General features: G+C 40.6%; 1 protein-coding gene across 2 annotated transcripts; it reads left to right on the forward strand.

The window, feature by feature from the left end:
- Positions 1-6,712: 6,712 nt before the first annotated feature.
- On the forward strand, positions 6,713-57,290 carry gid4 (GID complex subunit 4 homolog). 2 transcript variants are annotated; one of them, XM_060840258.1, is made up of 6 exons: positions 6,713-7,034; positions 16,024-16,083; positions 24,091-24,198; positions 29,006-29,107; positions 49,386-49,516; positions 54,998-57,290. In XM_060840258.1, the coding sequence occupies exons 1-6, from the start codon at positions 6,879-6,881 to the stop codon at positions 55,059-55,061; spliced, it is 621 nt and encodes a 206-aa protein (XP_060696241.1). In that variant the 5' UTR covers positions 6,713-6,878; the 3' UTR covers positions 55,062-57,290. The 2 variants fall into 2 exon arrangements, with proteins under 2 accessions (XP_060696241.1, XP_060696242.1); XM_060840259.1 differs by lacking the exon at positions 54,998-57,290 and adding an exon at positions 46,563-46,698 and having other exon boundaries at positions 49,386-49,500.
- The last annotated feature ends 4,880 nt before the right edge of the window (positions 57,291-62,170 follow it).

Here is a 62,170-nt window from a genome sequence, read left to right on the forward strand (position 1 = left end):
TTACTCTATCCGTGCCCCTCATGATTTTATAAACCTCTATCAGGTCACCTCTCAGCCTCCAACTCTCCAGGAAAAATAGCCCTGTGCTGTTCAGCCTCTCCCCCTACAGCTCAAACCCTCTAACTCTGGCAACATCCTTGTAAATCTTTTCTGAACCCTTACAAGTTTCACAACATCATTCTTATTGGAGGGAGACCAGAATTGTATGCAATATTCCAAAAGTGGTCTAGCCAATATCCTATACAGAGGCAACATGATCTCCCAACTCCTATACTCAATGCACTGACCAATAAAGGAATACATTCTTCACTATCCTATCTACCTGTGACTCCACTTTCAAGGAACTTTGAGCCTGCACTCCAAGGTCACTGTTCAGCAACACTCCCCAGGACCTTACTATTAAGTGTATAACTCCTAATCTGATTTGCCTTTCCTAAATGCAGCACCTCATAGTTATCTAAATTAAACTCCATCTGCCATTCTTCTGACCATTGGCCCATTTGATCAAAGTCTCATTGTATTCTGAGGTAACTTCTTCCCTATGCACTCCCACTCCAATTTTAGTGTCATCTGCAAACCTATTAACCACACCTCCTATGTTCACGTGTAAATCATTTATATAAATGACAAAAAGGAGTGGACCCAGCACCAATGCTACTAGTCACAGAACTCCAGTACCTGTAGAATCCCTTTGGATTCTCTTTAATCGTATGAACAAAGCTTCTTCATGTCCCCTTTTTGCCCTCCTGGTATCCCTCTTAAATATACTTCTTCTGTCTTTATACTCTTCTAGGGATTCAATTGGTCTTTCCTGTCTATACCTGACATATGCTTCCTTCTTTTTCTTGACCAAAACTTCAATTTCTCTAGTCATCCAGTATTCTCTACACCTACTAGCCTTGCCCTTCACCCTAACAGGAATACACTGTCTCTGAACTCTCATTATCTCATTTTTGAAGACTTCCTATTTTCCAGCTGTCCCTTTACCTGAGAACATCTGCCCTCAATCAATTTTTGAATGTTCTTGCCTAATACCTTAAAAATTGGCCTTCTTCCAATTTAGAACTTCAACTTTTAGATCCAATCTATCCTTTTCCATCATTATTTTAAAACTAATAAAATTGTAGCCACTGTCCCCAAAGTGCTCCCTCACTGACATGTCAGTCACCTGCCCTGCCTTATTTCCAAGAGTAGGTCAAGGTCTGTACTTTCTCTAGTGGTACATCCACATACTGAATCAGAAAATTTTCTCTACACACTTCACCACTTCCTCTCCATCCAACCCCTTACCACTATGGCAGTCCCCCAGTATATGTTTGGAAAATTAAAATCTCATACCATAACCACCACATTATTCTCACAAATAACTGAATCCCCTTACAAATTTGATTCTCAATTTCCTGCTGACTACTGGAGGGTGTATAGTACAATTCAATAAGGTAATCATCCCTCTCTTATTTCTCAGTTCCACCCAAATAACTTCCCTGGACATATTCCCAGGAATATCTTCCCTAATTAATTCCCTAATAACGTTCTCCTTAATCAAAAACAACATTCCCCCTCCTCTCTTGCTCCATTTTCTGTCCTTCCTATAGCATCTATACCCTGGAACTTTACGCTGCCAGTCCCGTCCACCCTCGAGCCATGTCTCTGTAATTGCTATGATATCACAGTCCCATGTTCCCAACCATGCCCTCAGGTCATCTTCCTTTCCTATTAGGCTTTTTGCAGTTTATCACTTCTACTTCGTTCTTGGTTTTGTTTCTGTCTGCTCTCAATGTTTGACTGACTCCTTTTCCTATGTGTATCTGTCTCAGACTACTGTATTTCCTCATTTTCTCCCGAGGTCCCACCACCTCACCCCTTCTCCCTTTACTAGTTTAAATCCTCCTGAGCAGGTGTAGCAAATCTCCCCACCAGTATATTAGACCCCTTCCAATTCAGGTGTAATCCGTCCTTGTTATACAAGTAACTTCTACCCCAAAAGACGTTCCAATAATCTAAAAATATGAATCCTCCTTCCCTGCACCAGCTCTTCAGTCACACATTAATTTGCTGTATCCTCCTATTCCTACCCTCACTAGCTTTCATAACTTACTTTCCTACCAATTCTTGTTTCAACACCAAATTTGGCAACCAAAACTTCAATCACTTCGTGCATTTTATTGATGTAAATTTATAACCCTGATTTCCCACCCCTGACCTTTTAAATGTACGAAATGTAACATCCTGCCAGCTAATTTTCTTTCCATACCACTGGGAGTGGCATGGTATCTTAGTGGTTAGCACTTCAGCCTCATATTGCCAGCGATTCCAGTAGAATTACCCCTTGGACAATTGCTTGTGTGGAGTTTGCTCATTTTCCCTGTGTAGGTTAGGTGGATTGGCCATGGCAAATATAAAGTTGCAGGTGGGTTGTCATTCAGATGGTTGATGTGAACTCAGTGGGTCAAATGGCCTGGTTCCACATCATAGGGATTGTGCAATTCAGTATGTTACCCTGAACTTTTGCTTTCTATGATAGCCATTGAGATGATGCTTTATCAAATGCTTCTGGAAATCTAAGTACAGTACACTAACAGATCACCTTTTGCCACAGTACATGTTACATCCTCAAAAAACTCCAACAGACTGGCTGAAGAAGATTTTCTTTGAACAAAACTATATTGACTCTGCCTGGTGAACTTTAACTTATCTACGTGATCTTTCATAGGAGCTTTCAGCATGTTCTATGTGGCAATGTTAAGTTCCAGTCAAGGATGACCATCATTGAACCTAGAGAGTTTTGGATAATTGAAACCAATGCATCATTTATTTCACTTCCCATTTCATTTAGCACCCCAGGGTAAAGTTCATCAGGAGCTTGGCACTTGTCAGCCCACTGTTCAACAGTTTATCAGTTCTCTCATGTAATTTTCCTGCTTTCCTCTCTCCCTTCCATTTCCTGATGTGTAGCTACTCTTGGAGTGTTACTTATATCCACTGCAGTGAACACTGATGCAAAATACCTTTTCAATTCATTCCTTATCATCTCTTTATTTTCCATCATCAATTCTTCAGACTCACTTTGGACCAAAGCTTACTTTGTTAATCTTTTTTCTTTTTAACAAATATTATAGAAACTGTTTCTATCTGGTTAAAAATCACACAACACCAGGTTATAGTCCAACAGGTTTAATTGGAAGCACTAGCTTTCAGTGCGCTGCTCCTTCATCAGGTGGTTGTGAGGAAGGAGCAGTGCTTCGAAAGCTAGTGCTTCCAATTAAACCTGTTGGATTATAACCTGATGTTATGTGATTTTTAACTTTGTACACCCCAGTCCAACACCGGCATCTCCAAATCTTTCTATTTGATATTATGTCTGAGTAGCCTACTCCTGTCCTATACTTTTTCCATCCTTATTAATTTTTCAGACATTAGTTTTGTTTTAAAATATTCTGTCCAATATTCTGCTGTACCACCTGTCTTTGCACAATTATGTGTTTTTCCTTTCAGTTTCATACTATTTTTTAACATTTCTAATGAACCATAAATGGAATGGCCTGATCTTGAAATCTTTCTTGCTCAGAGGAATGTGTCTCTTCTGCGTATTCCGAAACATTCCCAGAAGTGTCCATAACTGCATCACTATTGACATATCCCATAACAAAGTTTACCTATCACTTTAGTCAGTTCTGTTTTTAAAATCATTCTTATTTAAGTTTCAAAAACAAATCTCAGACACACTCCTTAATCCTTCACACAGGTTGTAAAATTCAATTATATTGTGATTGCTGTTGCCTGGGAGTGCCTTCAATGTGAAAGGATTACTTAATCTGATCCTGTTGCACAGTATCGGGTCTAGACAAAAACATAAAACAAAATATTGACACTGGAGAAGGTGATAGTTGGACAGATGACCAAAATATTGATCAAAGGCAGGATGTCAAGAAGCATCTTAAATGAAGGAACTGGTCAAGACTCGTGTTTACTGGAAACTACAGCATTTAAGATGTTACTCAAGGCATGGCAACCATTGGTCATGTGATTAAAATCAGGATGCTCAAAAGGTCAGAGGAGCAGTAAATTTCCAGTCAGCTATGGGGATAAAAGAATTGAGAAATAGGATTGAGAAATAGTCTCTGGTTGCTCCTTAGTGTTCATTGTCAGGGAGGACTTGTACAACATATGCACAAGTGCCTATTTTATTTCTCATCTGTACTCCAACTGTTTCCACATTTTAGTTTCCTGAACTTAGTTCATCACTTTCGATTGTACTATTACCATCCTTAACCCACAGGCATCCCTCCACCTTTTCCCAGCTTTCTGTCGGTCCCAAGTGTCTTATTCCTCTCAATAATCATGTACCAATCCACATCATCTTGCAGCCACATCTACGCAATGGTTACCAGGTCATACTTAATTATTGTTTTTGCATTGTTAGTTCATCAGTTTTGTTTTAAATGCTATATGTGATCAGTTACAAATTCTTTAGTTTTATCCTAAATCCGGAAGGCTAATGGAATGCTGGCCCTTATTTCAAGGGAGTTGGACTATAAGAGGAGGGAAGCCTAACTCCAACTGTAGAAGCTGTTTATGAGACCAACTGGAGTACTGTGAGCAGTTTTGATTTCCTTATTGAAGAAAGGATGTTATTTCATTGGTAGCAGTTCATAGAAGATTCACTTGGGTGATCCCCATAATGGGGGATTGCCTTATGACCAAACGTTGAACTCTACTCATTGGAATTTAAAAGAATGAGAGGTGATCTTATTGTAACATATAAAATTCATGAGGGGCTTGACAGGGTAAATGCTGAGGGGTTGTCTCCCTTCATTGTACAGTCTAGCCCAAAAGGTCATAGTCTTAGAATTAAGGGGTGCCAATATGCAAATTTTGAGGAATTTCTTCTCTGACCATTGTGAATCTTTTGAACTTGTCGTGGCGACAGAGAGCTGTGGCGACAGAGTCCTTGAATATATATAAAGGCAGAGATGGATAGATTCTTGATCGTAGGGAAATCAAGAGTTACAAGGAATGGACAAGAAAGTAGATTTGAGGAATGTCATCAGATCAATCATGATCCTATTGAGCAGGCTCAAAGGGCCAAACAGCCTACTCCTGATCCTAATTCTTATGGTTTTATCCTTCTATTACTTTAGTATCCTCTAATCTTATCTGTTGATTTATTCTTAGATTTGTACCTCTTTCCCTTCATGTCACAGTCTGTTTATGATTTCCATTCTTATATCTTTCCCTTTTGCCTTGTCTCTTTTGACTTAACATGCCTTCCCAAATATGATTCCTTGTCCCCACTATTTCATTTTAAATTCCCTCTGCACCTCTATTTATATAGCACACAAGAACAACGGCTAGGTGAAGTCCAGGTACAGATTGTCCCAATGGCCCCACTTGCCCCAGTACAGGGGTCAAAGGTCCATGAATTGGAACTGACTTCTCTAGCTTCAGACTTTGAACACAAATTCTTCTCTCTAATTTGATTTAGTCTGTGCAAATTTGCACATGGCTCAGGTAATAACCCAAGATTATGACCCTTGAGATTTTTTCTTAATTTTGTGTTTATGTCAGTGGCACCTACATGGAGAATGACAACTGCATCCACCCTCGCAAGTTCCTCTTCACCACCATTCATGAATGCACTTAACAGAACTGAACAGTGTTAAACTGGTCTGTTGGTTGGGAGATATTTCAATCAGTCTGTTGCACGTATGTCATGTTATATTGTAGCTGCAGCAAGTTAGCACTCATTTTTTGGTATGCCTGGTGAAACTCCTGACACTTCTTATTGAATTCCCATTTAGATCTCTATCAAGAGATTCTTCAATTTAAAGTTCTCAACTTTTTTTTCAAATGACACCTTGGTCCTGCACTGTTTCTATAATTACCTCAATCTCCACAACCCTCTGAAATGTTACACCCCTCAATTTCTGACCCCTTGAGCATTCCTGATTTTAATTATACTGCCAATGGTTTCCATGTCTCATAGCTGCCAATATCATAAAAACTCAATGCTCAATCTCTTCCTTCATGTAAGATGTTTGTCCACATCCTACCATTGACCATGTTTTTGGTCACCTGTTCAATTATCACATTCTCCAAGTTCAACATTTTTTTTCTATCATACTGGAGCTATGAAACGCTTGACATCTTATGTTACAGAGACCTTAGATAAATAAAAAGTTGATCTGAAAGCAATGTGGATATGGTATATTAAAATAGCAAAGAACTGTGGATTCTGGAAATCAGGAACAAAATCAGAAATTGCTGGAAAAACTCAACAGTGGAGAGTAAGCAAAATTCACGTTTGAGGACCAGTGACCCTTCTTCAGAACTCACACGCAATATATTGATGCTAAGAAGGTGTTTATTGTGAAGTCGCCCTCTGTGGGAGAGAGGTTATTTTAAAAGGCAAACTTTGCCAAACCAAAGAAACTCTGCAGGTATTTCCTGCAGTGGGGCAGAGATAGTGCCAGTTGCCTCATTGTTCAATGGGAGTTGACATTATAAGGACCAAGATTGACAGTGAAAGGACTACATCTCCCAGAATGCCGCGGGGGACACACATGCGCAACAGCTGAACGTTTACCGTCATCCAACTTTGACCTTATGCCTGGCCTCCACCAATGAGAAAGCGCCATTTTACAAGGTCGGCAATGACGGCAGAAAGGAGCCAATGAGAAGAGGTGTTGCTGGCTCCTGCGCCGCCGTCAGTCAGAGGTTTGCGGCCATCTCGTGTTGTCAGGGTTTGAGAAGGAGAAGCGGCGGTTGTGGTGGCCGAGGTAGTCTGCGATATTTATTTAGGCTGACTTCCTCGCCCTCTCCTTTCCTCCCCTCACCCCCCTTCCCTCTCGGGCGCTGGGCCGGCCTGACATCGCGCGATGCCGGTCCGCACTGAGTCGGCCTCGCTGATCCCGCCGCCCCCCATCAACACTCAGCAGCCTGGGGTCGCCACCACGCTCCTGTACAGCGGCTCCAAGTTCAGGGGCCACCAGAAGAGTAAAGGCAACTCGTATGACGTGGAGGTGGTGCTGCAGGTAACGTTCTGAATGTGCATCAGACTGTAAAACCTCTGCTCACTCCTCGGGGGTGGTGGGGGGGGGTTGGATCAGTGTCATGTCGAAGCTCACTGTTGACATTCGGCTTCCAATCTTTCACTTTTGTTTCCTGTAAATACTACGAGTGCCAGCTCCCGGCTGATAACCGTCTCTGCATATGGAAGAAAGATCAGAACGAGGGAGGACAATTTCGATCGTCATCATGCCCACTCTCTCTCCGAGCCTATCTGTTGAGGTCCTAGGCAGCAATTCATTTTGGAAAGTTACCGCATTATGCACGTCTGTCTTCGATGTTGTCAGAAACAAAAAGTGGCAAATGTTGGAGGCACTGCGATGATTAGACAGCATCTGTAGAGCAACAGACTGATTCATATTTCCAGTACTAACCCTCATTTCAACGCCATAATATAGGAGCTTAGCAATTTGCTTCTCGTTTTTATTGATTTTTTTTTCTTCAGGTTTATTCTGAATCACACTCTGTAGGTATTTTGCTTTGTAGGTTTGTGTCTTTTGTCAGTCAGGTCCAATTAGCTGTCATTGAGTTCGTGTGGAAGCAGGCCATTCGACACATTGAGTCCACACCAACCTTTTCTGAAAAACATCCACTCAGACCCAACCATTTACTGCCCCCCCCCAAATCTTGTAACCCTATATTTCCCATGGCTAACTAATGTAACCTACGCATCCCAGGATATAATGGACAATTTAGCATTGCCAGACCAACCTAACATCTGGACTATGGGAGGAAACTGCAGCAGCCAAAGTAAACTTATGCAGACAATTGCGCAAAGATGGAATCAAGCCTGGGTCCCTGGTGCTGTGTGGCTGGTGCTGAGCCACTGTACTTTGTTATAAACCTTTTGAATTTGTTTGGAATTGATCTATTATTTGTATTTTTATTCTGTAGCTTGTATCTCTGTGTTTGCTGCTGATTGGAATGTGAGTAGGTAATTCAGTCTCTTGAATCTGTTCCATCATTAAGTCTGATAATGACCAATCTACACTTCAGTTGTAATTACTTGCTGATGATGCATACATTTGGTACCTTTTATCTAAAGTATCAAAATTTTTCCTCTGTATTTCAATTAATCTAGTCAATCTTGCAGCTGATCAGTTGAATTTATTTTTCTGTTGTGGGGGAAAAAAATCTTTCCTGATTTCACTCTTGAATTATCTCATTCCAATTTGAAGATGGGGCCCCCTCCTTTGGACTCTGAGTGTTTCTCTGCTTGTACCTTATTGACTACCTGAAGTAAATCCCCTGCAACTTGCTAAATTTGTATACAAACCAAGTTTATTCAAACAGTACTCATAATTCAACTTTTAGTTGAATCTGTGCTGTACTTGAAGATACCTAAATGTATCTGTTCTTCCACAGACCTTAGTCTGTCACTCAAATATTTTGAACTTCCCCACATTGAATTCTATCCGCAATAGTTCAGTCCATGCACTTTAACCTGGGGAATATAGTGTCACTATCTGCAGTCAGTTGATTGTCTTTATTGTCCACTGCTCTTCATTTCTTCCCCTCCAACCCATGTCTTAAGGCTACTTATAATTCTGAATGATTTCATTTTTGCTGAGAATTCCTTGCACTGAACCTTGTCCAATGGCTCCAGGAAGTACGTTTAGAAAACATCCACGAGCACTTCTTTATCCACTGTGCTACAGACCTTTTTTTTTGTTAACTTCAATGTTGCAAATAAGTTTTTGTATACTTCCTTTTTGTACCTCTGTATTTTCTTTGTTTTTTATAGTCCTTTCAAACAATCTGCTGGATTTCCTTTTCCTTGTCTTCCTGCAAGGCTTGTGGTTGGTAATAAGAGTAGAAATTTGAACATCAGTCTTGACCAAGCATTTATTTATCTCACTCTATCCTACTGATATGTATTACGATTGCAAGATTATGCAATCCATATTTCCTCTGATCTCACTGTGTCATCACTATCCTACAAGGAGTATGCATCTTGCCTTGGCTTTCAAATATCTACTGACCAGTGGTCCTTTGAAAGGATGGATGTTGCAAAATCATTTCAACATCTGCATGCCTGTCACTTTAAAACCCCAACTAAAAATGTTACACTCCAACATAGGTATAAATGAAAAACCTAAAAGCCACGCAATCAGATGTCTGTGGTGAAGAAATTTGAGTCAATAACCTGGAACATCAATTAATTGGGAAAGACTTCTATTTCCTTATTGCCAATCTCACAATTGTAGCAGTATACAACAGCTTGACATTCTCCTTTGCTAGTCTGTTGCAATACATTAACAAAACCTTTGCTTAGTTTTGATGCTTGCCCGTTTATTTTCATCATACTTCTTGCACCACTTATTCTCTTTGCTTGTTGACTCTCTCCATGCGCTGAGTCAGTAAGCAAAAGCTGAAATGGGGATGCAACGGAGACCTGATTTCTGTGCGCATAAATCACTGAAGGTGGTAGGATCCACGGAGAATGCTAAAAATAAGTACGGAATCTTTGGCTTTGTTAAAACTAAAAAGCAAGGAAGTCAGCTAAGTTAGAACTCAGCTGAAATTTACATTCATTTCTATAGGCTACAATGTGGGAAGGCTGTCATGGTTTTGAAGTGGGACCAGAAGAGATTTACAGGTAGTTCTTTTATAACATGATGGTTGTGTTCTTAGGCAACCCCACATCATAGAAAAATCGAGCTTTGGAAGCAATGCTTAGTGTTAGCGATATAATTGCATGACAGCCAACACACATTTTAAAATTTAATGCTTTAGAATTAGTGTCCCCAATTTGTCAGTTGCCTTACAGTGGATTCATTAATGAAACGTGCATTACAGCAGAATGACTTGTACTGGTCTAGTGCCAGTGCTAGGCCCTTCAGATTTGTGGGGAAGGTGGTAATAAGCTGAGAATCGGTGTAAGTCTCGAGGGGATTTGCTAGAAGGGTGCAAAATCATGAATGGTTTTGACAGTTAAATAGGGGGAAAAAAAAATTTACTGGCAGGAGATGGTGGCTCAGTGGCTAGCACTGCTGCATCACAGAAGCAGGAACCCTGGTTCAATTCCAGCCTCGGGCAAATGTCTGTACGGAGTTTGTACATTCTCTCTGTGTCTGCGTGGGTTTCCTCCGGGTGTTCTGGTTTCCTCCGATAGTCCAAAGATGTGCAATTCAGGTGAATTGGTCATTCTAAATTGCCCATAGTGTTAGCTACATAAGTCGGAGGGAAATGGGTCTGAGTGGGTTACTCTTCGGAGGGTCAGTGTGGACTTGTTGGGCCAAAGGGCCTGTTTCCACACTATAGGGAATCTAATCTAATCTAAAATAGTAAGCAGAGGACACGTGTAACTTTTTTTAACCATTTTTGGATATTTGATCAAAATAACTGGTGCTGAACAGAGCAGCAAAGATTTGACCATTCAGTAAAATACTGCTGATACTGGAACCATCAGATTAGGCAGCACCTATGAAGAGAAGATATCAGAAGAGTTAATGTTTGCTTCTTTTACTGTGGGTTTGGATGGAGTCATTATTTGGGGGCCAGTATACCTGTCCTGATGAAGTGAGTTTGAGACATGAATGCATTGGCACTTAGTGGAGAAAGTGGATCATATGCAGCAGTATTTAGAATTATACTGAATATCACCAAGATAATGTGTGAGCATGGGTGGTGTTTAAGTTGCTCAGAAAGAAGGGCTAGGAGAAAGTGAGGATTGCAGATGCTGGAGATCAGAGTCAGAGCGTGGTGCTGTAAAAACACTGCGGACAGGCAGTATCCGAGGAATAGGAGAATGGGTGTTGCAGGCATGAGCCCTTCATCAGGAATGAGGCTTGTGGGCCGGGGGGCTGAGAGATAAATGGGAGGGGGTTGGGACTGGGGTTAAGGTAGCTGAGGAATGCGACAGATAGATGAAGATTATAGGTCGGAGAGGAGAGTGGAGCAGATGGGGGGACGGAAGATGGACAGGTAGGACAGTTCGAGAGCGGTGCCAAGTTGGAAGGTTGGGACTGGGAGTAGGTGAGGGGAGGGGAAATGAGGAAACTAGTGAAATCCACATTGATCCCATGTGGTTGGAGGGTCCCAAGACGGAAGATGAGGCGTTCATCCTCCAGGCATCGGATGGTAAGGGTTTGGCAGTGGAGGCGGCCCAGGACCTGCATGTCCTTGGTGGAGTGGGAGGGGGAGTTGAAGTGTTCCGCCACAGGGGTGGTGGGTTTGGCTCGTGCGGGTGTCCCAGAAATGTTCTCTGAAACGATCCACAAGTTGGCATCCTGTCTCCCCAGTGTCGAGGAGACCACATTGGGTGCAACAGATACAGTCGATGATGTGTGGAAGTACAGGTAAAAGTCTGTTGGATGTGGAAGGATCCTTTGGGGCCTTGGACGGAGATGGGGTGCAGGTTTTGCACTGAGAAAGAAGGGCTGTGAAGGCTCATTTTAAGGAACACAGGAACAAAATGTATAGCAAAGTGATGTGAGATTGTTGACTTGCTGAGCTGGTAAGTTTGTTCACAGATAAGGGCTTATGCTCGAAACGTCGAATTCTCTATTCCTGAGATGCTGCCTAACCTGCTGTGCTTTGACCAGCAACACATTTGCAGCTGTGATCTCCAGCATCTGCAGACCTCATTTTTTACTCACAGATGTTTTGTCGCCATTCTAGGTAACATGATGCAGTGAAGTGTTGGTGTCCTGTCCTGCTTGCTGTTTGAGTGTCAGGGTCTGCTGGGGATGATGGAGTCATTTGCAGTTTTATTGCTGGTTCTGTTTTAGTGGTTGGTATAAGGGGTCAGTGTCTGCATGGTTAAGATTTCTGGGTTGCCTATCAGGCTTCCAGGAATTCCCGTGCAGGTTTCTGTTTATTTAATAGTAATTAGCCACTAGCCACAACTAAATAGTTGTAAACCACAGGTATACAATACTACAAATTATCCCTTTATAAACTCCCCTACTCTCTCTTAGTTTTAGACAGAAAAATAACTTATGGACAGGGAAGAACAAATAAAGCAGTTCAGTTCTCTTTATCGAGAAGATTTATCAAGCTGGTTCTCACTGATCTGAAGGTTTATTGCTTGTTTTCCTTCTCCTGGTTTTCAAAAGGCATAGTGTAGCTGGTTTCACTTATAAAAGGATTCTGACTTCAATTTAAGAAGTTACAAGTCCTGCAACTGCTGAAGGAAAAGTAAACTGGATTTCTTCAGGTTTGAAGTTGGTTCTTTCTGCAACAAAGACAGAGACAGCTGCTGAGCTGGTGGAGAACTGGTCATATCTCTGTATGTTGTCCCCAAAGTGTTCAGTTACTTGCAAAATAATTAATTTTTTGTTTAGCAAGCAAAAGGGCTTTGTCATCAGTAACTAGACACTAGGCTGTAGACCAGTCAACTACTTGTCAACCAGAGCTCTATCTGTACCATCCCCACAGCTTCAGTTCTTTCGCAACCTGCCCTTTATTTACTGCTTGTACTAACAACTGTTTAAACAATACTTGCCATGAATGTCACTGCTTGCTTTTCATAATATGCAGTAATTCTAAAAAATACTAAACCATTCATTCTCATTTGAGACCTTGGTTAACGAAAGCTCAAAAAAAGTCTTCGCAATGAATTTTTTTTACCATGTCGTAGTTTGCGTAACCATCCTTGAGACTAGCTTTCAATTCCAGATTTTATTAATTGGATTTAAATTTCACCTGTTATCATGGTTGAATTTGAGTCAATATCCCTACAACTTCAGACTGGGCTTAGACCAGTGACATTACCATTATTTTACTATCTCCCTAACAAGGGATCAGTGAGGCAACATTGTTAAAACAACTCCTTTCTCAAGCTCTTAATTCAAATGGTCTTATCAGTGAATAAGTATCATCCAAATAGAGCTGAGTGATTTTGTCTTCGACAATGTATTTTTAAAAATCAGTCCACTACCCAGAAAACTCTTTCTATAAATATTGGAGCTGAGGTTTTGGGTATTTTGACCAGTTGTCCTGTGTCACCTACTTTTTCAAGCAACATTAAATAGTTGGGAATTTGAAGTGTCTCCATACTGACCTGTTGGTGAACTACGTTTGGCACATGACAAATCGTTGATGCGTGAAGGAGGTGACTGTAATTTTTATTTTATATTTATTCTGCTCATGTAATTTTGCTTAACAAAGCCAACAGCTGGGATTTGGAGTTATATGCATGCAGGGGAGCACACTTTTTTGGATACATTTCTCTTGTGTTTTGACGTTATAGAAGATAACACTCTTAATGTCAAAATCATCTCTTGCAAGTTACACCCTATTAAGATAATAATTCTTGTCTCCTAACCCATATTATTTGTCTTCTATTTTAACTTTTAGTTTTGAGGCATTAACCTCTCTCCTGGGTTTCTCAATTTAAAAGGAAGCTGTATCATTTTTTAAACATTTGTATATGTCACTCTTCCTTTTTATTACCTTTTTCTCTCCTGCCATTTGCAGCAACTCTCTCATTCAACTTCCTTTTCAAGGAAATTATTTGAACCCATGAAATTAAATGCTATTTGCAGAAAATTTGCTGTAGTAGTTTGCAGATCTACTGCAGATTCATTTACTGCATTGTATACCTGCTTGCCAAAAGTTCTGTTTTGGTGAATAATTTTCATTGGCTATTGAAATTGCTTTTTAGGGTTTGGAAATCCTAACCACCAGTCCTGCTGTTATGTACTTCCAGATCCTGAGCCCCTTCTTTTGGTTTGATTACATTACCACAACCGTTCAATGAAATGGAGAACGGAAGGCTGCAATTATTTTCCAGTTCTAATTGTCCTCCATAAATAAGTGCTTCTTTCAAAGCAATAATTTGTAGAACTTGGTGATTTAGTTGACCAGGAGCAAGTGAGGACTGCAGACTACTTCTATTGGCAATAGAACCAACCATGTAGTGTTTGTTAACCAGTCTGTATAAGAGTGCCAGGCTCTTGCTTGTTGGATATATGTAGCAACCTGATATGATTCCGTACCTAAAAATTCAGATTCACAAAATGCAGATAAAATTTGATTTTGCAATGTCTACTGTTCTTAACTATTTTATTCCAAATGTGTTCATTGGCAAACATCAAGTTGGACTTCCTTTTTTGTTAAAAAAAGATCAAAGCCAATTTTAATAAATATACTCATTTGATTTCTAGTGAGTTTCTGGTATGTGCTACTACACCAGCAAGCATAATAGCTCAGCATGTATCAATCAATATGATGGAGCTAAAATGTCCATTTTAGAAATGGCGGCGGTGGCACAGTGGTTAGCACTGCTGCCTCACAGCACCTGAGACCCGGGTTCAATTCCCGACTCAGGTGACTGACTGTGTAGAGTTTGCACGTTCTCCCCGTGTCTGCGTGGGTTTCCTCCGGGTGCTCCGGTTTCCTCCCACAGTCCAAAGATGTGCAGGTCAGGTGAATTGGCCATGCTAAATTGCCTGTAGTGTTAGGTAAGGGGTAAATGTAGGGGTATGGGTGGGTTTCGCTTCGGCGGGTCGGTGTGGACTTGTTGGGCCGAAGGGCCTGTTTCCACACTGTAAGTCTAATCTAATCTAATCTAATAAATAAACGTGCAAATAAGCTTCTGTTTGCCAAAAATTGTACCCTTTACTTTGTAATTTTCCAGTTTTATGCTGACTGCAATTTGCTCTGCTGATCGACAGCTTTATACTTTGGTTCTAGCCAACTGCTTTTCAACTTTTGACAGTTTTTATCCTTCATATTAACAGTGAAAATAGCCCATATTAACATGTTTACAGAAAGGCATATTATTCTGTAATTCAACTTGGTCAATTGTAACATAGGATGATTTTGGTTAAAATTGAGTTCAAGAAAAAGTAATTATGGCAGAGATATGACTTTCTGATAAAGCAGTTCCATACTGATGGAACTGGAGTCAATCCTATATTGAAACTCATTCTGTTCGGTTATTGTTTGGGTGGTACTATATTCTGTTTCTGACCATGACATTTTGGGATATGACTCTTGATAACGTTCTGAAATGAACTCTTTACTTAATCAAAAGGATAGCACTGCAAAATGTTTGTACTACATTTATTTAAGCTGGGAAATAATATGCAAAAATTAAATTGTTCAATTAAATTGTTAAAGTTGTTTGAGTATTGAAGTTTATCGCAAAGGTGAAGGATGATGAGGAAACTTGAAGTGGCTGCACATGAACTGCTAAGATTTCAGTAGAAGCTAGCGACAGTGATGGATGTTTCGTGAACAGAATCTTGAATAGTGAGGCCTCGGAGAAATTGCAACGCAGATATGTCAGGTCGTTGCCAAGTGTAAGAAATATGATAAGAAATATTAAAACTTGAGTCATTTTGAGTTGAAGGCTCATTACTGGACATAATCATAACTTTTAAAATTTGAGGTTGGGTCAAGTTAGACTAATTACCAGATTAATTCTGAGATTTAGAACAAAACAGAGGAAGCATCTTTACACACAGATGAGACTTTGAAATTTCCTTCCAGGGAGAGATGAAGATATAGTGAAACAGTATTCTTAACTAGTATCACTATTATTTGGTCATTAGCTGTGCAAGCCTTTTTGTAAACTGGATTGGCCAAGTGGCATTTTTTATCTTGTAACTTATTTCTCTGGTACAAACAAACCAAGGACGTAAATGTGGAAGTGTCCCTTAGTATAATTCAGCATCTGCGAGACAGGAGAAAGAACATTGCACATTTTGGCTATTGAAGGGTGCTTCATGTAGGATGTTATTCTGACCATTCTCTAAATTACTTACAGACTAATCCCTAGATATTGCCCTCTTCCCAGAGTCTTGCATTTTGCTTGATTTCAAATGTATCCTCTGCAACGGTTTCTTCAGCAACTTGTCATGAGTGTTTCATGTTTTCAGTATTTCTGCATAAATAAACTTTTATGCTAATTTCCATGTCCATCTAAACTCTACATGGCTCTAATTGTTTTGATGAGGGCAAATAAAGCAAATTTTGAATAACATATTTTATTCTTTTCTGTAGCACGTTGACATGGAAAATTCCTTTCTCTGTGGATATCTAAAGATCAAGGGACTCACTGAGGTAGGTTGTTCAAAATAGAGAGTCTGAGCTAAATACAATCATTTACTAAAATACTTTTTAAAACCAGTGAGCAAACTCTATCAATAAGCAGTTAGCATCTTTCAGTTAACGTTCAGCATCTTTCTGACTTGTGTAATATATCGTCAGACAAGAGAAGTCCCTCCAGCGTGTTCTACCCTTGCAAAATGAAACTTACTTTTGAGTTAGGTGTGTTTTAACTGGAGTAAAAAGTTTCACTTGTATCTTTTTCCTTATGAGACCTACTTATTAGATTACAGTTAAGTGCTGGATACTGTCAAGTTGCCATTAGCCTGGATTGTGAATAACAGTGACCATTTAATGGAAAGCATTAAATTTGCTTCTTGCTCAAAGAGTCTGTGTAGTTTCCACCACAGATTTCTACGTAGTGATTAAGATTGATGTTTTGATCATTTTCACTTCCTTAGCCTAGAGAGATAGAGCTGCACACATGATAACAGACCATTCGGTCCAACTCATCTATGCTGACCAGATATCTTAAATTAATCTAGTCCCATTTGCCAGCATTTGGCCCCTATCCCTCGCAACCCTTCCTATTCATATACCCATCTAGGTGCCTTTTAAATGTTGTAATTTTATCAGCCGCCTCCACTTCTGACAGCTCATTCTACACACATAACACGCTCTGTGTGAAAAAGCTGTCCTTGAACTCCCTTTTAAATCTTTCCCATCTCACCTTAAACTTACGCAGTCTAGTGTTGGATTCCCCCATCTCAGGAAAAGACCTTGGCTATTCACCCTATCCATACCCTCATGATTTTATAAACTTATGTATGGTCACCCCTCAACCTCTGACACTCCAGAAAAAATAGCCCCAGCCTATTCAGCCTCTCCTTATAACTCAAGCCCTCCAACCCTGGTAACAAACTTGCAAATCTTTTCTGAACCTTTCAAATTTCACAACACTTAATATAATAGAGAGCAGAATTGCACACAGTATTCCAAAAGTGACCAAACCAGTGTCCTTTTATAGCTGCAAAATGACCCCCCATTTCCTATATTTGATGTACTGACCGATAAAGGCAAGCATACCAAACACCTTCGCTATCCTATCAACCTGAGTCAACTTTTGACAAACCTTAAAGCTGCACTCCAAGGTCTATTTGTTCAGCAACGCTCCCCAAACCTTACCATTTAAGTGTACGAGTCCTGCCCTGATTTGCCTTTCCAAAATGCAACATCTCACATTTATCTAAATTAAACTCTATCTGCCACTCCTCAGTCTGTTGGCTCATCTGATCAAGATCTTGTTGTATTCTGAGGTAACCTCCTTCGCTGTCCACTACACTTCCAATTTTAGTGTCATCTGCAAACTTACTAACCTAGAAATAGGGATCTTTCATAAACAGCAAAGACTATTCAATGCAATAACATTGACTTTTCCCCAAACCCCTCCTCTTACTCAAAGTTGCCTTCCACTACTTCTTACGTTTTCATTCTGTAGTCTTCCATAGTAATTTGCAATACAACAATGCTGTCCTTTTGTACTGATCAAGAATCCACCTGATTTTTCTCTGTCCTAATTTTCTGACTCTTAAATGTACTTGTTCTATTAACATTGGGAAAAGGCTAGCAAAATGAACTTGGTCAAACCCTGACACAATTTCAGAAAATTCAATTTTATCACCTTGAAATCTTTCTTCAGCCAAAACAAGCTGAAAGTTTAACCTTGTGAATCTTTGCAACGTACTTCCCCAGAGAGTTGTGAATGTTCCATTATTGAATATATTTAAGTTGAATAGACTGGTTCTTTGTCTCTGAATCCAGGAATGGGAAGCAGGTAGAAGATCACCAATGAACATATTGAATGGAGAGCAGGCTCTATGGATTGAGTCCTTTTTATTCTTGAGTTTATTATAATTAATGTACAGTACAAACCTACAAATATGAATCAAGAGCAGGAAATGGGCCATTAACCCCTTGACCCTGCTGTGTCATAATAGCTGAACTGATTTTTAGATTAAATCCACAACTCTGCCGAACCTGATAACCATTCACCTCCTTGCTTAACAAGAATTTATCTACACATGCATTAAAAATATCCATGGACTCTGCTCCAGAACATTACTGCCTAATCTCCATTTTAAATAGGCAGCCTCTGATTTGAAAGAGTAACTGTTTGATCTAGATTCTCCCATAAGAGGAAATATCCTCTCTACACCTATCCTGCCAAGGCCCTTTAGGGTTATATCAATTTGAATTGAGTGGCCTCTTGCACTTCTGAATTCCAGCAGAAATAATCCCAACTTGTTCAATCTTTCCTTAGAAGACAAACACTCATGAACACTTCCAGGTATTAGACGGTGTAAATTTTTCTTCTTCTAACTGCCTTCAACACATTTTATATCCTTGCTTTAATAAGGTGACAATGCTATGCACAGTACTCTGATGGAGTCACGCATGCCCTATGTAAATTAAGCAAAACTTGCCCATTCTTGCATTCCATTCCCCTCATAAGTGAAAACATTCTATTAATTGTCCTCATGACTTATCGTACCTGTAGATTTAACCTTTTGCAATTCATGTAGGAGGGCACCCAGGTTTCACCCACCACCCACAACAACTGAGGTCTGCAATCTCTCTCCAAATAATTTTTGTTACCCCTTCTGCCAAACTGGATAACATCACATTTGCTACATTATGATCCATTTGTCTGTCAGTTCCTCTTTATTATTTCCCTTTGTCCTTCTCCAAACCCACCTATATCTGTCATCAATGAATTTACCAACTTCACTTAGATTAAGGGACAGAAAATAATTTATTGCTTTTGTCAAATTGAAAAATCTTGTGTCTGCCACTTGTTAACCAGCCAATCTTTTATCTGCTCGCTAACTTTTTTTTTTCGCCATTGCGGAAGTTAGCCATCAATGTGACTAGTTGATGCTTTTGTCTAATTCACACTAAATTGGAGAGAAGCAACTATGTATAGAGTCAAGAGCTGTACAGCATGGAAACAGACCTTTCGGTCCAACCCGTCCATACTGACCAGATATCCCAACCCAATCTAGTCCCACCTGCCAGCAACCGGCCCATATTCCCCCAAACCCTTCCTATTCATATACCCATTCAGATGCCTTTTAAATGTTGCAATTGTACCAGCCTCCACCACTTCCTCTGGTAGCTCATTCCATACATGTACCACCCACTGCGTGAAAAAGCTGCCCCTTAAGTTCCTTTTATATCTCTCCCCTTTCACCCTAAACCTATGCCCTCTAGTTCTGGACTCTCCGACCCTAGGGAAAAGACTTTGTCTATTTATCCTATCCATGTCCCTCGGATGTAAACCTCGATAAGGTCACCCCTCAGCCTCCAACACTCCAGGGAAAACAGCCCCAGCTTGTTCAGACTCTTCCCTGTAGATCAAATTCTCCAATCCTGGCAACATCCTTGTAAATCTTTTCTGAACCCTTTCAAGTTTCACAACGTCTTTCCGATAGGAAGGAGACCAGAATTGCATGCAGTATTCCAACAGTGGCCTAACCAATGTCCTGTACAGCCGCAACATGACCTCCCAACTCCTGTACTCAATACTCTGACCAATAAAAGAAAGCATACCAAACGTCGCCTTCACTATCCTGTCTACCTGCAACTTCACTTTCAAGGAGCTATGAACATGCACTCCAAGGTCTCTTTGTTCAGCAACACTCTCTTGGACCTTACCATTAAGTGTATAAGTCCCGCTAAGATTTGCTTTCCCAAAATGCAGCACCTTGCATTTATCTGAATTAAACTCCATCTGGCACTTCTCGGCCCATTGGCCCATCTAATCAAGATCCTGTTGTAATCGGAGGTAACCCTCTTTGCTGTCCACTACACCTCCAATTTTGGTGTCATCTGCAAACTTACTAACTATATCTCTTACGCTCGCATCCAAATCATTTATGTAAATGACAAAAAGTAGAGGACCCTGCACTGATCCTTGTGGCACTCCACTGGTCACAGGCCTCCAGTCTGAAAAACAACCCTCCACCACCACCCTCTGTCTTCCACCTTTGAGCCAGTTCTGTATCCAAATGGCTAGTTCTCCCTTTATTCCATGAAATCTAATCTTGCTAACCAGTCTACCATTGGGAACCTTGTCAAACGCCTTACTGAAGTCCATATTGATCACATCTTCCGCTCTGCCCTCATCAATCCTCTTTGTTACTACTTCAAAAAACTCAATCAAGTTTGAGAGACATGATTTCCCATGCACAAAGTCAGGTTGACTATCCCAAATCAGCCCTTGCCTTTCCAAATACATGTGTATCCTGCCCCTCAGGATTCCCTCCAACAACTTGCCCACCACCGACGTCAGGCTTGCTGGTCTATAGTTCCCTGGCTTGTCCTACTTAAATCTTTGAAGTGGAACTAATCCTCAGGACTTGAATCTACAGTGTTTTGACTCCTATGGTAATAATGGTAATCAGAGTCATGCTGATCCAGTCAAACTGAAATTAATGTAAAATTGGCAAAAACAATTCTGGACTGACCCACAAGAGTAAATATCCATTCCAGTCTACTTTATCATTTCCATTAAGAATCATCTACACTTCTGTCAAATTGCCCCTCTCTCTCCCGAATGCCAGTGGAAACTAGCCCAAACTGTTCAAACTTGCCACATAAGAAAAAAACACCCATTCCAGGTATCAATTCTGCCAACCTTCTAAACAATTCCAATATATTGATATTCTCCTCTTTAAGAAAGAGACCAGAACTACACCTAATCGCAAGTTCTGGTCTCACCAGTGCTGCGAATCAGTGAGGCATAATATTCCTTCTTTTCTGTTCATATCCCCTGAGGAATAACATTCTATTAGCCGTATCCATCTATCCTCCTCATGATCTCTTCACAACATGTTTTCCTACCTATCTTGTGTCATCTGCAAACCTAGTCTTCATTGTCCTTAGTTTAGTCATTGCTGTAAATTGTAAGACGTGGAGTCCCCAGTATGGATCTCTGTGGGACTGTACTCATTTCATACTGCCAATGGGACTAAGACCCATTTATTCATATTCTATATTTTCTGCCAGCCAGCCAATAATCTGTAATACCTTTTAAGCCATGAGTTCCTTCTTTGCACAAACCTTCGATAAATTCAAGGTATCATGCCAGGCTTTACTTTATCCACACTCATGTTGCACCTGCTAAAACTCAAATTGCTTAAACATGATTTCCTTTTCACTAAACCATGCTTTCTCTTTGTGATTACCTTGTGTTTTTCTACCTGTGTAGCTATAACCTCCTTAATAACTTATTCCAGCACTTTCCCCATGACAGATATCAACTAAATGGCCTGTATTTTCATGTTTTCTTTCTGCCTCACTCTTGAAACTATAGGACCCCCAATTTAAAAGAATGAACATGATGTTTTTTTTATAGACTTATCCTTCCTCTTACTAAATATATGCATCAGTATTGAATTGCATTTTTTAAAAACTACTTTTGTTGAAGTGATTGAGCTGACCATTGCTGCAGGATCTCACCTGGGTTGATAATGGTATGAACTTTGAATTCTGTGCTGGAAATGTTCAGCAGATCTCCACAGATACAGGAACAGAGTTAAAGCTTGAAGTCAAACATAATTTCACTGAAAAAAGGTAGAAATATGATCATTTTTATGCTGCTCAAAGTGAGAGAGAAACAAAAAGGAACAATAAAAAGGTAGGGTAGAGGATGGGAGAGTAAATGAACAAGCTGTCATTGAGCAAAAGGATAGTTTTCACCCTGTCTCCTGTGAAGACTCCAGTCCATTTTCTCAGTTTTTTCATCTCGATCACTGTTTTCATGATGCAACCTTCGACAACAGTGCTTTTGATTATCTTTTCCTCAACTGGAGATCCACCCTTTCTCTTCTCACTGACCCTGCCCCACCAAAAAAGACCTCCTGTGTTGCACAGGGCTGTCAACTGTGTCCAGCCCATTTTCTGCACCTTTGTTCTCAGCACTTGCCTCCTTCCCTGATTGGTTTAGAACCCTGCTTTCAGCTGCACCGACTGCCACATCCAACACGATGCCAGAGCCAAACATATCTTTCCTTCTGCCCCATTCTGGAGGAAGCATTCCCTCCAGAACATCCAGTCAATTCCTCCTTCAACCCTCACATTGACCCTTCCAACAGCACCTTCCCATGTTGTTGCACAATGTGCAACATCTGTCCTTCTCTCAGTCCAAGACCCGAAGTGCTCTTCCCAGATGAAGCTGTTTCCTGATAAATCTTTCAATTTCGTATATGTTGCTTTCAATACAATCTCCTGTATATTGGAGCAATAAAAAGCCATCCTTCAACAGTTTAATCGACTGGGATGGTGAAGGAATTCTCCACCCAAAATTCTCAAGATGCCTGGATAAAATTCTATCAAGGGTAACCAGTCAGACAAAACTTAGTATACCTGCCAGAATCTGAGAACATCCTCCTCCAATTGCAGCTACAGAGAGTGGAAGGGATTGGGCTGCTGAAACTGGGGGCAGACGTTTTAAAACTTTTAACAAAGGAATGTTTGGAAAACTGAGGAAACTAATTATTTGCAGAGTAATGTAAAATCTCTAGCTTGAGGCTGCAGGAGTTCACCAGCTACAAAAAGAGGTGGTTGGAAATATTGAGGATACTATTGCATTGAACAATTTTAATATTGAAGTTTTGTTTTCATAAAAGTCTCAATCATCCCCCCCCCCCCCCCCCCCCCCATTTACCACAAGACAAAAACAGTGGGTTTTGTTCCTACGTGATTGCATTACTAATGAAAAAGAATGACAACAAGCTCCTGAATACCAAAAAGTAGTTATAGAGTCATCAAGATATACAGCATGGAAACAGACCCTTCGTCCAACTCATGCTGACCAGATATTCTAACCTAATCTTGTCCCATTAGCCAGCATTTGGCCCATATCCCTCTAAGAGAAAGTGAGGACTGCAGATGCTGGAGATCAGAGCTGAAAGTGTTTTGCTGGAAAAGCACAACAGGTCGGGCAGCATCCAAGGAGCAGGAAAATCTTCAGGAAGAAGGGCTCATGCCCGAAACGTCGATTCTCCTGCTCCTTGGATGCTGCCCGACCTGCTGCGCTTTTCCAGCAACACACTTTCAGCCCATATCCCTCTAAGCCCTTCCTATCCATATATCCATCCAGATGTCTTTTAAAGGTTGCAATTGTCTCAGCCTCCACCACTTCCTCTCGCAGCTCATTCCATACTCTCACCACCCTCTGCGTGAAAAAGTAGCCCCTTTAGTCCTTTTTATATCTTTCTCCTCTCACTCTGAACCTATTTCCTCGAGTTCTTGACTCCCCCCCCCCCCCCCCCCCCCCCCCCCCCCCCCCCCGGAAAAGATCTTGTCCATGTCCCTCATGATTTTATAAACTACTATATGGCCACCCCTCAGCCTCCAGGAAAACACCCCCAGCCTATTTAGCCTCTCCCTAGAACTGAAATCCTCCAAACCTGGCAATATCCTTGTCAATCTTGAGGAAACCTTGAGGACCTCTCATGGGGAGGGGCAAGAGGCAAAACGTTGACCACAATTCCACTCAGTTGACATTCTTCCAGATCTTGGCAATTTGATTCACCAGTTAGCTGTCATGCTTGTTTCTTTTCTTTTGATTTATTCATAAGATTTAGATGTTGCTAACTAAGCCATCACTTATTGTCCTTAAGATGTTGGTGATTTGCTCCTTAAATGATTGAAGTCCATGTGGTTTAGGTACACCCCAAGTGCTGTTAGATTAGGTGTCCCAGTTAGTTGTGGTGTCCACTGAAGGTTACAGAATAAAACTGCATCTTCTGATTTTTTTTTCCAGCCGCTTTCAGGCACTTAAAACTATGAACTTTGTGCCCTGTTTTGATTTTTTTTATTATTATGTATCAGTCATAAACTTGATTTTCATGTTTCTCTGTTGAACAGTCAGTCATTATTATGCTATTCATGCTTACTCAGGACAAATGATGCCCATGTCTCATGCTTTACGTACTTGTTCAATTTTGTACGGTACAGGAATATCCAACCCTTACTACCTTCTTTGAAGGAGAAATCATCAGTAGAAAGCATCCATTTTTAACGAGAAAATGGGACGCAGATGAAGATGTGGATCGAAAACATTGGGTTCGTGAGAAAATTTTCACACTACTTTAAGAGATTGGTCCTGTTGACTTGATTATACTCTAATCACACCAGAATTTAAAGCAATTTTGTGTTATTCAATTCTGATGCTCTCATCAGGCAGTTAAATTGATTCAGTATGCACATGAAGCTTCACTTTCAGTCCACATTAAAAACACTTCACTTGAGTATTTTAAATGCTGACCTCTTGGCATGGCTGATACAAGTGCCTGATTAGCCACTTAACTACTTCAGGCGAATAGCTCAAATATTAGCCATAACTGGAAATAGTTGGCCAAGCATAATATCTGAGAAGTGATAAGCTTCTGACACCTTGTCTGAAAGTCTCTGTTGCTTGTGTAATGGTTCTTTCTGAAAAGAGGCTGCGAATCTCTATTTATGGTGTTTTTCCTTTGATATCCAAAATGTTCAAATATGCCACTTCTAAATTTGAGGTAATCTGTGGGGCTTTGTTCTTTGTCACCGATCTGTTTTCCTTTGAACAAGTTAATGCTGTTTTTGTAATCTTTGTTCTGTGCAAACAGAATAAACTGTTTAACACCTCCGTTGTCTTAGAACCTCTCAACTGTATGGAACGGCTGATTTTTTGTTTAGAGAGTTCTTTTATTGTAAAATGCTTACAATGTAACCAATTCAGACTTGGTTCAGTAGTTTAGGTTTCCTTCACTTGGCCATTCTTCTTGGCAGCAGCTTTCAGAAATTTCACTGACCGGCCATTTTAAATAAGAGTTGGGATATTATCCATTACTCCCCAGTCCTACTGATAAGGAACTTTAAATTCCAGGTCTTTCCACATGTGATGGAGTTTGAACTCCAGTGTGCATTTTTTTTTTACAAGCTTACTTTCTTAGATGTCAGTCTGACTAGCTTAGCTATCAATCAGGCAGAGAAGATTCCAGAAAGGGGACTGGAGTAGGACAACTGCTTAGTAACCAGGGGAGGGGTGAATCTGCTTGTGGGAGTCTCCATGTAACTCAGGCAATTGAGGAGCCAGAGTGGAATTTACCTGGAACATATGCAGTACATAAATACACTTGCATTCTCCCTGCTACTGTTAGCTTTCAGGTTTCCTCGGCTGAGAAAGCCATCTCACGCTTTTAAACTAACTCTTCCTCATGAAAACATTCAAGTTTTTATTAAATGCCCCGAGAGGAGGATTGGCTGTTGATGCTTATCCACCTCTATTAAATTCAGATTGGTGTTCCTTTAGTGTTAACACTAGCCCATTGTTTTCAGATAGCTTTGCATGAATGTTGTGGTTATTGGAGTGAAATATTCTGATGCACTGGAACAGGCCCTTCAGCTCAATGTTGTGCCGAACATAATACCAAATTAAATAAATCCCTTCTGCATGCCATCATCAATATCCCTCTATTCTTTACTTATCCATGTCCTGCTGCCTCACAGCATCAGGGTCCCAGGTTCGCTTCCAGCCTCAGGCAACTGTCTGTATGGATTTTGCACATTCTCCCCGTGTCTGCGTGGGTTTTCTCCGGGTGCTCCAGTTTCCTCCCACAATCTAAAGATGTGCAGGTTAGATGAATTAGCTATGCCAAATTGCCCATAGTACTAGGTGCATTAGTCAGAGGGAAATGGGTCGGTGTCAACTAGTTGGGCGAAAGGCCTGTTTCCACACTGTAGGGAATCTAATATGCTTATCTAAAAGCCCCTTAAACAATCCCTACCACTATCCCTGGCTGCACCTTCGAACTTTGTGGAGTTTGCACATTCTCCCCGTGTCTGCGTGGGTTTCCTCCGAGCGCTCCGGTTTCCTCCCACAGTTGCCTATAGTGTTAGGTGCATTAGTCAGAGGGAAATTTGTCTGGAAGGGTTACTCTTTGGAGGGTCAGTGTGGACTTGGTGGGCTGAAGGGCCTGTTTCCACACTGTAGGGAATCTAATCTAATCTAATCTGATCTCATCTCTCTGTATAGCTCATACCCTCTAATCCTGGCAGCGTCCTGGTAACCTCTTCTGCACCATTTCCAAAACCTCCACATCCTTCTTGTAATGTGGCGACCAGAATTGAATGCAGTACTCCAAGCGCAGCCTAACTAAAGTTTTACAAAGCTGCAATATGACTTGCTGACTCTTGTAAGCAGTGCCCTGACTAATACAGGCAAGCATATCAAAGGCCTTCTTTACCACCCTATCCACTTGTGTGGCCACTTTCAAGGAGTTGTTAATTAGAACTTTTCTACTTCCCCTTAACATTTAATCTCCCAAAATGCAAAATCTCTCACTTGCCGAGATTAAACTTCATCTGCCATTTCTCCGCTCATAACTGCATCTGATTTTTATCCGACTATATCCTTTTGACGACAATCTTCTACATTATCCACAACTCCCCATATATTTGTCATCTGCAAACTTCCCTCTATCTTTTATGGGCAAACTAATTCTGAATCCAAGTAGCCGAGTCACCATGGATCCCATGCATCTTAATCTTGATGAGCCAACCAATGAGGGAACTTACCAAAAGCCTTACTAAAATCTATGCAAACAACATCCATTGCTCTACCCTCATCGATCACCCTCGTCACCTCAAAAAAAATCAAGTTAGCGTGGCTTTGTCATGTTTTACTAACTTGCCCTAATTAGGCATTGCTTTTCCAAATGTGAATAAATCCTATCTCTAAGTATCCTCTCCAATAGCTTCCCAACCACCACGGTGAGACTCATCGGTCTACAGTTTGTTGTATTATATCTCTTTCCCCTCTTGAACAGAGGAAAAACATTAGCTACTAGCCAGTTCTCTGGGACCTCTTCAGTGGCTAGAAAGGATACAAACATCTTTGGTCAAGAGCCCATCAATCTCCCCTCTAGCCCCTCTCAGTATGGCCGCCTTGCAGGATGATAATCTGAAGATCCGAGGCCGAATGTTACTGATCGCTGAAGTGCTCCCTGACTGGGAGGGAACACTCCTGTCTGTTGACTGTTGTGCGGTGTACATTCATCCACATCATAGCATCTGCTTGGTCTTGCCAAGGCATCCTTTCCTGCAGCATATGAGGTAGACTACGTTGATCGAGTCACATGAGTACCTGCTGCACACAGTGGTGTCCCCACACGTAATGGTCGTATTAGTGTCAACACTCTGACACTGGTTGCAGTGACAGGGTTATATGTAATGGTTGCTGTTGCCCTGAAGGCTGGTAGTTTGCTGCGAACAATTGCCTGTTTAAGGTTTGGTGGTTGTTTTAAAGGCAAGAAGTGGAGGCGTACGGAGGCTGTTTACGAGATACTCGTCCTTGTCTCTAATGTGTTGCAGGCTGTGAAGAACATGGTGTAGTTTCTCAGCTCCTGGGAAGTACTGGACAACAAAGGGTACCCTATCTGTTGCAACCTGTGTCTGTCTCTTGAGGTCACTACAGTTTCTTGCTGTAGCACATTGAAACTGGCAATCGATGAGTTGAGCATCATACCGTGTTCTTATGAGGGCATCATTGAGCACCTTCAGGTGTCTGTTACATTCCTCCTCATCTGAACAGATCTTGTGTATGCATAGGGTTTGTCTGTAGGGGATGGCTGTTTTACTTATGTTTAGGGTGGAAGCTAGAGAAGTGTAGCATTATGAAGTTATCTGTGGGTTTGCATTAGAGTGAGGTACTGAGGTGCCCATCCTTGATGGAGATGCATGCTTCCAAGAATCAGGCAGATACTAAAGAATAGTCCATGTTCAGTGTGATGCTGGGATGAAACTTGTTATCACTGTGTGGTTGTTGCAGTCACTCCTCACCGTGGGTCCAGAGGAAGAAAATCTCATCAATGTATCTGGTGTATACTGTTGGTTGGAGGTCCTGTGCAACAAAGTCTTGTTGGAACTTGTGCATAAAAATGTTGGCATATTGGGGTGCAAATTTGGTCTCCACGGTTGTTCTGTGTCTGGATGAAGAACTGGTTGTCAAAAGTGAAAACGTGGTCGTGGGTGAAGCAGATGAGTTGTAGGATGGTGCTCTGAGATTGGTATTAGTTGGTATTAAGTACTGATGCAGTGATGCCGTCATTGTGGGATGGTGGTGTAGTGCTGAAATGTCCATTGTGTCAAGGAATGTTCCTGGTTCGATTAATCCATGGGTACTAAATTTCTGCAGTGTTGCGACAGAAGCTGGGGGTCCTCTGTACAATGGGTTTCAAGATGCCTTTGACATAGCCAGAGAGGTTCTCAAATAGGATCCCATTGCGTGATATGATGGAATGTTCAGGTGTGTGCAGGCAGGGATGCCGTGAGGCATGGTACATTGGCAAGACAGGCAGATGCTACGACATCTGATGAATGGACACTGCACAACAATCAATAGACAGGATGTTCCCTCCCAGTTGGGGAGCACTTCAGTGATCAGGGACATTCGGCCTTGGATCTTCGGACCATTTCCCTCCAAGGCAGATTTCAGGATAGGCAACAACGCGAAGTGGTTGAGCAGGTGCTGATAGCCAAGTTCGGTATGCATGAGGACGGCCACACATGCCCTCACTCTCTCTCTCCACTGTATGTCATTATCATTTTTTTGCTATACATTGTGTTATGGTCTTATACTTCACAACCATCTGATGAAGGAGCAGCACTCCGAAAGCAAGTGCTTCCAAATAAAGCTATATTTAGACTTATAACTTTGGACTATAACTTGGTGTTGTGTGACTTCTAACATTTTTAGGCCCTCTTTTGAATTCAAACTTTCAAGTGCCGTAATTAGATCCAGTAAATATGATCATGTACTTGCACTTCTTTGTCATCTTTAGCTTTTAAGCATTGATTTCCTGCTGATCTCTCAATTTGTTTTTTTTTCCAGGGGAAATTCTTGGCATTTTACCAATATGCAAAAACATTCAACTCCGATGAGTTTGATTATGAAGAGTTAAAGAGCAGTGATTTTGTCTTCATGAGGTGGAAGGTAACATAAGTTATTTCAGTATGTGTGTTGAAATCTATCTGCCATCTTAACAGGAAAATATACAAGACATGCAACCTAGAACTATAATTTTAATTTAGGCTATAATTGAGTGAAACCAGGATAAAGATTTCAGAATACATTTTGAGAGATTTTGAAAACATGGTTACTGCTGTGAGTAGGGAAAAGGTCTAGTGATCTTGTGCTGATCTTTCAAGGAGCAAATTTGAAGCTTTTCCATGGTGCAACAACCTGACTTAATTGATATTTAGTTATTGATACTTATATTTTCTCTCTCTTGTAATAAAGTTGCTAATGTAATATGTATTCCAAAGTAACATTGGCTTAATGGTACCTCCAAGACAGGCTGTTTGATTATTGGCATGCACTAAATCTTGTCTGCTAAATTGCACCTAGCGAGTGTATTCAGTGAACAGCAGTCAGAAGCAGAAACTTTGATGAATTTCCCCACTTGCATGAGTGAAAAGTTGTGGCTAGGACCTTCATACTCTCTAAATTGTGGTATGTTTGGTAAAGCAACTGTCAAAGATTAGTAGAATTATTGTCTTTGTGGGGCAAATTTTCACAAATAGGACAAGTGTTATTTAAACTTCATTCCTGCCGTAATTTTGAGATTTTTTTAAGGTTGATATTGTTATTTTTGAACTGAAGAAATGTGGTAGGGAAAATTTATAGTTCAATCTCACCTGCAATGCTATCGAGGTCGAGCATCAGTATGGAGTATGATTGTGAATCCCAACTGTTAATATTTTTAATTTAAAGTACAACAGTTTTTTTTTAGTCTGCTGTACAGAATGACTACGATTTGGACTATATTAAAAATACCAGCTGTTAATAGTATTGAGGTGACTTACTACATCTCTTCTATTTCACCATTGTGACTTCAATGAAAATCCTCCATACCTGCAGAGGTGGGATTTCTAATGAAGTTATGGTAGTGAATTAGAATGGGAAAATTTTCACTCCTAAATATCTCAAAAGAAATTCAGAGATCTGCCTCCCAAAGATTGGAGGAGATGACCCCAGAAGGGTATCTTAATCTGAAGAGCACTTGCATAGATGTGTATAGTGAGATGTTTTCAGCAGAATTATGTTTCATCCAGTTCTCTGATGTACAAAATTTGGAGGTGCAGTTTTATGTAAATTTTGCATATGAAGTAGAAGAGGAAACTTCATTTAAAAGAAGCTGGAAGTGAGATTAATTGCCTAGGTTCTTTTGCAGGACATAGCCCCCGCTTGTGATTAAGAAGGTAATATGACCTGTGACAGGTATCTGCTGTTGTTCAAAGTGGATCCTAGTAGTGACCGATCTCCGTTGAACCTGAACTTTACTTTATTCTTCATTGATTGCTTCAACCTTGTCTCATATTTTTCTTTCCATGTGCCTTCTGATCCAACCAAAATATAAAGCTGAGCTGAAACTGGCATCAGTATGAAGAAAAGTCAGGTTATGCTGTAGTGTATGTATTTATGCTAAGAAAAATAAATATTTTTCAAAGACAAAAGTTAATAACCTTTAGGTTTGTTGACAAAGCAAGTTAGCAACCCTATACTTCAATTATCCATTTACACTTTGCTGTTTTACTGGTGTAATACAGTTATCTTGTCAGATATCATTAATCACATGCAAATGTGTCTGTCTTTAATTTTCATGTTGACCTTTTTATGTTGATTCAGGTTTCTTCTGGAATTAAGTTTGATCCAGTCTATATTGATTAACTCCTTGAATTTGGTTTCCATTGCACATCTGGTGAATAAGACTTCAATCTAAGACACTATTTTTCCTTTTCAAGTAGGCCAATAAGACACTCACTAGGTCTGTTTGAGATTTCCATGTTCTGATGTCCAACGATTTTAGGAACCTTGAAAATCTGAGTCCTGGATGCTATTTAGAATTGGCTTTTATATTTATAAATAGTCTTAGTACCATGCGCCTGTTGCTGAGTATTAGTCGACCCAGCAATCTTATCTTCATGGTTCTTTTACAAATCATTGATCGAATAATCCAAAAAGTAAATTCTTGAATCTCATGATACTGTGCTTTGTCATTTTGGCTAAAAGTCAGAAGTGCAATAGTTTTTTTTTACTGAGGTCTTCCTAATGCAAAAAGAAACAAGTTGCCATTTCAACTGACGTCTGTATAAAATGCATTTGCATGTTGTAACTGGTTTTACTGGTTGTGATTATTTGCCTTTCATGCAGAAATTGGGGAAGCTTGATAAGTGCACCGGTTAAATATTTTCCCATAAAGTCTGAATAGCACTCTTGGTCATTGCCTCTTGAGATACTTGTGCTCTGGCTTTCATAGGCTTACCAGTCAATGTAGGATTCTCTTTCACTTGTATTTCTTTGCATTTGCTGGAGTCCAAATGAGAGGTGGCCTCACAGAGATTTATAAAATCTTGAGGGGCATGGATAGGATAAATAGTCTTTTCCCTGGGGGCAGAGGAGTCCAGAACTTGAGGGCATTGGTTTAGGGTGAGGGGAGAGATATAAAAGAGACCCAAGGGGCAACTTTTTCATGCAGAGAGTGGTACATGTATGGAATGAGCTGCCTGAGGAAGTGGTGGAGGCTGGTACAATTGCAACATTTAAGAGGCATTTGGATGGGTATATGAATAGGAAGGGTTTGGAGGGATATGGGCCAGGTGCTGGTAGATGGGACTAGATTGGGTTGGAATATCCAGTCAGCATGGATGATTTGGATTGAAGGGACTGTTTACTGTACATCTCTGACACTCTAAATGAAAGGAACCATGAAAGATGCGACTGTTCACTACAGCTACCTGTTATAGAGTCATGGACTCCAGAGGTGTGTAGCAGCATGGGAACAGACCATTCAGTCTTGCTCGTCCATGCCGACCAGATATCCTAACCTAATCCAGTTCCATTTGTCAGCAATTGGTCCATATCCCTCTAAACCCTTCCTGTTCATATACCCATCCAGATGCCTTTAGCCTTCACCACTTCCTCTGGCAGCTCATTCCATACACGCACTACACTTTGTGTGAAGAAGTTGTTCCTTGGGTCACTGTTTAAAATTTTCCCCCTCAACCTAAACCTATGTCCTTCCCCACTCCAAGGAAAAGACATGTCCATTTACCCTATCGATGCCCCTCATGATTTTATAAACCTCTAAGATCGCCCCTCAGCCTCTGACGCTCCAAGGAAAACAGCCCCAGCCTATTCAGCCTTTCTCTATAGCTCAAACCCTCCAATCCTGGCAAGATCCTTGTAAATCACTTCAGAATCCTTTCAACTTTCACAAAATCCTTCCAATAGGAGGGCAACCAGAATTGCATGCAATATTCCAAAAGTGACCTAACCAATATCCACTCTCAGAATTGCAAAGGGAGGGCCACACTCTCTCAGTGCAAAGGATCCACTCTGTACTACATCCTCAGGAGAATTCATACTCTCAACAAATAACCAAAACTGTAAGTACAACAAACTTTTTATCTACCTACCTCCATAACCAGCGCTCCTCAAACATTCCAGAAAATTCCCGCAGCCTCTGGAACTGCTTGGATGCCATTAGCCATGCGGCTGGTACAGCTGCCATCCCCACGCTGATTGATGATGTCACTTCCGCCCCCATCATGGTCACTCCCACAACCACTTCCGCCCCTCTCAATTCCTCATGCATCAAATGTGACATCACTTCCGCCCCTCACATCATCACTGATGTCACGCGCTCAGTGACTTCCGAAACCCCTACTGCCATGTCTGCCACCACTTCCGCCCCCACCAACGCCACTCACCTGCATTCTGCTGACACGCCCCCCCCACATATCCCACTGTCACCATTCCTGGCCCCCAGAACCCTGAGGGGAACACCACCCGTGCTCATGACTCCAACCCCATTTCCCCCCACCATCACACCCACTCCAGTTACTGGCTTCGCCCCCACTCCCAGCTCCACACCTACACCAGATCCCAGCTCCCAGCCCTGCCGGGTTTTCATCATTACTCCAGACCTTCCCCTCACGGAGGACGAACGATCAGTCCTCAGCAAAGGATTCACCTTCACCCCTCTTCATCCACGCATCAATGAATTTTTAATACACGCCGTGACGTCCAACACTTTCGCTGCTTCCGCCTCCGAACTTACTTTCACAATCAGAGCTCCCACTCACCTTCCGAGGACCCCTTTGCCAACCTCCAACACACTGCATCCACCTGGACACCCCGCGCTGGCCTATTACCTGCCCTCGACCTCTTCGTTTCCAACAGCCACGGGACATTAAGCCCCTCGACCTGTCTACCCCCCTCCCCCACTCCAATCTCTCACCCTCACAACGCACAGCCCTCCAATCCCTCTGTTCCAATCCCAACCTCACCAGCAAGCTAGCAGATAAAGGGGGTGCAGTGGTAGTCTGTCGCACTGACCTCTACACCGTTGAAGCCAAATACCAACTAGAGGACACCACCTCCAACCGCCCCCTCGACCATGACCCCACCCCACATCACCAAACCATCTCCCAGACCTCCATCACCTTAGGAGATCTCCCACCCACAGCTTCCAACCTTATAGTCCGGGAACCCCACACTGCCCGGTTCTACCTCCTTCCCCAGATCCACAAGCCTGACCACCCTGGCCGACCCACTGCCTCAGCATGCTTCTGCCCCACTGAACTCTCTCTACCTACCTCGACACTGTCCTATTCCCCCCCCCCAGTCCAGGAACCACCCACATACGTTCGAGACACCACCTACGTCCTCCACCTCCTCCAACACTTCAGTTTCCCTGGCCCCCAACGCCTCATCTTCACCATGGATATCCAGTCTCTCTACACCTCTATCCGCCATGACCAGGGCCTCCAAGCCCTCCGTTTTTTCCTCTCCCGACATCCCCAACAGTACCCTTTCATTCGACACATTCATTCGTTTGGCTGAACTGGTCCTCATCCTTAACAATTTCTCCTTTGAATCCTACCACTTCCTCCAGACCCAGCTATGCCTGTCTCTTTGGCTACGTAGAACAGTCGATCTTCTGTAATTAAACAGGCACCACTCCCCACCTCTTCCTCCACTACATTGAAGACTGCATTGGCGCTACCTCGTGCTCCCGCAAGAAGGTTGAGCAATTCATCAACTTCACCAACACATTCCACCCTGACCTTAAATTTACCTGGACCATCTCTGACACCTCTCTCCCCTTCGTGGACCTCTCCATCTCCATTAATGATGACTGACTTGACACTGACATTTTTTACAAACCCACCGACTCACAACTACCTGGATTACACCTCTTCCCACCCTACCTCTTGCAAAAATGCCATCCAGTATTCCCAATTCCTCCGCTGTATCTGCTCCCAGGAGGACCAGTTCCACCACAGAACACACCAGATGACCTCCTTCTTTAGAGACTGCAATTTCCCTTCCCACATGGTTCAAAATGCCCTCCAGCGCATCTCATCCACATCCTGCAGCTCTGCCCTCAGAACCCACCCCTCCAACCGTAACAAGGACAGAACGCCCCTGGTACTCGCCTTCCACCCGACCAACCTTTGCATAAACCAAACCATCTGCCGACATTTCCGCCACCTCCAAAAAGATATATTTCCCTCCCCACCCCTTTCCGCCTTCCGCAAAGACCGTTCCCTTCGTGACTACCTGGTCAGGTCCACGCCCCCTACAACCCACCCTCCCATACTGGCACCTTCCCCTGCCACCGCAGGAACTGCAAAACCTGCGCCCACACCTCCTCCCTCACCTCCATCCAAGGCCCTAAAGGAGCCTTCCACACCCATCAAAGTTTTAACCTGCACATCCACTAATATCATTTATTGTACCCGTAGCTCGCCAAGGTGGTCTCCTCTAGACTTGGGAGACTGGATGCCTCCTAGTAGAATGCTTTTGGGAACATCTCCAGGACACCTGCACCAATCAACCACACTGCCCTATGGCCCAACATTTCAACTCCCCCTCCCACTCTGCCGAGGACATGGAGGCCCTAGGCCTCCTTCACCGCTGCTCCCTCACCATCAGACGCCTGGAGGAAGAACACCTCATCTTCCGCCTCGGAACACTTCAACGCCAGCACATCAATGTGGGCCTCAACAGTTTCCTCATTTCCCCTTCCCCCACCTCACCCTAGTTCCAAACTTCCAGCTCAGCAATGTCCCCATGACTTGTCCTACCTGCCTATCTTCTTTTCCACCTATCCACTCCACCCTCCCCCACCCCGCCCCCGACCTATCACCTTCATTCCCTCCTCCACTCACCTATTGTACTCTTACTTTCTCCCCACCCCCACCCTCCTCTAGCTTATGTCTCCATTTGTCAGGCTCTCTGCCTTTATTCATGATGAAGGGCTTTTGCCCGAAACGTTGATCTTACTGCTCCTCGGATGCTGCCTGAACTGCTGTGCTCTTCCAGCACCACTAATCCCTAACCAATATCCTGTTCAGCTGTAACATGACCTCCATTCAATGCACTGACCAATAAAGGAAAGCATACCAAACTCCTCCTTCACTATTCTATCTACCTGTGACTCCACTTTCAAGGAACTATGAACCTTCACTCCATGGTCTCTTTGTTCAGCAACACTCCGCAGGACTTTACCATTAAGTGCATTGGTCATGCTCTAATTTGCCTTTCCAAAATACAGCACCTCATATTTATTTAAATTAAACTTCATCTGCCACTCCGCAATCCATTAGCCCATCTGATCAAGATCCCAATGTATTCTGAGGTAACCTCCTTCGCTGTCCAGTACACCTCCAAATTTTGGTGTCATCTGCAAACTTAACTATACCTCCTATGTTCACATCCAAATCATTTCTATAAATGATGAAAAGCAGTGGACCCAATATTTGTGGCATACCGCTGGTCGCAGGCCTTCAATCTGAAAAGCAACCCTCCGCCATCACTATCTGTCTTCTACCTTCAAGCTAATTCTGTATCCAAATGGCTAATTCTCCCTGTATTCCATGAGATCTAACCTTGCTAACCAGCCTACCATAAGGGATCTTGTCGAACGCTTTACTGAAGTCCATATAGATCACATCCACCAGTCTGTCCTCATCGATTCTCTTCGTTACTACTTCAAAAAAACTCCTTTGGTTTATTTTCCTTTCAGAAATGTTTGCTCTTAAACAAAAACTCAGCAGGTCTGGCAGAATCTGTGGACAGAAAATAGTTAACTTTTCTGGTCCTTCAAAACTCTTAACTTCAACCTTATTTGACACCTACCTTCAGTGATGTGACTAAATTACAGAGCTCAGTTTGCAATGGATCACAGACACATCCTGTCACTCCAAACACCTTGTCTACTGTGTCTGTTGCTCTGTGGCCTCCTGTGCATTTGGGAGACAGGATGTCAATTTGCGGAACATTTCAGAGAACATCTCCAGGACACGCACCAATCAATCCTACCACCGTGTGTCTGAACATTTCAACTTCCCCCTCCCCCTCTGCCAAGGACATGCAAGTTCTGGGCCTCCTCCACTGCCAAATTCTAGCCACCTGACACATGAAGGAAAAACGCCTCATCTTCTGCCTCGTGACCTGTCAACCACACAGGATCAATGTTGATTTCACCAGTCTGATTCCTTCTTGCCCCCCCCCCCCCCCCCCCCCCCAACCTTATCCCAGATCCAACTCGGCACCGCCCTACCTGTCTATCTCCCTTCCCACCTATCCACTCTGCTCCACACTCCACTCCGACCTGTTACCATCACCCCCCCACCTTTATCTACCTATCACATTCCCAGCTACCATTCCCCACCCTGCTCCCATTTATCTCGCAGCCCCCTTGGCTCCCCCACCCACATTCCTGACAAAACGTCAACTCTCCTGCTCCTCGGTTGCTGCCTGACCAGCTGTGCTTTTCTCGCTGTTTGACCATACGTCCTATCATTGTAGTCTAGGCTCTGGTCTGGAAATTCTACAATTTAATTGAATTTTATTTCCTTAACTGCTTTGAACGGTCTCCTTTTCCTAGGAGAGACTTTTACTGCTGTCAATTTTTCTTCAAACTGCCTAAAAGCTTTGTGGTCTCTGGGTGTTTCTAAGCTAGAATCGACTCTTGATTAATCTAACCCCAAAAGCAAGCAATTATCTTTGTGTTCTCTCAGTCTGGTCATGCACGTCCCACAATGTAAACAAATTTACATTATCATTCCATGAGGCCTTCAATCAACTGCTGGGAGACACATATACTGATTTAAAATCATTGTTCATGGAAGGAATTGCCTCGTTAATTAATAAACCCTTCCACACAAGTAGACCAATGCTAATGCCAAGCACTAGTTTACAACTGAAACTTTTTTTCTTTTTTAAATGATATAAAAATCAGAGCTTTCATCACAGGTGGTAGCTTTTCTAGCCCTTCTAGTGGGCAGTTTTAGTCTCCACTGAACACTTTGCAATGTTGAGTTCATAGTGGAGCCACCTGACTTGGTGATTCATGTTTTGCTTATGGATTGCTTATTAACATCTGATTTCCTGTTGATTGTGGAAACCAAAAATGGAAGGTTTCTGCCGAGAAGCAAAGATCATATTGGATGTACCTGCCTAACTTGAGTCACCAAGTTAAGATTTTGAATAATTTACCTTGAAATTACATGCTGCCTTTCATTTTTAATTGTAAATCTGTTTAAGGATGCTAAGGAACAAGATAAATCACTTCTGTAGTTACTTCCATTTGTATTACATTTTCTGCTTATATTCAGAGAAGCAATAACTTTATACTGTGGTCTTTAGATCTTGCTCATGAACGGAAATATAGTCATCAAATGCTTTTCATCCTCAGTAAGTACATGATCATCTCCACAATCACTTTTTCAGGGTACTCTCATCTTAGTTCTTGCAGGAAAATTTTCAAGATCCACATTACGATTACAGGGCCTTGATAAGGCCTCTCATTATAAATTGTCTGCTATTTAGTCTCCTTGTCTGAGGAGGGACATTTGGACTCCTTCCATAGCAAGAAGGTTCAGCAGACTGATTACAGGACTGACATAAATAGAAAGACTGGATTGACTGGACTTGTGTTCACTAGAATTTAATAGAATGAAGGGGGGATTCACCTGGAAACATATAAAATCTCTGGGACTGAACAGATTAGATGCAGGATGAATGTTCCTGATGTTGGGGAAGTCCAGAACTAAGGGTCACAGTCTAAGAATAAGGAATAAGCTATTAAGGACTGAGATGAGGAAGACTTTCTTCAGAATTGTGGACCTATGGAATTCTCTCCCACGGAAGCTGTTAGTGCTAGTTCGTTAGATATATTCAAGAGGGAGCTGGACACGGCTCTTGTGGTTAAAGGGATCGAGGGCCATGGAGAGAAAGTGGATATGGGATACTGACATTTCATGATTGGCCATGCTCCTGTTGAATGATGTGCAGGTCTGAAGGGCTGAATGGCCTACTCCTGCACTATTTTCTATGATTTGTTATTTTCTAATACATAAATCTCAGCCTGAAGATCCCTTCATCATTAAACATTTATTTTGTAGGTATATATACCTTGATCACTCTTACTGACCTCCAGAAAGTCTGCAGTAGTGAGTACAGTGGGTTTTTTCTTGATTATGTTTTTGGAGATATGTCTTTTGACTAAACTTAAAATATAAGCCATAACTATTAACTTAACCTGGGGCAATGTTTTGTAGAAGGATAAGACGGTGTTATTTTCTGGATCTGTAGATTGTGAAGCAAAAATGGCCTTTAGTAGAGTGATATGTGCTGCTTGTCAGATGTGGGAGTTTAGAGTTTAAGGGTTACTGCAGATTATATCTGTAAATGCTGTTAGTTGTGAATCTTATCAGATTGAATGGATCAGTTAGAGAGACAGTTAGAAGCAATGAGGAATTTGCAACAGTATGTGATGAATGACAGTTATAGGAATGGGATAAAGTCTCAGATATAGTCACATGGATGGGGTAACTCCAGGAAAGGAAAGGGACGTAGGCAGGATGTGTGGGAGCATTCTGTGGCTATACCCATTTCAAACAAACATGCAATTTTGGAAAATGTAGGGTGTGATGGATTCTCAGGGGAACGTAACATGAACTGCCAAGTTTCTGGTATTGAGACTGCTCGAATGCAACAAGGAGTACGTCAGGTTCCAAGAGATCAGTTGTGTTCGGATATTCTCTACTCAGAGGTACAGACAGATGTTTCTGTGGCCAACAGCAAAAAATCAGAATGATGTGTTGCTTTCCTGATGCCAGGATCTAGAATATCTCGGAGGGCGCAGAATGTTCTCAAGGGGGAGAGGGGCCAGCAAGAGGCCACTGTCCACATTGGAACCAACGACATTGGAAGGGAAAAGGTTGAGATTCTGAAGGGAGATTAGAGAGTTAGGCAGGAATTTAAAAAGGAGGTCCTCAAGAGTAGTAATATCTGGAATACTAGGGAAATAAGGAAATAGTGATGGAAAAGGATAGACCAGATCTAAAAGTTGAAGTTCTAAATTGGAGGAAGGCCAATTTTGACAGTATTAGCCAAGAACTTCAAAAGTTGATTGGGGGCAGATGTTCGCAGATAAAGGGACGGCTGGAAAATGGGAAGCCTTCAGAAATGAGATAACAAGAATCCACAGAAAGTATATTCTTCTTAGTATTAAAGGAAAGGCTGGTAGATATCGGGAATGCTGGATGACTAAAGAAATTGAGGGTTTGGTTAAGAAAAAGGAAGCATATGTCAGGTATAGACAGGATAGATCGAGTGAATAGTTAGAGTATAAAGAAAGTAGGAGTATACTTGAGGGAAATCAGGAGGGCAAAGGGGGACATGAGATAACTTTGGCAAATAGAATTAAGGAGAATCCAAAGGTTTTTACAAATATATCAAGGACAAATGGGTAACTAGGGAGAGAATTGGGCCCATCAAAGATCAGCAAGGCGGACTTTGTGTGGAGCTGCAGAAAATGGGAGAGATACGAAACAAGTATTTTGCATCAGTATTTACTGTGGAAAAGGATATGGAAGATATAGCAAATAGCAAAATAGATGGTGACACGTTGCAAAATGTCCATGTTACAGAGGAGGAAGTGCTGAATGTCTTGAAACACATAAAGGTGGATAAATCCCCAGGACCTGATCAGGTGTTGCCTAGAACTCTGTGGGAAGCTTGAGAAGTGATTGCTGGGCCTCTTGCTGAGATATTTGTATCATCGATAGTCACAGGTGAGGTGCCGAAAGACTGGAGGTTGGCTAATGTGGTGCCAGTGTTTAAAAAGGGTGGTAAGGACAAACCATGGAACGATAGACCAGTGAGCCTGACGTCGGTGGTGGGCTAGTTGTTGGAGGGAATCCTGAGGGACAGGTTGTACATGTATTTGGAAAGGCAAGGACTGATTAGGGATAGTCAACATGGCTTTGTGTGTGGGAAATCATGTCTCTCAAACTTGATTTGAGTTTTTTTAAAGAAGTAACAAAGAGGATTGAGGCAGAGTGGTAGGTGTGATCTATTTGGACTTCAGTAAGACGTTCGACAAGGTTCCCCATGAGAGACTGGTTAGCAAAGTTAGATCTCATGGAATAAAGGGAGAACTAGCCATTTGGATACAGGACTGGCTCAAAGGTGGAAGACAGGGTAGTGGTGAAGGGTTGTTTTTCAGACTGGAGGCCTGTGACCAGTGGAGTGCCACAAGGATCAGTACTGGATCTTCTATTTTTTTGTCTTTTATGCTTGCATCCAAATCATTTATGTAAGAGGTACAGTCAGTAAGTTTGCAGATGACACCAAAATTGGGGGTGTACTGGACAACGAAGGAGGTGACCTCGGATTGCAACAGGATCTTGATCAGGTGAGCCAGTGGGTGGAGAAGTGCCAGATGGTGTTTAATTCAGATAAATGCAAGGTGCTGCATTTTGGGGAAGCAAATCTTAGCAGGACTGAAACACTTAATGGTAAGGTCTTAGAGTTTTGTTGAACAAAGAAACCTTGGAGTGCAGGTTATAGCTCCTTGAAAGTGGAGTCACAGGTAGATAGGATAGTGAAGGCGGCGTTTGGTATGCTTTCTTTTATTAGTCAGAGTATTGAGTACAGAAGTTGGGAGGTCATGTTGCAGTTGTACAGGACATTGGTTAGGCTACTGTTGGAATATTGTGTGCAGTTCTGGTCTCCTTCCTATCGGAAAGATGATGTGAAACTTGAAAGGGTTCAGAAAAGATTTACAAGGATGTTGCCAGGGTTGTAGGATTTGAGCTATGGGGAGAGTCTGAACAGGCTCGGGCTGTTTTCCCTGGAGCGTTGGAGGCTGAGGGGTGACCTTATAGAGGTTTACAAAATCATAAGGGACATGGAATAAATAGACAAGTCTTTTCCCTGGGGTTGGAGAGTCCAGAACTAGAGGGCATAGGTTTAGGGTGAGAGGGGAAAGATATAAAAGGGACCTAAGGAGCAACTTTTTCACGCAGGGGATATTATGTGTATGGAATGAGCTGCCAGAGGAAGTGGTGGAGGTTGGTACAATTGCAACTTTAAAAGTTATCTGGATGGCTATCTGAATAGGAAGGGCTTGGAGGGATATGGGCCGGGTGCTGGCAGGTGGGTCAAGGATGAGTTGGGATATCTGGTCGGCATGGACGGGTTGGACCAAAGGGTCTGTTTCCGTGCTGTACAGCTCGATGATTCAATGACCGTGTTTTCTTGTTAGATTTCGGGGATGTCATTTTTCAATTCTACTGTGAAAGAATGGCTGCTCCTAGCCTTTCATCCAAGGCTACAATGGCTCTTGCTGATCTTCTCCTTTGTCGGTGTCAAATTGCAAACTAACTCAGCATCATTATTTTTTATTTTTAATGTTTATTTGATTAAATTTGCATAAAGTTAAATGGCAAGAGAACCAGAGTTGAGGTGAGACTGATTCCTCTTGACACAAAAGCAGCATTTGAGTGTTATCAAAGTGCCTTAGCAAAGCTGAATTGTGAGAGAACTAATTCAGGAAGAGAATTATACTTCACACTAAAGATGGTTGCAGTTGTTGGAAGTCAATTATCTCTTCTATGGACATTGTTACAGGAGTTCCTCCGTGTAGTGTCCTCAGCACAACCATCCTCAACTGCTTCATCAATGACCCTTCATTTATGAGGGAAGAAGTGGGGGGGTATTCACTGATTAAAATCACAATATTCAACACCATTGTCACTTCTTAAAAAATGAAAGCAGTTTGTGTCCAAATGCAGCAATATCTGGACAGCATCCAGGCTTGGAGTGACAAATGGCTGCTAATGCTTGTCACTAGCACCAGGTGATTCTCAAGAGAGGATCGAACTGTCATCCCTTTTATATTCAATGATGCTACTGTCACTGAATCCCCATATTATCAACATTCTGACGATTACCATTAACCAGAAATTGAACTGAAGCAGCGATACTAATGCTATTGCTATTAGTGTGGGACAGGTGGTAACTTGACCATCTGTCTCCCCATGCCTGTCCACCATAAAGAAGGCAGAAGTCAGGTATATGATAGAATACTATCCACTTACCTGGATGAACTCCGACACCACCCAGGACAAAGCAGCCTGTTTGATTGACACCCCATCTACCACCTTCAAAATTTGCTCCTTTTGCCACCAACACAGAATCAAAAGTATGTGCCATGTACAAGATGCACTGCAGTGACACCAAGGCTCATCTTGCAGCATTTTCTAAGCACATCACCTCTACCAGCTGGAAGCTCAAGAACACGATGCCTGGGAACACCACCACCTCCAAGTTCTTCTCCAAGCCACATTTACTATCCATCGTGATGTGAAAATGTATTGTTGTTCCCTCACAATCACATGGCCGAAATCATGGAACTCCCTTCTTCACAGGCATGCAGCAGTTAAAGAAGGAAGCTTATCACTCTGTTCTCAGGGGCACTGTGACATCCATATCCTGTGAACATTATTTTTGAAAAACTTTAACTGTCAACCTTAGATAATATTTAAACATTTTTGTTTTGGTTACATTTCAAAGAAAATAGAATCTTTAAGGAATCCTAGTGAAAGTAAACTCCTTTTATATGTATATGACATTCTGTAGCAATGAAAATATACAGTTGGAAAATGGTGACGGTTTTGGAGTATCAGAGCTTAGGTTTGTAAGTATTTGAATCAAATTCCAGGGGATTTTGAAAGCAAACTGTGCCTTCTTGTCAGAACTTTGGATCTGAAAATGTGTTGCTGGAAAAGCGCAGCAGGTCAGGCAGCATCTAAGGAGCAGGAGACCTTCTTCAGGAATGAAGAAGGGCTCATGCCCGAAACATCGACTCTCCTGCTCCTTGGATGCTACCTGACCTGCTGCACTTTTCCAGCAACACACCTTTTCAGCTCTGATCTCCAGCATCTGCAGTCCTCACTTTCTCCTAGAACTTTGGATCTGTTGACTTTAGTTGTGTGCTATTTTGTTTTCTACAGTCTTTTTCTATGTTTGGGGTGCACTTTGTCCAGGGTGTGTTTGAAAAGACATGTTTTTAAGTTGGTTTCATTGCTGAAGGAGCAAATAAATACTAATTTAAAACTGAAAATGTGACTTTGTTTACATCCTTAGCACATTTTGAAGCTTTACAGAGCCAATTGTTACCTTTTACATATTGTCACCTTTGTTTTGTAGTCAAACACAGTAATTATTTACTGCATAGATAGGACCAGCAACAATATAGTCATGCTGAAAACGTTTTGTTTGATTTACTCATGGGAGTTTGACATTGCTGGTTGGTCCAGCATTTATTGCACATTTCTTGTTGCCCTTGAAAAGGTGAGCTGCTGCCTTGAGCCGATGCAGTCCATTTGCTGTAGGTAAAACCATAATGATAAGGAGAGAGTTGCAGGATTTTGACCCAGTGACAGTAAAGGAAGGGTAATATATTTACAAGTCAGAATGGTAAGTGTCTTGGAGAGGAACTTGTAAGTGGTGATGTTCTTGTGTATCTGCTACTCTTGACCTTCAAAATGATGGTGTGGGTTTGGAAGGAGGCCTTTCTAGTGTTGTAAATGGTGAACACTGCCACAGAGGATCAGTGGTGAGATATAAAAACTGGATTTAAATTGAAAATGGCAAACTGCAGGCCACTAATTCTGATATCAGTCATTGGGATTGAGAGAGCCATTTATCAAGGAATTAATAACAATCTGCTTAAATCATAATATGATCAGACAAAGTCAGCATGGTTTTATGAAAGGGACAATTTTGAGTTCTTTTGGGATATAACTATTTGGATAGTTCTTGAGGAATCAAGATGGCAGGCTGACTAGTGGAGTGTTACAAGGATCACTCCTGTGTCTCAGCTATTTACTTTGTGTTTGTATGTCTAAATCATTAATGTAGATTGTAATGTATATAATTTTGTACCATCAGCAAAGGTCAGGAAGTTATCAAGAGGGCACAGATGCTGCAATGATTAAGTGGGCAGCAAAATGGCAGGTGAAATGGGGAGGTATGAATATATTCGCATTGATTATAAAAACGGAATAGAGAAATTTGTTTTCAAGCACGAGGCATCAGGGACACTTGGGTGCACATATACAAGGAACACAAATTTAGCATGTAAAATCAGCAATTAACGGCAGTTATTCCTTTTAATGGAAGGGGGTTGAAGTACAAGAATTAAGTCTTGCTATGATTATACAGGGCTTTGTTTTGATCATCTTAATTTAAATTGTGCTTATCCTGGAGGCAGTATGGCAAAGATTGGGTAGTTCTTTCAGGACAAGAACAATGATGACAGATTGAGAAAATCTGGCCTGTATTCTCAAGTGCTGGATGAGAAAGATGCTGGATCAATCATTTTAGAATTGAGAGGATGAGAAATTTCTTCACTGAAAGGTTTGTGCATCTTTGGAATTCAGTGTCCCAAAAGGTGGTTGATGCCCCGTTACTCGCTAGTTTTTTTAAAGCTAGGTTATCTCACAGGTTTTTGGTGTATCTGGGAATCCAAGCATGAGAAGAAGGTGGGAAAGTGGTATTCGATCTCCAACTTAGCTGTGATCATATGAATTGACCAGATTCCCTGTGGGAAAAATTGGCTGTATGAAAAATGCAAAGAGGCTGTAAAACCACTTAGATAATTTAAATTAATTGGAATGACTGTGATAGGTGGATTATAAAGTGAAGAATTATGAAATTCACAATTTGGAAGGTGAAATAAATGAGCTGAATTTTTTTATTGATACGAGACTAGGAAATTTGTGTTCAAAGAAGTGGACATCTTTGGCGTGAGTCAAAGTTAACATGCAGCTACACATGTAGGAAAGCAAATGGTATGTTTCTTTCATACAAAGAAACTTTAGTATAAAAGTAAAGAAGTCCTTGTACAATTGTACGGGGCCTTTATTGATCCAGACCTAAATACATTTTGCAGTTTTGACTTCCTTTTCCCATGAAAGAGTACAATAGCCTCGGAAGGTTTATAATAATGTGTCATAAGATTGATTCTTGGAATCGAGAGACTATTGTACGAGCAAAGTTTGGGTTAGATTGTATTCCTCTGAATTAAGCAGAGTGAAAGACCGCATCATTGAAATCTGGAAAAAATAGAGGTTTGACAGTGTAATTGTTGAAAGTATGTTTGTCCCAGCTGGGGATTTTGGAATACGAAGTATTGGAATATGGGATCAATCATTCAAGAATGAGATGAGAAATGTCTTCATTCAGTATTCTAGTCCCTTGGAACTTTCTGCATCAGAGACTGCACATACTCAATCATTATGTATTCAAGTCTGAAATCAACTTTTTTAATGTTAAGAGAATTGAGGCATAAAGGATCATGTGGACAACGTAACTGAGGTTAAAAAAGAAATGGGCTATGATCTTAGTGAATTGTGGAGCAAACTTGAGGGATTAATAGCCTAGCTTTGCTCCTCTTAATTTTTTGTTGTAAATGACAAGGGCATGTATGACTTTGAGAGTGTTTTACTTTAACAGCACAGCAACTTCATGAAAGAAGTAACATTCTAACAAGCAATCAATTTTTGTCAGAACTTCCAACATTTGATGTCAGCCACTGTCCTGATTTGTTTTCAGGATGTGATACTGCATTACGATGAGGCCAAACAAATAAATCATCAACAAATCACATTTGCTCTCAATTCCTATGGAACTAAATTTCCATTTGTCCCACAATTAATATTGGTTTTGTGGGGAGAGGTAAAAGGAGGGAAGTGGAAAGAAAGCAAGGAACAAGCTGGCATCCAGAGGCAAGGCACTTCTCCATTAGGGGGGAGGGACAGTCATCCAGAATCTCACTCTTTTGGGGCACTTTTATCCCATGATTACCACTCGTGCACTGAGAAGTAAAGGAATACTGGTGCACAGGAACCGTGGTTTTCTTTTTTCATCGCAACATAAACAGACTAAATTTTCTACAAAAACTGCCTCAAATTGCAAAGGATTTCCAGGATGTTGAACTCATTAATGTTTTGACTTCATCCTTCTGCAACTGCTCCTTAAAAATCCTCCAACTCAAATAAATTTCAACACCTCTTTTTAGTCCCGTCTACAACCGCTCCACGACGTGGATGCCATGCCTGCCTCTACCTGCCGATGCACAGCAGCTTCCCTCCATGATTGCGACCCTGAAACACAGGACCTCAAAGTATCCTTCGTGCACAAAGGCTGCCAGCACAGTAAGTCTATAAATTACAAGTCTGTACTTATTGCCTTATCAATGCAAGTCATGCAGACAGACAGGATTCTAGACAAGTATCTTATATTCATTTACCTAATTTGTCCAAAAATATTGTAAAAATATGTCACAGGACAGTGGAATGTGAATCAGGATAATTAACAACTTTTTAAATGTAGATCAACACATGAAAGGATTCTGGTTTGTAATAGGATTATTTTAGTTTTAAGAGCTGTAAAGAGAATCTTGCATCCTTTTCAAAATAGGTGATTAACAGAAGGTAGCTTTTTCAAATCTCACTCAAGATGTGGGTGTCACTGGCTGGACTAGCATTTATTGCCCATCCCAATATGCCATTGAAGGTGAGAGTGAGCTACCACATTGAACTGCTGCAGTCTGTGGTGGGTAGGCATACCCACAGTGCTGTTGGAAATTCTAGGATAGTAGGAGCAAGTCCATAACATAATGGGCTTGATAAACTGAATACCTGTGCTTGGCCCAGATTTTATTCTCATTTATCACATTCTTGTTGACTCTTTGGTGGACATCATTCATTTAAGATATCTTTCCCTGTCCAGCTGCTCGAGTAATGCTGTCTGGGTGGGCTCATTTAATGCTCAAAGCTGCTGCAATGATTTAACCAGTTCACATTTTCCTGATTAATTTGGAAATGAATTATTTTGCAATATAGATGATTCTTGCCCAAAATTTCATTTCATTAACAACTATTACAATCATACTGATCTTGTAAAATACTTGAGCAGAATAATTAAATGAAGTCTGTTTGTTACACATCATCAATATATCTTTCTAGTAAAACTTTTCACAAATTGCAATATTAACTCCCTTTAAACTTTTTTTTAAAAATCTGCTTGTGCAATTATTTACAGATGAGTACCAGATTAATAGATTCAAGACTGGTTTTGTCATTGAAAAGTACTAATGTCTCAATGATAGCCTATTGATATCATTAAGCTCTCAGGAAAAAGAGGCTTGAAATGCTAAATTGGAATAACTTTGATATGCCTGATTTCTATAATGTATGATGATCTGAGTTTTCAAAAAAAAATCCAATAATTTGAATTCAGTAACATAACTAACATATAAGTCAGTTTTTAATGCTAAAATAATTTTGCATTATCTAATTTAATTCGATCAATTTTGAGTTAAGAGGAGCAGACTGGAGAAAAGTGCCAAGTGCTTCACAACTGGAGTCAGACTTGAGCCGAAGCATGAAACAAATCAATTGAAAGCATGGTCAAAAAGCTCAGTTTACAGTAAATTTTGAAGATGACTTGTCATAAGGTAACAAGCTTGAGGTGGAGAGTTGAAGGAAGAAAATGGGGCTTCACTACCAACATTACAGCATGGAGTTCAGAGAGCGAACATATGAAACAAATTTTTTTTCTAATTTTCAATAACCGAATGCTGTAAACAAACTGGTATAACAGCAACTGAAAAGCGTGAAATAGAGTTGCATTTTTATAATTCAGGACATTCCAAAGTGCTTCATAGCTAGACCAGTACTTTCAAAATGTAATTTCTATTGTAATGTAGGAACACCTACAGGTTGATTTGTGCACAGCACAGTTCCCAAAACAGGAAAGAGATTGATTATGTTAAGTTTGGAGCATTCCTCCAGTACAGAAGTAACTTAACTGTTCAAATGTTTAGGTTTTTGATTTCAGAGATGAGCGAAGAGCATTTTGACTAGGTAGCAAGAATGTCTTGACTCGAGTCCAAGCTGATATCTAATATGTTCATGTTTCACAATAGATCCACACGTAAAATGTTAGTCTAAGCCTGAGACTGCATTTAAAAGTGAGACTGTATTCCATTGGTTGTAAAGTAGTGTGTGGTATCCTGAGGATGTGCTGAGGTGCTATATCTTTATTATAGAAATATGTTGGTTTTTTTTTATTATCTTCAATTTTCATATTCAGAGCATTGGTTTTTCCTTTTACCTCCAATTTTATAAATGATAGCCAAATTTTACAATGTTTTTCAATGTCCTCTCAGGAGGATGCTTTAAGCAAAAAGTATGCTTTTCTCATTTCAATTTTAAAATGCTGTAATTTAGGTGGAAATTAAATTCTTAAGCAGAGTGGATTAACATGAAGTAGCACAGCTAGGATTCCAATTTTTGGGCAAGTTCATTTCCCTGTTATGTTGAGTGGAACTTGTAGAATGTTTTTGCATCTGTAAACAACCATATTGTCCTCTTGTACTTGTACATACCTAAACTGTTCTTTTGTGGATTTCTGATTTCTCTTTTTGGTAACTTAGCTTCTCATAAGGAAAACTCACTGTAATGCTTCCCCACAGTTAAACCTTGTTGATTTGTATTTAGGTACTATATGCAAGTTGCTTTCCCTCTCAGTATACCTATGTAAGAAGCATATTGCATTTCAGAATATTTTAATTACACTAATCTATGCAAGTGTCTCCTCATTCATGTGGCATGAAATGTACAAAGTGTACATCGCCTCTTTTACAGACATGAACCTTTTATTGGCCAGTGCAGTTGGCTTTGATTCGTTCATTCCTGGTATTTGTACAATATTTGAGAAATTCTCGATGGGTTTGATACATTTGGAAATAAAACAGCGTCTAGTTTATAGTGCATTTTGTCAGATTATTTTGTAAATTGATTCAATTGTACAGAATTTCTTTTTCTTTCTCCAACAGGAACAGTTTCTAGTCCCTGATCACACAATCAAAGACATCAGTGGTGCTTCCTTCGCAGGCTTCTATTATATTTGCTTCCAAAAATCCACAGCTTCAATAGAAGGCTACTATTACCACAGAAGTTCAGAATGGTGAGAGCAACTAGACATTTCAATTTGAATGAATATTGGCACTTTCACCCAGGATTATGAAAATAATCAATATATTGAATTTTTATTCTAATATATCCCATTGTGTGTGAATGTCAGGAAGGAGGAGGCTATGAGCCACTTGAGTCTATTCCAGCGTTGAATTTTACATGGCTGATTTGTATCTCAAATTGTAATTTAGCCAGTTTTTTCTTTCTTCTGTGTCCTCTGACGTTACCTGATGGAAGTCCATGATCTCTGTTTAGAGAATTCCAATAACCCCTAGACTGTACCATTTTTGGGAAGTGAATTCCAGAATTCAATTATGTCTCATTAATTATTAATTATTTATTAACTATTTGAGATTATTCCGTATTTTGAATTAACACCAGAAGAAAAAATTTCTCTGCATTTGTTGTCAAACCCTTTTTAGTTTTCAGATTAGGTTACAATTGGATCACTCTCTCAAATTTCTAAAACCTTTTATCCCAACCTTCCCAAGAACAGTGGTCAACACATCATTAAACTTTGTTTTTCATTTTTACCTGCTGAATTTTAGAGAATTGTGTGCATGGATCCCCAAAATTGATTTGATCTTCAGCAGCACTTATCATTATTTAAAGAAATACTTTTGTCTTGGATCCAAAATGGATATCCTTGTTCTTCTCCACATTTGAAATCCAACAATTATAGAATGATATATTTCAGAAGGAGGTCAATTGGCCCATTGTGTCTGTGTCAGCAGTTTGGAAGAGCTATCCAATTTAGATTAGATTACTTAGTGTGGAAACAGGCCCTTCGGCCCAACAAGTCCATACCGACCCGCCGAAGCGCAACCCACCCATACCCCTACATTTACCCCTTACCTAACACTACGGGCAATTTAGCATGGCCAATTCACCTGACCCGCACATCTTTAGACTGTGGGAGGAAACTGGAGCACCCGGCGGAAACCCACGCAGACACGGGGAGAATGTACAATCTTCCATCCAGCTTATTCTTTTCACCTTTCTGTATTTTCCTGTAACTTCCAGCTCGCATTCTATTAAACTTTGTATAATTCGTGCACTTGTAGACAAGTATTGAAAGGATCATCCTTCACCATTTCCACCATCTCCTGCAAGATGCTGCTACCCACACACCATCCCTTCACTGTCAGCATTCTGTGAGGAATATTCCCTCCACCTTGGTCTACTCCTCTATCACTCCCAATGCATTACTCCTCTGTGGCACCTTCCCAAGCAATCAAAGATGATGTCACACTCGTCTATTGACCACTTCATGTCCAAGGGTGAATCAGTGTTTCACTTGTGCTTTCCTGAATCTCATCTTCTGCATTTGCTCACATTGTAATCTCCTTTACATTGTCAAGACTAAACACAGACTACCTGTACATGACTACTTTGCAGGACACTTCCACTCTGTCCATAGGAATGACCCTGACCATCTAGTTGCTTGCTGATTCAATAAAACACTTGGTTCTCTTGCTAAAATTCCTGTCTTGGATCTGTTGTGAAGTTCCAACGAAGCACAATGCAAGCTTGAGGAACAACACCACCTCCTTTTCCATTTAGGCATTTTACAGCCTCAAAGTCTCAGCATTGATTTCAATCACTTCAGAAATAACTACATCATGTCTGTTCTGTCTTTCTTCGAATCTTCATGTCCTCCACAGCTTTGTTTGTGTCTTGTTTATACTTAATAGGACCAATTCTTCATCCTTCATGTCTTAATTTACACCCATTTCAATTTTTTTACCACCACTAACGTCCCCTTTATTTTGGCAGTGGCCTCTGTATTTGTCAAAAGTATATAAAAAAAAAAATCATTTCTCAACACCTATTCTGAAAAAAGGACGTATTGGACTCAAGGTAATTCTGTTCTCCACAAGTGCTGCTAGACATGCTTAGTTTCTCAAGTGTTTTCTGTTTGTTTCTGATTTCTAGCATCCACAGTATTTTACATTTGTTCCCTAAATTACACAATTTGATATATTCCTTCATTCAGAATACTTTCTACATCCTAATCAATTTCCAAGCTATTTATATTGCATCCTAGTACAGTATCATGGATATCTTTGTATTTGGCAAACGGTTGATAAATCAGTCAGATGTTGCAGTCAGTATCATTCTGATAACTTGACGTGGGATGAGGTGCTGCAGGTATATTTCAATTGCTCTGAAGTCTATTCGTTAGCAGTTTGTAAGCCCTGGACAACTCCTGGTAGCAGGTGCAGGAGAGTCCAGAAGAGGATTATATGCAGAGAAAGTGGGGAAGAAAAGATTTGTGGGATTTCGTTTTGGTCTTATTGAGGTGGAACCTATAAAAGCCATATAAATCAAGGCATATCAGCATATTAGTCAATTGGATAACTTGGTCATGCTATTGGGCAGGGTTTAACCTAACTTGGCATGGAGATGGAAACCTGATTGTAGATTTGGAAAGAAGCAAAGCAAATCTAGAAGTTGAACACAAAACTAGTAAATGTGAAGGTAGAGGAAGTGAGGGCTGGAGAATTAACCACAAAGAAAGTGAATGAGGCAGATAAATGAAGGGCATGGGTAGAAACTTGAAAATATTTAATGGTTATTACTGAGACATCATTTTAAAATGGCAAGAATGGGAAACCATTGATTCTGCAGTTTGCAAATGAGTTAGAAGCAGGCTTAAGTGGAGGAGTGAAGTACAGGCTAAGGAAAGAATTACAGCAATGAAGACATAATATGTGAGAAAAGGAACAAAAATGTGGACGTGCTAGTGTTAGGCGAGGGCAGACAAAGACCGAAGTCATGCGATACCGGGATATACTCCAACAGATTTTTTTTAAAATTACAAGCTTTTGGAACGCTGTTCCTTCATCACTTCACCTAAGGAAGCCTGTGATTTCAAATAAATCTGTTAGACTGTAACCTGGTGTTATGTGACTTCTGGATCTATGAGAAGGATCAGTAAATGAAGCTATACAGATTGACATTCTCTCTTTTCATATTCTTCAACCTATAGTGCACTTTAGACCCTCCAAGCAATCAGATTTAATTCCAAAGACAGTGGAAGATTTCTGAAATGCAAAACAATGTGGTATTGATACAGGATTTCAATTACCCAAATATTAATGAGATGAAGTAGCATAATTGAGCACAGAATTTTTAATGAATTAGAATTCATTTAGTCTGTTGTATCAAGTCCAACAAGAGAAGTTATTTACTAAGACATAAAGGAAAAAGCTAGAAAGTAAATGGAAGGGGTATTGTTGGGGCAGCACTTTGTTAGCAGTGATCGTAGCTGTCGGCACATTTAAAAAGACAAAGATCAGGAATAAGTCGGGGAAGGTATATTTTACTAAGCTGAAGTGTGACTTTGCAAAAGTAGACTGGAAACGGGTAGTTGAAGGTGAATCATCCTCAGTAATGAGGGGATTCAATGAGGAGATGTGGGAGGATTCAAAGGAAATATGTTCCCTTAAAAGAAAAAGGTAACTTTGAAGTCAACAGCCTCTTTGTCAAAGAGTGTACTGGGGAAAATGTATCTAATGTTGAGAGCTTAAAATTTTGGAATATAGAAAGTAGAGGAGTAAAATTGAAAAGAAAATTTGAAAAGCAAAGTGAGGGCATGAAAATACTGGCAAATAAGATCAAAGAAAACAAAATCTTTTGAAGCATCTAAAAAGCGAGAGAATAGCTACAGAGAGAAACTCTCACGACTACAAAGAGAAGCAGTAGATGTTTCTTAATTCATATTTTACGTCTCTTCAAAAAAGATGTTTTAGTTGTGAAATATTGAATGGGATAAATGATACCTCTTTATAACTATTTTTTAAGGGTTTTTATCATTTTTGAAAGTAGACAAATTGCCAGATTAAGCTGATGCATATCCTGGGCCATTTAAAGAAGAAAAAGTAATGTTGTTAACCATTATTTTACAATCCTTTCTGGCCATAGGCATGGAAGAATATCAACTTTGTTTAAAGAAGGAGGAAGAGAATAAGTAATTACAGTCCAGTCAACCTAACCTTGGTAGTGGGGAAAATAAAATGTTCTGAAGGGCAGTGTTAATCATTTGGAAAAAAACTGATTAATCAAATAATCAGTGTTAATTTCTTAATAGAAGTTTATCTGACCCATTTTTATTTGAATTATAAGGAGGTAATGAGGATAATAAATGTGCATAACACGTTTTGTTGTGGTCTACATCGATTTTAGCAAAACTTTTGACAAGGTCCCACTTAAACTCATCACAAAAAAAGTCCAAAGGGTTCAAGGAAATGTGACTGGATCCAATTGGGAGCAAAGGATTATAGTTATTGTGTGTATTTTGTCTGAAAGGCTGTTTCCAGTGGATGCCCTGAGTTCAGTGTTGCGTATCTTGATTTTCATCCAAAAGACAGTGGTTATGATCTGAAGTTGTTGAACACAGATTTTCATCTAGAAATTGTTTGGTTGAAAGATGTGCTGTTCTTCAAGCTCGAGTTCAGTTTTGATGGAGCAGTTGTTGAGACAAAGGTGGAAAAGCTAGAAGTGGGATCATGAAAACAAAAAGAATTAAAATGATAGGAGACCAGAAACTCTAGGGGTCAGACTTTCAGACTTGCAAACTGAACAAAGTTCACTAAGCAACTTATTTAATTCCAGTGATGCTGCCATACTTGCTGAGTTGTCCTACATTTTCTTTGTATTTCAGATTTCCAGAATCTACAATACTTCTAAAGTTTGTTAGATATAGATTACTTGTTACAGATGTGTTGATTTTCTGTTCAACTCATTTTTTCAAATGCTCACTCACTTGTTCAAAACTGGTTCTGGTAACTTCTCCATAAATGAAGTCAGTGTGGTATGCCTGTAATTTCCTACTTCATCCCCAACTGTTTCTTATTGAAGTGACTTTAACCTTTTTTGCAAACAAAACCAATGATAATCTGTCGGAGCTGGATTGCACAGCATTCCAGAATACAGTGCAGTTGTACCATGTAGTCTTAAAAATTAGTCCCTGCATATTTAATACATTCTTTATATATTGTTGCTATATTTAGAATACTACATTCTCTAACTTACTACTCCTAGGTTTAAAATTTTATTTTGACAATTTCTAGCATACTAAAACATTATTATTTGAAACATTTGATAGTGTTAAAAGGTTTGGAACATTGATTTTAAAACTGGGTTTTTAAAGAAAAGTTACATTGGTCAAGAGTTCAATTTTTCCTTACCTGTTCCATGTGAAGATTGTCAATGCCCACTCAAATCTCAATCTCTGGGACTTTGCTCAAATGTAAACACTGAGACTGCACAATTAAACTGTACAGAGGGAGAAGGACCCCACTTATGAGCTTAATGTTCTCTTAACTCCGTTACATACATGGTGTTTAAGTCACAGAATAGTAAGCTCTTAGTCATGCATACCAGTTATTGGTTGGTTTGTTTGTTTTATTATACAAGTATAAGATTGAACCTTGAAGTCTTAATTAAAGTATTTTGTTCTGTCCAACAGGTACCAGTCTTTAAACCTGACACATGTCCCTGAACACAGCACCCCCATCTATGAGTTCCGGTGATATTCATCAATACAACCCTCCTCAGACAGTTGGGGAGAGGGGGCGTAAGCAGATGGTGAAACTGTTTAGGGGGAAGAACGTAAGAGAAACAAAAGTGTTCTGTAACAATGAGAACAATTACTGTTTTCTCTGCTGCTGACAGACTGACCACAACACAATGAGGAGCTCGAGCATCAATAATCTAATCCAAGTGCATGACTGTTGGAGCTTGTTTTCACCGAGGGGGGGGAGAAAAAACTCATTTTAATCTCATTTTTAATGCTAATTTAAACTGCACTTACTGATTTTTAATTTTGGTGTCTGATTTAAATTCTTTTCGTAGTTCTAACTTTGTTGTACAAGAACTAATGTGCCAATAGCACAAGAGCTGTGTGCTATTGTTTTGTTTTTGTTTTGTTTCCCCTTTTTGCTGTTGCTATTTTTATACATTGCTAATCAAGCTTGGATTCTTTAGATGGTCTTTTTAATCTACTCTACTGGTGCTGTTGCACATGTTCTGTGCTAGGTTTTTATGGGAGAACAGAAGTGGCCTTATCCTAACAGCAGCAGATGTTTTAGATACCACAAAACAGTATTGGAGGAGAGAAGTTAAATACTCTAAACAAATAACTGAATTCTGTAAGACTCAAGTTGTATAGGGAATTTCTGAAGTGATAGATATTGGATACCTGGCAATATGTTATTTAGGCTTGTGACCTAATTGGGAAACTGAGGTTTAAACCAAACCCTTTGAAAGTAGTTGCCAGGCTGCAGGTTTGTAATTTCCTGCTAATGCATACTTCACATGGGGGGAGTTTAAGTTGTACTTTTTTGTGCATGTGGCAGGAGAGGGTGTTCCATTGTTGGTGCTAACCCAACTTTTCACAGAAGGAAACTGTGTGCCTTTCCTGATGTAATTCCGTCAGATTTATAGAAACATTGAACTTAACCTTATAATAGTGGGAAATTTCATGCACAGTATATTTCTCATTTTAAGGTTGAAGCCCATCTTGCCCCATCCCAGGAAAGCCTTTGTGCAGAGCATGTGCAAAGCATTGGGTTTTCAGGTTACATATGCACAAAAGATGAACAGAAAAAAAATTCACCTTAGATCTAGCTTTGGGTCTGACTATCCAGTTGATGATGGATGTTGCACTTAAATATTGGGTGGGGGAGAGGAAAAGAGGTTTCCAAATTGGACAACCTATTTAATATAATTTTTAAAATATAGATGTTTAAATTAAATTGGTGCAAAAACAATTTTCTTCTAGTTATGACTAGATACGCAGGATGTTAATGCCTACAGAGTTAAAAATGAAAATTTCCTGGACTAACCATTACACTTAGTGAAATTCTAGTTATGGCACTGAGTATTCAAATTAAATCTAACATCGAATGAAATGGGAAGGATTTCAATAAAAGTGAAATTATCATGCGACTTCAGGACATTTCAACATCCAAGGGAGGGGATGCCATTTCCTCTTCATGTAAAATCAAAGAAAAATTATTTTACAACCATTGTAAACCAATGATGTACAAAGGAATGTAATATCACCACTTGTACAAATTTATTGCACCGGCTTTTTTGTCCATTGTGACTTCTATAAAGATAACTAAATCCTGATAAATGCTTTACTGATTTGCCAAGAAGGATGCTATACCTGAATCAGGAGTACGTCTACTTTAGTGTGTGTGCCTATATGGCAGTGTATGTGTGTCCTGAATGAATTGAGAGTGAATGAGATGGAATTTCACCCTGGGATCAAGATTTTGCATTGTTTAGGTTTGCATTCTTTTAATTGAAATCTCTCCTTTAAAAAGAAAACGACTGAACAGACTCTAATACTGGAACCTACATCGAAAAGTGAGGGTGGTGTTTTGCTTTATCCTATTGCAACCGTTTTTGGAAAATAGGAACTTCTAATTTCACACAGGTCAAGAATTCCTTTTCTTCTGAATTGTACATTTTTTTGGAATTTCACTAAGTAAGCTAAAAGTCCATTTTTTTAATTTAAAACATGCAGGATGGATGGATGACTAGGGTGAAACAACTGAGTTTGACCTAATGACACTTGAAAGAGAGCAATGAACTAGTTTTGGAAATGAGTTGATTTTATTGTATAAATCAGAACATGGAAATGAAATGTTTTATTACATTGCATTGTTCATGAGACATCAGGAGCTTTAAGTTTCAGGTCTGTGGTGAAATAAGTGAGGGTACCACATGCAATAAAGTTCCTTGTGAAAGACTTTATGGAGTTTGAATTCTTTTATGCTCTTGTAAATGGAATTGAATATTACTTGAATGCATTTCAGGAAATGAAATTGGAATGTTTACAATATTAGCACATTAACTTTGGCAAAATATGAAACCATTAATTTTACTTAAAGATACGGTTAACTGTCTTCTATCCAGCAGGACAATCTTATCGATTTATCTACAGGCTCTCACTGAGCTGGAAGGTTCATTTTTAGATGTTTAGTCACCATACTAGCTAATATCTTCAGTGAGCCTCTGGATGAAGCATTGCTGATGATTCCTGCTTTCTATTATATGTTTGGATTGGCGATGTCATTTTCTGTTCTTTTTCTCAGGAGTTGGTAAATTGGGTCCAATTTAATGTTTGTTGATAGAATCCCTGTTGGCATGCCTGCTTCTCGGAAATTTTGTGCATGTCTCTGTTTGGCCCGTCCTAGGTTGGATGTGATATCAGGTTTTGAGAAGATTTGTACCTCAGGTTGAGGTTCTGGATGTAGGTTTGCTCACTGAGCTGGAAGGTTCATTTCTAGACATTTTGTCACCCTACTAGGTAACATCTTCAGTGGGCCTCCGGCAAAGCACTGTACATAATTCCTGTGCTTTTTATTTATATGTTTGGGTTTCTTTGGGCTGGTGATGTTATTTCCTGTGGTGGTGTCATTTTCTGTTCCTTTTTTTTCTCAAGGAGTGGTAGATGGGGTCTAACTAGATGTGTTTATTGATAGAGTTCTGGTTGGAATGCCATGCTTCTAGGAATTCTTGTGTGTCTAAGATGGATGTGTTGTCCCAGTCAAAATGGTGTCCTCCTTTATCTGTATGTAAGGACACTAGTGAGAGGGTCATGTTGTTTTGTGGCTAATTGGTGTTCATGTATCCTGGTGGCTAGCCTTCTGCCTGTTTGTTCATTGTGACAAACACTATATTGGACATAGTGTGCCGATTTCTCAGTAACAAACCTAAACCAGCAGACCAAACATGTCCAGAAACTCTAACCACTCTCCCTTACATCAAAGACATCTCTGAAATGACTACCCCACTACTCAGACACCTTGGCATCATGGTAGCCCACAAACCTACCGATACACTAAAACAGCAGCTAACGAACTTGAAAGACCTTATACAGACGACAAGCAAAACTAATGTTATTTACAAAATACCATGCAAGAACTGTGACAAACGCTACATTGGACAAGCAGGCAGAAACTAGCCATCAGGATACATGAACACCAATTAGACCCTATCTATCAACCCCTGAGAAAAATAATTGGAAATGACATCACCAGCCTAAAGAAACCCAAACATATAAATAGAAAACAGGAATCATGTACATTGCTTCACCTGACTTCATTTACAATGCTACCTAGTAGGGTAACGAAATGTATGGAAATGAACCTTTCAGCTCAGCGAGCAAACCTATACCCAGATGGATGTGTTATCCTAGTTGAAGTGGTGTCCTTCCTCATCTGTATGTGAGGGTTCTTCGCAGAGACAGTAATGCACAGACTCTAACAAATAGCTCTGCCGACCCTCCAGCCTAAACTTTGGGTCTGCTACATGGATGACACCTTTTGTCATCGCTAAATGAAACAAATTAGAGGAAACCTTCAAGACCAACAATAATACCCTTACTAGCATAAAATTCACTAAAGAGGAGGAAAGCAAAAGCATTCCTAGATGTCACAGTAGAGCAAATATCCAATGGGGAACTTCAAACCAGCATCTGCAGGCAAACAACATATATGGATCAAATACTGAACCACAGAAGCAATCAGCCCAACATCCACAAACTAAGCTGCTTCAAAACATTATTCAAACGAGTCACCACACACTGCAGCACAGAGGAACTATGCAGAGCAGAGGAAAATCACCCATACAATGTATTCAATAAGAACAGGTTGCCAATGAAGACAGTCTACCAATTTCTTAGCAACAAACCCAAACAAGCTGACAAACTGTGTTGAGAAACTGTAGCCACTCTCCCCTACTTCAAAGACATCTTGAAAATGACTGCCACACTACTTAGACACCTTGGCATCATGGCAGCCCACAAACCCACCAACACACTAAAACAGCAGCTAATGAACTTGAAAGACCCTGTACAGAAACAAGCAAAATTAATATCATTTACAAAATACCATACAAGGACTGTAACAAACACTACATTGGACAAACAGGCAAAAAAACTAGCCACCAGGATACATGAACATCAACTAGCCACAAAACGACAAGCCCCTCTCTTAATTAAGTCCTGTCTCTGCTGGGACAACACATTCATCATAGGATAAGCCAAACAGAAAGACGCACAAGAATTCCTAGAAGTGTGGCATTCCACTGGAAGTCAATCACCAAACACATTGACTTGGACCTGATTTACCAACCCCTGAGAAAAAGAAACCAGAAATGACATCACCAACCCAAAGAAACCCAAATGTATAAATAGAAAGCAGGAATCATCAGCAATGCTTCATCTGAAGGCTCACTGAAGATATCTCGTATGGTGACGAAAAGTCTAAAAATGAACCTTCCAGCTCAGAGAACAAGCCTTAATCCAGAACCTCAATCTGAGGTACAAATCTTCTCAAGACTCACTAATTTATCTACAGGAACATTGATATTTATAGAAGGAGGAAGAAGTGCTTAGTCTGTCATTTAAAATGAAGTCTGTGATATAACACAGCTAGTTTTATTTCTGTAAAGCACATTCCACTGTTTGACAAATCAGTAGTGCCTCAAGGATCAGTGCTGGGTTCACTACTTTTTGTCATTTTATAAATGGATGTGAGCATAAGAGGTATAGTTAGTAAGTTTGCAGATGACACCAAAATTGGAAGTGTAGTAGACAGCAAAGAAGATTACCTACAGTTACAATGGGATCTTGATCAGATGGGCCAATGGGCTGAGAAATGACAGGTGGAGTTTAACTTAAAAAATGCGAGGTGCTGAATTTTAGGAAAGCAAATTTTAGCAGGACTTATACACTTAATGGGAAGGTCCTATGGAGTGTTGCTGAACAAAGAGATCTTGAAGTGCAGGTTCATGGCTCCTTGAAAGTAAAGTCATAGGTAGATAGGATAGTAAAGAAGCGTTTGGTATGTTTTTCTTTATTGGTCAGATTATTGAGTACAGGGGTTGGGAGATCATGTTGCGGCTGTACAGGACATTGGTTAGGCTACTTTTGGAATATTGCATGCAATTCTGGTCTTCCTATCAGAAGTATATTATGAAACTTGAAAGGGTTCAGAAAAAATTTACAAAGATATTGCCAAGGTTGGAGGATTTGAGCTACAGGGAGAGGTTGATTAGGCTGGGGCTGTTTTCTCTGGAGTCCCTGAGACTGAGGGGTGACCTTTATAGAGTTCTATAAAATCATGAGGGGTACGGATAGGATAAATAGACAAAGTCTCTTTCCTGGGGTGGGGGAGTCCAGAACTAGAGGGCATAGGCTTAGGGTGAGAGGGGAAAGATATAAAAGAGACCAAAGGGGCAACTTTATCACACAGAGGGTGGTACGTGTATGGAATGAGCTGCCAGAGGAAGTGCTGGAGGCTGGTACAATCGCAACATTTAAAAGGCGTTTGGATGGGTATATGAATAGGAAGGGTTTGGAGGGTTATGGGCTGAGTACTGACAGGTGAGACTAGATTGGTTTGAGATATCTGGTTTACATGGATGGGTTGGACTGAAGGATCTGTTTCTATGCTGTACATCTCTATGACACTATAATAATTTATTTATTTTTGGGTTGAGAGTGTCACTGGCCAGGTGCTCGCACTTGTTGCCCAGAGGGAAGTTAAGAATTAACTAAATTGCTGTAGGTCTGGAGTCCTATTTAGGCCAGACCAGGTAAGGTTGACATTTACCTTCCTGAAAGGGTATTGGTGCACCAGTGGGTTTTTCTGACCATAGATCCATAGTCATCATTAGGCTTTTTATTTCCAGATGTTTATTGAATTTGAATTTCACCACCCATTGTGGCAAGATTCAAACCCAGGTCCCCAAGACATTATCTGAATCTCTGGATTAAAAATGCAGTAATAATACCACGACACAATCGTCTCTCCTTGCTTGAGGTGTCAAGTCTGTTTGATTGTGATATATCACCTTTCAATACAAGGTAAAGTCACCATAGACCCAGAGGATCATAGTGCTGTTCTTTAATGAGAGAGATGACTTATGGTAGTTTAACCTGAGGATCACTACATCAGACATGGGCAGCACTGGAGAAGGAGTGGCCATGGTGACTTCAACTGGTGTGATAATTGAATCCACACCATTGGAATCACTCTGCATTACAATCAGCTGGCCCCCAGCCAATTGTGCTAACTGATCCCGGGCATATAGTGGTGGGGCAATAGGTTCTTGTGGGGCAGTTGCAGTGACTCTACCCTGGACCAAGAAACTTGGACTCATGTCCCACATGCACCAGAGAGAGATGTCAACATATGTTGATTAGAAAATATCCACAGTGATGGGAAAGGCAATAGCACAACACATGATAAACAGGAAGAGGTAACCACTCTGAGCAAAAAGCATCATTGGCGTATTAAATAAGTGTGAAGTTTTTTTTGTAAGTAAGGATATTTTGCTTTGATAAGCTTAAACAGCAGAAGTATCTGGAGATGCAAGTGCACTAATTGTAAAGAAGCAATGGAGTTTAGACAATAATGCAGAGGAGCTAATTTCTAGAATTCAAAACCACATTAGTTCAATGCTACTTAGAAAACTGCAAAGACCATGTGATAAAACTAGGCAATGGAAAAGTGGCAAAAATATTGTTTTGTCAAAATGGAAAAACGTTTGGCAAACTTGTAAGCAGTTTGCAGCATGTGATGATTTGTAAATGAACATAAATTTTGAATTTTTTTCTCTA

The sequence above is a fragment of the Hemiscyllium ocellatum genome, chromosome 20 (genome assembly GCF_020745735.1).
Source record: "Hemiscyllium ocellatum isolate sHemOce1 chromosome 20, sHemOce1.pat.X.cur, whole genome shotgun sequence".
Taxonomy (NCBI): domain Eukaryota; kingdom Metazoa; phylum Chordata; class Chondrichthyes; order Orectolobiformes; family Hemiscylliidae; genus Hemiscyllium; species Hemiscyllium ocellatum.

Coding starts and splice junctions, on each gene's coding strand:
- gid4 (XM_060840258.1), top strand. CDS start 6,879: ATGCCGGTCCGCACTGAGTCGGCCTCGCTGATCCCGCCGCCCCCCATC. Junction 7,035..16,023: donor ACGTGGAGGTGGTGCTGCAG/GTAACGTTCTGA, acceptor TCTTTTCTGTAG/CACGTTGACATGGAAAATTC. Junction 16,084..24,090: donor AGATCAAGGGACTCACTGAG/GTAGGTTGTTCA, acceptor TGTACGGTACAG/GAATATCCAACCCTTACTAC.